Source organism: Pleuronectes platessa, chromosome 1 (genome assembly GCF_947347685.1).
Source record: "Pleuronectes platessa chromosome 1, fPlePla1.1, whole genome shotgun sequence".
NCBI lineage: Eukaryota > Metazoa > Chordata > Actinopteri > Pleuronectiformes > Pleuronectidae > Pleuronectes > Pleuronectes platessa.
In genome coordinates, this window is record NC_070626.1 from 28,116,719 (window position 1) to 28,172,575 (window position 55,857).

The window sequence follows — 55,857 nt, forward strand, 5'->3', positions numbered from 1 at the left end:
ACATCCTTTTTCTGTTAGTTGCCATCGTTCACTGTGTGTGATGAGCCGGGAGGACGTAAATAAACCAGAGTGGACTTCTTCTATATACCTCATGAGGTAGGCTTCTCTATGCTCGACTTCCGTTTCGCCATCTACTGTTCTGGCGGTGAATTGTTTTCACAACAAAAAGGCTCGTAGAACTATAAATCAAAAAGGGTCCGTCCGATCCGTCCGTCCGTCATTCCGAAACGGACTCGGAGAAGCATACTGAGGCCTTACGCCTCGCTTCGGCGTCGCTTCCGCGTCCGGTGTGAACCCCGCGTGAGTCTGTGTGTCTGTCTGTGTGTGTGTGTGTGCGCTCCCAGATAGCGCACGGGTCCGTAGCTCCGCCCCGCGCACTCCCTCAGGGAGACACAGTGAAAGCAGAGCTCGTTCTCGTGGAGCTGTCACTGACTGCTTCTTAACTATGGAAACAGTGAAAACACAGAGTTTCTCTGGTCTCAGCTGCTCAGAGATCAGCGCCGCAGCTTCTTGATCAGAGCAGAAGCTGCAGTTGGTTTGAACCGAGCTGCAGTTTCCTTTTGTGTTTTCGGTTAGTTCATGGTACCTGCATTGTCCTTTACAATCCTGAAACCAGGTTCATGCTCTGGAGTAAACTCTGACACAGGGTTTTAATGATTCAACTGATGTGTACACAGTTTGTATTTAACACTTTATTTAGCAAATGAAACACATATTCACGTAAATAATCCCGTTTTCCAGACAGTGCAAATCAAAGACTAAGCCAAAGCCTCAATAGTTGAAGTTCAATATTGACAGTGCAACACAAACTCAAAGCTCCACACAAACAATTGCAAATACAAATAAATAAAATGCAGAATAGTCTTTTAAAAAATTCATAGCATTATAAAAAGGAAAGAACAAAGGGCATGTGGTGACAGAATACCAACAGAATTCTAACAAATGTAACAGGAACAATCTTTTCATTCACGTTTATCTTCATACAGCAAAACAGGACTCTCGAGACGTTCTGGCCTTAATGTTCTAAAGAAAAATCCTGCCCGATTTTGGCACCTGCGCTTCAAGAAATTCATTTTTAGACCAGAATACTTTCAATATTATTGCTTCCTAAATGAAACTGACTGCATAAGCATCAACTATACATTCTCTGTATCTTTAAAAACAAATGTATGGAGGTGCTCACTTTTGCCCTTATATGTTTTCAAATAAAAGAAATCTTTCCACATGTTGTGTAAATTGTTCCATCCGTGCTCTGGTTCTGGCGTCTGTGGCATCGTGTGGTCACTGTCTGACCTGAGCGAAGACGTCTCGCAGCCACGGTGAGTCCTCGTAGAGACGAGGGTCACCCAGGTACTCCGCGGTCCTCTTGTAGAAGTAGTAGTACAACACAGAAGCTGTGAAGAGGGGGAATATGGGAGAGAAGGTTGAACATACAAGAAATTATAATTGTTTCCTACATTCTACTTTATTTTTAAGGTTCCCTGAGTGAGAGTCTTGAAATATTTATAAAGTAAAGCCTCCGATTTGACTTTATCACAGACGTTGACATTTATGATTTTAAAATAGGTTCGTGTCCCAAGGAAGTATATATTTGGTTTTAATGTGTATTAACATATTGTTTGTGGCATCGATAAGATTTTCGGAATTTGCATGTGTTTAGCCTATTTTTATGTATTTTCCTAATTTGCTGTTTGTTTTTTGCATATTTCACCCTTCGAGTCCAAGTGAGTGGCTCCTGTTTATTATGACTGTTCACAGTGATAGTTTACTTGAGGCAGCTACAATACATGACTGTACACAGACCATCAGACATGGTTAATCCCCTCCACCATTTACGTCTTCAGGATCATGAGAGAACAGTTGAGGTCAGCAGACTTCACTGTGTCTTAGCTACGTGATGATTAAAGAGATTTGGTGAGGCGGGTGATGCAACACTGCATCACCCACTAACTAACTGGCTGGCTGGGTGCTAACACAGTAAACACACAGCCAAAGAGAACAAGGCTGCAGTAAGTTCTCATACAGCATCACCTGCAGAGCACAACAGCTAGACAATAAATCCCTTTATCCACTTAGGAGCTTATATGTGTATGAAAACCACACCCACATAATTTTCTCTGATCACAGTGTGGAGCCTGAGGACAGACGGAAACAATAAACTGTGAGGAAGAGATCAGTTTCCTCCTTCAGAGAATAAAAACATCTGCATGCTCAGGACTTTGATTCATTAAGTTAACAAGGTGACATTAGCCTGTTAAAGGTAAAGGCATCATTTATTCTATTTTATTTAAATTAATTCAGCTGAAAGAAAACAAAACTTCAGCTGGATTTTAATATGTCATTAAAACATCCTGTTAACTGATCAGGTTTCCAATTCAAAATATGATTCAGTGCATTACTGTTAGCTTCACTTGGTGGGTTTAAGAATTTAAACTATTGTGTACATCCTTTTTTTTACCCTTTGACAGAATAAACATGATTTAAAAAAGCTCTTACTCAACATAAATACCTTTGACATTTAACTTATAATCTTACCTGCTCTTTGGAACACAAACAGCACCTGAAGACCGTCTGTCCACACAAATCTGTTGGTATTCTGCCAACGCAGATTCTGAAAAGACGATAGAAAACAGGAAATACTTTATACTTAAAAGAAAGAGAGGATGATAAAAATTATACTTCATAGTCTTCTTCTTAATTTTGGAACCAAACTGTTTGGGAACTGGACAACTTTTCATCTGGTAAGTCACCTGATAACACTGGTAGATACTCTCCAGTGCTGTTACGTACCATAAGCCAGGAGTGGAGTATGATGCTGAAGGTCAGGTAGAGAGCAGAGAGCATTAGCAGCATTCTAAACCGCTCTAGCAATATGGCGACCAGGCCGACCTGGAACACGAAGGTGTTAAACAGCATCAGCAGAATGATGATCACGTTAAACAGGATGGAAATGTCCTGGATTCTGTCAAAGAGAAGCACAAGAAGGTGAGAAGAGAAGGAAATGATCATATCATGTCATTGCAGCTTCCAAAGCACCAAGATGATATTTTTATGTAACTTACATGAAAAGCACCAGCTGCGCGGCCGGCTCAGTCCTCAGCAGTTCACTGAACGAGTTGACAAACAGGTCGAAGGAGAGCAGGCTGAACTGAATCAGCAGCACCAGGGAGTAGTTGCTGGTCTGGAGCGTCTCCGGCCCGAAGGCTGGGCGCCCGGGCGGACTGTGGTTCCACGATGGATCCAAGGCTGCACCGCTCTCGCACACATGCACTACATAGAAACATAAATCCACACGCACACACTACGGGCCTGACTGTGTGGGGTTCCTGATGAGGCGTTCTATTGACTCCACTCTGGTTTCCTGAACGCAGGTGAGGTGATACAGCATCAGGGCTCCTGTTCACCCGCTGAAAACTGAAGTCTGTTAAGTGTTGGGTTGGGATGAGCTGCCGCAGGAAGATGTGAACATGTCACAGCTGTTTTACATAGTTTTTACAAGCAGCTCGATCCAGTCTGTGTGGTGGTGGACCCCTCGTGCACTGGGAGGCCACAACAGGTCAGACATTAGTGTCCATGTTACATCCAGCAGAGATTCTGTGGTAAGAAAACGAGAGAATCATCAGTGTTCTGATAAACTGTGCAGGCTTTGTTTTAGGGTGTTACTGCTTCATGTGCACCTGATGCAGAGACTTGATTTGAAAGAGAAAAAATACAAACTTAGAAAACCTATCCAAGCACCAATGAATCCATTTAACTGTCTAACGCTGTAGACTTAAAACCTCTGCCAATGTCCTTTAAATTTAATCAAGCATATTGCACACACTCATAAATATCAGTTCCCTGAATATCCCTGATATTCAGATCATTATTCTGAATATCAGGGACAAATCAAGTGTTGAATAGAAACAGAAAGATCTTTTCCCTGATCCAGATTCTCACCAGAGTTCTTTATCGGGTCATGACTCAACCGACAGCAAAATCTCATGGAAAGCGGTTATGTTGTTTTTACGGAATCCTGCTAACTAACAAACAAAGAAGCAAACAAAACCCGACGACCTCTGCAGATAAACTTCACACTTTTCAAACTCTTTTTGCACCTTTTTAAAAATATTGAAATGTGAGTATAAACTGACATTTTAAAGAGCATAAATCTTCCCAGCTCAACAATAATAATAGTAACAATAACTTTATGTGTACAGCACTTTTCAATACATGTAAAAAGCTTCGCATCAAACAATATGACACTCAAAAACAATCTGAATATAACAGCTTTTTTTTTTATATTAAAACATTTTTCAGAGTTCTGTGCTGCCGTTGGCTTGAAAAGGAATGAATAGTTTGGGGCCAAAATCGATTTCTCATCCTTTTTTTTGCTTTTGCTTTTACAATTTCTTAAAATTCACTTTGTATTTCATGAAAAGCAGTTTGAATTGCGTTGTTGTTTAAAATGTTCTCCACAGATAAACTTCTCTCGTTCTCTCGGAAGTTGTAACTTTATTCAACCGATGAAATAGTCGATTGTTGTGTGTTACACAAAGCAACAGGGACATTGAATTTTAGAATGTTATGTTTTCCTTAAGTAAAGCACAAAAAATATTAAAATGTACTCCATTTCCCTGATTGTGTTGATGTGTTTCTCAGCCTCTTACAGACCCGGACAAATAAAACCAAACCTCTCGGTGCCAAAACAGGCATTTCACTTGAAAATATTAAACTTTAAACGTCCCTGAACAAGTTCCTACACTGATTACAAATGAAATCCCATCAGGATTTATAAGCACAAAATCCCATATTTACCAGAAAGTAGAAAATCATTTAATCAGACTGTGCGTTGCTCCTTCTCATCCACACTTAAGAACAAACTGTTTGTGTTTCTCCTTTCACCGACGCCGCTGTGAGTGTTGGCTAAGCAGCGAGTGTACATGTCGGCCTCGGCTCCTCAGGCCTCTCCTGAGCCAGGATCACTCTCCAGCCGGCTCCCTCACACCGACACCAGGCGGATCCTCTTATGACCCCTATTTTTACAGCTTGGCACGGCCTCAGCAGGTGCGAGGGAGATTAAGCGAGAGGCACCGGGGCCTCGGCCAGGAGTCTGCTTCACTCCTGAAAGACGTTCCAATGGGAATCTGGGTTAGCAGCTCCACCGTTTGCAAATGTGCATCAACAAAGACAAATAAAACCAGATGAAGGTTTTACAGGTGAAACCTCTTGTTCACGGTTTCCCACAGCTATGGCTTAACATTTGAAAAGAAGAGTTATATCAACGTTTACTTTTTTAAGGTTTTATCAAACTAGGCCTGATATTTAGTTTTTCTTTGACAATAACAGAGGCGTGATTTTAAAGACAAAGCTTTCTGTCGCTGTGAGCGAGCTCCCAGTTTGTCGTCCTCAGTCTCGCTCCAGTTAATCTTCTTAAGAAACTACAGATCAGCTTGTTTGTTTTACACAGAAATCAGCTAAATTCTCCTTTTGCTTTCACAGGATTTCTACAACTATTCTATCAAACTGCAGCCGAAGCACCAAAGTGTGTTTACCTGCATGTGGAGGTTGATTTGAGAAGCTGACGCTGTCCGTCCGTCTCCTTATGATGCAGGAAGCCACAGCACAGATTGACAGCTTGTCTCTACATCCTAGCAACAGCTCTACCCCCCCCCCCCCCCTCCCCTCACACACACCACCACCAACACCTCTCTAATAGACAGGCACAAGGTTTTTGTCGTGCTATGAGCTGTGGTGACTTTACACTGATCTTCATGGCAGCAGGCTTCAGCTATTAATGATTGTAGTTTTAAATATAATGTTATTAATAATTTGTGGATGAAATTAAATGATGTATTCTTTTACAGTGTACGAATGCATTTGTATGCATTTATTAATCCTTTTTTTATATTTTGTCAATCACTTGAAAGCACTTAGAACTGCAATTGATTTGTTTGAAAGGTCCTGTTTTAATAAAGTTTGATTGATTAATAGATTTATGTAAAGTACCCCATTAAATATGAGAGAATGTATTTCTTTGTGCTTTTGGTTCAGTAAAGTCTGTCCCCCACTGTGGACTGACCTGTGTGAGGAAGGTCAACGGATTAAGACTTGATGAGTAAATGATGACGGGCTCTTCACTGAAGCTGTCAGAGCTTCTCCTGTGTCTTCTTCAGGATTACGGTAACCATTCCAGGACAGATACCTGCAGCTGAGAAAAGAAAAACCACTGACATCTAGTGGTGAATGTGCCTCAACACACACAGACACAGACCAGTACGTCACTGGATCTGAAGGACCGACAAGTAGTGACCTATATTAACAAGGAGGTCATGATAGTTACTGCAGCTGTGGACGTCCACTGTCTAATGTAGTGATAATAGGAAACCATTTATAGCCATTTCAAAATCTAAAATGGTTTATAATATGTAGTTGATTACATTATCTGTGTTTAATAAATTATTATATAAAGCTTTTGAGAGTGAGTATAACCCAATTAATCCTCCTCCAGCATGGCACCTTGTTAGCATTTCAAGAATGCAGTTTTAAAGTGGAGTCATTAAAGGACAGCAGGGTTTAACAGACCATCAGTTATTTTATCTATAATTGTTAATAAATCATTCATGAAGGCTTCTTTGTTAATGTCCACATGTTCTTCAAACCATCGGACCAACCAGACCATTAGAAGCATCCCTAATGAATTAATTATGAATTAAATAAACAGCTAAATAATAAATCCAATGCTGGTGGATTTTCCCCGACAGGCTCTAAAAATTGTTCTTCTTAATAAATAGCTGATCTATAAAGCATAATCAAATGATCTGGTATCCAGTAAAGACATTTAATAAACTATTTAAGAACAAGGCATCGTCAGAAAGTGGCACCAGTGTGTTCTGACAGTATTAACCTGGTCAGCTCGTCCTAATGGTTTATTGATCTGACATGAGATCAATACACTGCAGGGTTTATTAAATACACTCCTTCAAGCTTTAATCAATGAGAGAAGAGAAGAGATGTTCTCCCTTTCAAATTAAATCTATTCGTCAGTGTGTTCATTATTATATCACTTTGTTTTCATTAGCTGAGCTTTGTTTGCTTTAGAGTAACGGTGTCCGCCTTTTGAGAATCGTGCACACACACACACACACACACACACACACAAAAACACACACATACAAACAAATGCATAAATACATACACCTATACACACACATATAAACATGCATAAATACATACATACACACACACACACATGCATAAATACATACACACATACAAACATGCATAAATACATACACACACACACATACATACATACACATACGCACACAAACCCTTATACACACATATACACGCACACACACATACACATGCAAACAAATGCATAAATACATACACCTATATACACACATAAAAACATGCATAAATAAATACATACACACAAACATACATACATACACTTACACAAACACTTACACACACACACACACACACACACACACACAAAAACACACACGCACACACACATACAAACAAATGCATAAATACATACACCTATACACACACATATAAACATGCATAAATACATACATACACACACACACACACATGCATAAATACATACACACATACAAACATGCATAAATACATACACACACACACACACACACATACATACATACACATACGCACACAAACCCTTATTCACACATATACACGCACACACACATACACATGCAAACAAATGCATAAATACATACACCTATATACACACATAAAAACATGCATAAATAAATACATACACACAAACATACATACATACACTTACACAAACACTTACACACACACACACACACACACACACACACAAAAACACACACGCACACACACATACAAACAAATGCATAAATACATACACCTATACACACACATATAAACATGCATAAATACATACATACACACACACACACATGCATAAATACATACACACATACAAACATGCATAAATACATACACACACACACACACACATACATACATACACATACGCATACAAACCCTTATACACACATATACACGCACACACACATACACATACAAACAAATGCATAAATACATACACCTATATACACACATAAAAACATGCATAAATAAATACATACACACAAACATACATACATACACTTACACAAACACTTACACACACACACACACACACACACAAACACACGCACACACTCACACACTTAAATTTAAGTTTGTGTTCTTTTGAGCAAATGAAACACGAACCAAACCGCTGTAATACTTTTCTGAGGTGAATGAAGATGAACTTAGTCAGATAACTAGGTAATATATTTATAAACTGGGTTTTAAAGTTCATATTAATCCTTTATTCACACGTGTTGTGTTCCTGCTGACGCCCCAGTGGAGGAAACCATCGCCCCGGGACAGAAGAACAGCCCAGGAACAGTGAAGGTGTCCCGGGGTGGAGTCAGCAGCCGCAGCCTCCTCTCTCTCTCTCAGCTCCGCACCGTGACTCCTCTCGTCCTCCTGCTCCACTCGGCTGTCAGCGAACTCTTCTGTCCGAGGAAAGTGGACCTAAACCCGGCCACGTCCAGGACATCTCCCCCGGCATTGTTCATCTGTGTTCCCCGGCAGAAGCTCCGACGGACGGCAGGTAAGACGGAGCAGGAAGTGGCCGCAGTTAGCACCACAACGCGCCCGCCACCTAGCATCTCTCACACCGGGTTTATTTTAAATAAGCGACCCAGACGAACCATTTACCTGCGTCACACGGACACTAAGTTAAACCACAACGTGTCATCAGGTGGCTACTTCCTTTAAAAACAGGTGGTTCTGGGTTAAATCGGTGGTTTTCCCCCCGGGGGGGCTCGGAGCTTTAGCGTTAGCTTCCCGATGCTCCTCCGCAGCCTGACGCGCACAAACACCGAGGAAAACAACCAAACTGCGAAGAGCCTGTGGATAAAGTGATGGATTATAACATGATGGAGGTCGATGTGTGGGGGGGAAACAACCGTGGTTTACACAGAGGATGGTTGTGGGTTCGAAACCACAAGGACGTGTCTCCACCTCTGTGCAGACACAAGTTGGGATTTGTAATAGAAATGCATTGTTAACTTTTCCCTTTTAGAGACACAACCTGCTCAACAATAAAAATCATGAAGTGTGATTAGTTTTGTGTTTAGTTTAGAGCAACAACCATAAGTCAATCGATCAATTAATCGATTGCATTTCTTTGTCTGACGTCTGTTAATTGGCCAATTGTAGTTTTTGCACTGTTAATTAGACAAAGTGAAAGATATAATCATCAAATATGATTGAGGTATTTCACTATTTTCTTTATACAAACTATGTTTAACACAATAAAACTGTTACAAATGTAATTGAGAGATGTTACAGTCATAAGATAAAGTTTCATTGCTCTAGAGCAACAACTGTCAGTGAATCAATTAATCGATAAAGCATTTAGCTGTGTCTCTGTGTCTAATATTGTGTTAAACGATTTAAATTTTAGATTTTGAACTGTTGATCAGACAACGTTAACAACATGAAGATGTCACCTTCAGGACACTTTACTATTTCCCCCTAAATTAAATAATTTAAAAGTAGCGGAGGGACAGTATAATGATAAGTGTTTAGGTCAGACTGTTTCCTGTGTCACTGTCCTTCCTGTGTCTCAGGTGAATTGTGTCCAGGTGACACAGATGTGATTCACCTGTACTTTAAATCCATGACTCACTTCCTACAGAACTTCTTTTGTCTACGTCAGATAAAAAGGTTTTGTTCACACAGGTTAAATCCAAATCACTTGTTTTTCCAAGTCTGGTCAAGCAAACTTGGATTAAAGGAACTCCTCTGCCAATATGAATCTGTTCAGGGACTAATCTCTGGAATTCCCTCACTGTTCATTAAACTCTTAAAAACATGAGTCAGCGGCAGCTCCACGTTTAGACTCTCCTTCTACGTTGAATTATTGATCAATCCTAGATAAGACATTGCAAAAGAGTTGATATTTCCCAAAAATTATGGTTAAAAACATAGTTGATGATATAAAACTAGTGATTTGTGCAGTGAATGATCATTTCTCCCCCAACAGGCCTGAGAAAGGCTTCATCTACCTTCACTGACCTGTAACGTCTGAAGCCCTCACAACAATCTGTTTGCTCATGTTCACGATAAAGTATATCCAGGACCTGGTCCGAGTATTTCGCTGCTGTAATCTCCTTGAGTAGATAAGACGGGGCATTAACTCACTGAATGTGAATGGTGGTGAGTGTGTCCGACAGTCTGAGATACAGGGACCAGTAAGGTTTAATGTGCCCTTGAGTAAAGACATCACATCCTGAGCTTATAAGATGCATTATGAAGATCAAGTGTTTCTCAAAAGTTAAACCCTCCATGAAGAGGAGACATTCCTTCTGGAGCATCTCTCTCAAATTTTTTTGAAAACAGGAAGTTACCTCCTATTGACTCAGCTGCTCTGAAAAGTGAGAGACGGCTTCGTCAATAAAGTCTCGTTAGAATTTAATTAACAGGAACTCGCCAAGAGGGTCCACCGAAAAAAACAGATGGTCGACAGACGAGGGCCGGGACAGACTCAGTCATTCATGAGGAGCCCTCGTCTGGAGCGACAGTAGCATACGTGAAGGTGGGGGAGCAGACGGCAGAGTCGGGAGGAGGAGGAGGAGGAGTGTTTGATAAGAGGCTGTCTGAGGAGGAGGAGGAGGGCGAGTCCGGGCTTGAATGGCAAGTCAGCCGAGAACATTGTGCAGTTGGAAAGAAAGATATTAGACTCAGGGAACAAAGCTAGAGGCAGCGAGAAGCCAGTGTTGTACGTCTGTGTCTATAAATCCTTAAAACTCGGGAGTCGTGCTCGACACTGTAAAACAGCATCAAGGTTTAACACTGTCAATTACCGTGGCTCTAAATACAGAGATTGTCAGAATAAATCTATTTACATTCCTCTACAAAGCAAACCGGTGACACTGTTAATCATTCAGCCCAAGTATGAGGACTTGTGTTCAACCTGAACTGTCATTCATCCGATCTAAGAAACGCACGCTGCTGGAAATATTGGAATTCTCTGGAGAAAAATGAGAATATTTCGGATGTTTGTGCCGGGCAGCGGGGGGGCGCTGGCAGACTCCCAGCTCCTACTCAGTGCTTAGTCATGGATCTCTCTGCATACACATGAAATAACTCAGCTCACTGATTCTGCCGACACTGCTGATCTGAGTCTCCCCCCCCCCCCCCCCCACGACCGCCATTAGCCCTGTTACATCTTATCTGGTAAAAGGGTCTCACACAAGCAATTTATTTAGGGCCCTGTAGTCTTTGTCTACTAAGCAAATCACCGGCATTTCAGTGCACTTAATTAAACTTAAAGTTATTTTAGATGGTCAGAGAGACACTGGGACTTCATCCAGTTTGAAGCGGCAACAATTAGTTGATTAGTTGATTTGATTAAACTGCAGCCATTTAGTAAATTCAATTGTTTCAATCATTTTTTAGGAGAGCTGCCAATTTTCTAGTTCCAGCTGCTCAGGTTTGAGGTTCGGCTACTTTTCATTATTGTCATATATGACTTTAATTTGAATATATTTGAGTTTGGGGCCGTTTACCAGACGAAGCAAAAAGAAGACATCACTGTCATTAGATTTAATGAGAGAAGGAGCCTTGGATAATAAGAATAATTTGTCTTTTTAATCTTTGGACATCTTCTTGTGATTACTTTATTCATTTATTTTAGAAGATATTAAATTGCAACAACAGTATTTTGTGCAGCTGCTTATGTATAGACGTTGAATTTGGCCTCTTGTTTCAGACAAAATATGAAAAACGTTATCAAATTTCTCAAAGCAAGGAACAAAGAATTGTTTCCTTATTGTTGAAAATAAGTTAGGGATGAAAGTAGGTGTTTGCATGTGTCATGAGTTTTTAAATGCTAGACAAACCAAATTCCAGTTATCAGAAGAGTCTTGTTTGTCACATTTGTCTTCACCAACACATTTCTTTGTGACAGATTTCAGCTCTTTTTTATGTATTGACTGTGTTGTAAGAATTAAAAACATCTCTTACTGTAGTAACCTTGTCCTATCTGACCTAAGATCTGTTTTCCTTTGCAGCATGGGGGCTTATGAAGAGAAAAAGGAAGCATGTGGAACCATCTGCCTGAAATACCTCCTGTTTACCTTCAACTTTCTCTTCTGGGTAAGTTTCTGTCGGGCAGAGTTGAGCCAACACGAAGGACTTGACTTCACAAGTGCGTCAGTTTGTCTGAAGAGCTCCTCAAGCTCCTGCATGTTTAGGGCAGAGTTTTTCCAAAATGCAGGCGTGCCCTATAACCTTTATAATCTGCTTCCTGTATTATCTTTTTGATTTGGTAATACCTGATAACATCTTATCACCAAGTGAATTGCTCGGATCTTTAAACACAGCGAGTCTGAAAAGAAGTCAGACTGGGCAAGAAACACAAATTGTGGTGGGAATGTGAAACTAAAGAGCAAACGAGGATCGTCCCAGAGCTCTTCACGACTCACTGTCAGGGAGTCGATAAGAAACAATCATTACTCCCGACTTTAAATGGGAGAAACTACCTTAGATGAAGCAGGTAGTTTCCCTACATGTCATAGGGAGGGAAGGAACGCCAGATAAGAGGTTTCTGGAGTGAGCCATTTGTTCCAAAGAGGTATGTGAGACTAGCGGAAAGAGAACGAGGTTATGTGAGGGTGAAATTTCCAGGACAATACTCAATGAAATTAAGAAACTAATCTCATCTCTAACAAACTATAAAATATCCTTATTAAAAGGAAAGTAATACACGCACTACCCCTGTCCTTAATTGACATATTTCCATATTATGAAATGGAAAAGTTGGCTGATAAAACTCCGAACCAGTCAACAAAGCATTTTTATCCTGGCAATAGATAAAAGCCTGCTGCGTTTCCACTAAGTAGAATCAAAGCCAAGTTGCATTCTTTCAGACAGAAGCTTCATTCAAAGCTGAATTCCTCAAAACTTCCAATAGCATCTACAAATAACTGGTTTTATGACTCGGATGTGTGACAATACGAGTGAGACACCAGTGAAGCAGCCATACTGTCGGTGTCTGTCTCGTTCTCAGCGTGAGATCTCACTCTCAGCTCGGCCCATATGTGATAATCGTCTGTCTGACAGAATCAGATCGCTCTCAAATGGGCAGATAAGCAGCACTGAGACAAACCCTGGAGATGCAGATCTATGGATGTTTCAGAACTAGATTGTCTTTTGCGTGAGATTGTGAGATCATTTTTTTAATTCTTTAGTTTAGCTGCATGTAAATGTCAAACAGTGTTTCTGGAGTAAACTAAATGACCTCACTGCAGTTCCATAAAGTAATTTGCTGAATAACAGCTGTTAATTTATCTCAGGAGGAACATATGGTCACGATGTCCTGCTGACTATTGATGCACTGTTTGTTTTTATGAATTTAAATGTTTTTAACACCAGATTGAGTTTAAAAAAACTGAATGCCTTTTAAATAAGTAAATAAATTTGATTGCTTTATTTGTTTAATGTTCATAATAGGGTACAGTGTATCATCTGTTCCTCCTTTATGATTATTTTACATTTTTGGGGATTTATAGTTTTTCAGATCACAACAGCTGTGTTTTACATAAGAAATATAATTATTATTTAAAATACACTTGCTATCTGCTGTGTTTGCTAATATTATGAAAGCCAAGAAGATTACCTTGATCCAACAGCGCAGTGCAATAAAATCAAAACAAAATATTTCTTGTGTCAGCAATGTTCATAATAAAATCAAACGCAGAATCATGAACTACACGTGCAAAACATTTGTGCATGAGGACTTTGAAAAGTGTCATCCAGCTGATAGACGACACATATTCAGTATTTTCCTAAATGCACATTTGAATTATGCTTTGTGAATCAGAAAATGCACTGAAATAACATCTCATTCACTTCATGGTCCTTTTACTTTCAAAAGTTGCAGTCGTTACCACCTGCTGCCACCAGGGGTCACCACAGTTTGGATTTCCCTTGTGGAATCTCTCAATCACTTTTGGACAGGGTTCAGTAATTCATGTGTCTCATTCATGTTTAACAGCAGGTTTACCACACAGTTTAGTTACTGCAACGACTGAACCACGTTCTGAGACTTGATGCTGGTCATAATGTTTTATTCAGGAAGCAAGATTGTTGTAAAACGTTGTGAGAGGCTTTTATTTTACAAAGGTTTTCAAAAATATTGTGAAATAGTGTTGCTTTTATTAATGTTATGTTAAAAATTATCAATTATTTGTCTGGACTCGTCTCTACAGAGGGAATTAAAAGCCTCTTGTAGTTTTGATCGAGCTTCAACACAACTTCATGTCAGGATCGACCTGCTCACCGCTCACATGCAGGAGGTGACAGGCAGTTAGGATGAAAACTACTGAGGATTCACAGGCTGCATGGCTCTAGCATCAAGTTAATGTGAAGTCTGCTGTGTTATATAATATAATAATATACATTTTAAAAAGAACAGACGGTTATATAGCTAATTACCCGTCCTGTCAAGTAGTCAGTTCAGAGTTTTAATTGGAATATCCCCATCTCTCTCTCTCTCTCATTCTCCCTCCCTCTCTCTCTCTCTGGGTGTGGTGCAGTCTGAGTCAGTGTCTACCTTCTGTGGTCGTCCTCTTGCCTTAAACATTAAATCTGAATTAGTCAGGCAGTTAGATTGATGCCTTTGGCAGGATGACAGATTTCTGTAGCAGAGCTGCACCATCTGCTGACTCCTCGTAGTAATATCATCTTGATTTGATTTACCTCAGATTCACTTCAACCGATGGCTTAGATAAAGCTGGACTATGAAAGTATTTATTTGATGGATTGAAGCATATATGTTTTTTTTTATGTTTGTTTTTGATTACAGTCAGTCCATCCTGTGGGCTTATAATAAGTCCTCAGATTTGAGAGCATATGGTGGCTGTTCAGAGTCAAACTCCTGCATCTCAATTCATTTCAAAGCGAATTTTCCAAACCGGCAGGGTTGGAAAAAGTAAAAGTGCGGCAACTACCTTTTATCTTATTGATCAATTAATTTGATTATTTTCTTATTTCAATTCTTAAAAATTCAATCACATTCAATCTGATTTATTCATACAGCAGGTTAAAAACAACAGGAGTTCAGAAGTGCTTTTCAAACACAGCAAGTGGATAAATTGAAAATAAAAACAGTGTAAGAGGAAGAGGCAATAAACAACACACAAGGTAAAAGTAAATGAGGCGAGAAACGATAAATTAACGGAACCACAAAATAGAATCGGACTGAATTAAAAGCAAGATTAAAAAGGACGGATTTTAAATTATATTATATCATAATTACCAAAAGAATAAAAATACCTAAGGTGGGATGGGAGGTTATTCCAGAGTTTAGGAGCAGCCACAGAGAAAAGCTTGGTCTGAATCCTTTCAATGAAAGGATTTGATGTGAGGGGAGACCTAAGTGACCGGGGGGCAGGATATGGGATCTGGAGATCATTGATCTAATGAGGGGGACATTTGTTTTGTCTGCCAACAGTCAAAAACACACAAATATTACATTTGTTGTCATTCAGGATAAAGAAAAGCAGCAAATCCTCTCATTTGAGATGCTGAAAACGCTCAGTCATCACCTAGTGGCACCTGAGCAGATCTTCCTGGCTCATTCACAGTTATATTGCAGCATGAACTGATTTCTAGATTCGATTTATCTTGTGTGTGGCGGCGGTAGATTGTTTCTATCAGTTCACATTCAACCATTAGGCTTTCATTTCAGGCTCCTCCTCCTCCATCGCCTTGAAGCTCACGTTCATATTAAATCATTTAAATCCTGTTTCTGCTCTAATCACGTGCTCTCCTCTCCCAGGTGGCAGGGGGCATCGTGATGGCGGTGGGTGTCTGGACCTTGGTGGAGAAGAGCGACTACATCAGCCTCCTCTCCTCCAAGACCTACGCCGCCTCCGCCTACATACTGGTCCTGGCTGGAGCCATCGTCATGGTAACAGGCGTGCTGGGCTGCTGCGCCACCTTCAAGGAGGAGAGGAGGCTGCTGCGAGTGGTAAGACATCACGTCAGGGTGGAGGGATCCCAGTGTGTGTGTGAAACCTAACCGAAACCAGAACCAGACATAGTGGGAATCATTTGTAAGCTCATAGACTCGGGTTAGATGTGTGATCAGCTGTTGTTGGGGTGAAAAGACAGATATATCAGTTTTTAGTAATAGCTATTACGTTTGTCAGCGTTGGCATTAATTAGTCTTGCTTGAATCATTTTTTTAAACATGCAGCTTAACCTCAGTTAATTTAATATTACTGGGGAATGGTCTTTTCTGAAATGTCAGTCAGGAAATTTCTGTTTCTGCATCACAAAGGCTTCTTATTTATAAGATAAGATAGAGATAAGATACATTTATTGATCCCAAACACATGCACAGTCACACTACATGCAGATGAGGGAAATTTGTCCTCTGCTTTTGACCCATCTGGTGAACATAGCAGGGCAGTGGGCAGCCATGCACGGCGCCCGGGGAGCAAGGTGCCTTGCTCAGGGGCCCTTAGACAGTGGGGGTAGGGAGAGTCCTCTTTGGACTTTTCAAACAGATCCAGGGTTTGCACATCCAGGTATTTTTTTTTTTATTGTCACTGCGAGGAGTCGAACTACCGTAGTCCAATTTTTCCGCCACTAGTCCACCGCCTCTCCTGCCTGTTATACAGTTTAACATATCACACTAGGTTGTAAACTCCCAATTGTTATGCCCCTATTTTCCCTCCAGCCTCTTTTTCACATATGGTGATAACAGGAGAGACACAAAATGTCACTGAGTTCATTCAGGATGTTCTTCAGGAGGATGCTCATTCATTTATTTGTTCACTGAGGTCATTCTTGGCTTAGATAAGCCTCCTGTGGACAGGTGTTGTAAACTAGCATTTATGCTAATACACTGTAAACAATGCATCTGGTTCGTCCAATGACATTGTCATGTCCATGTCCAAATAAAATCTACTACTACTACTTAGGAACGGATTTAGTTTAAGCCAAAAAGTAAATGTGGACAATACACGACATTCAGAAATAATGAGTTTGTTAGAAGGACATTTTGGTGCCAGACGCACAGGTGCTGAGAAACAATACAGGCCAAGGCTGCCGTCAGACAAAACACCAACTTCACAGGAGACGGCACGTCTCTCATTTTGATTTGACACATGCTGAACACAGACAGAGCTCATGTTGATCCAGCAGAGACACCTGCATGGCAGCTCAAAATACAAACACACACACAGACAGGAACAGTACACACACAAACACAGCTCTCTGGCCTTCAAGCACACATTTCAACATGTTGAATTTATACAGGAACATCACTGTTGGCACCACTCAAATGTTTCTGCCTCACAAGCTTTGCCAGATCATGCGTCATCTTTGCCATTATCCAGTTTTCAGCGGAATCCAGAAGAATTCGGCTCAGCTAGATATTTTCAGCTTGAGAAAAGGCAGCTGTTAAAACACGGCCAGAACCCACAGTCACACTTTTGTAAAATGTAGATTCCATTAAGATTAGTAAGCAGGTTCTAGAGAACAATGGGTTTAGACATTTCTGTACACGCAAAATTAATGCCACATTTAATTACCTTTTCTCCTCTAAAAAAACAAAATCGTCTTTTATTTGCTGGGAGGCGAAGGTCGGCCAAATACTACATTCACATGTGTGAGCATGATCGTAATCGCCTAAAACTTGGAACGTGTATTGTTAAGTGCCCAATAAACCGCAATGTTGAATTTTGTGCGATTTGAATGACCGATACTTTTAGAATTTTGAATATTTGCGATACATCAATGTAAATGATGTCGATCATTACAACACTGCATTCACAAACTTCCAAACAGGCAGGTTTAGAATGACCACTGCACTATACAATATAAAAAGCTAGCATTGTCTGGTTGGGGTATACTGTACATGTAGGGTATCTGACTGTACCATCAGTATTCCACATTTTTGATGAGAGATAATCTTCACAGACAGTCGTGAATATGTATTTGCTTATATACTGTAATACAACTTGCATGAAAAGTCTGCTTTGTAATTTTAGGGGAATATAGAGTTTAAAAGAAAAGCTGGGATGCTGAGGCTGACGGCAGATTCTCCGGGCAGCAGTCTTTAAAACATAATTGAAAGGTCTATAGCTCGCTGCTCTGTAACATCTCACTTTGTCCAGATTATTTGATTTGTGACTCAGCAGTTGTGTGTAAATGGAGACGTAGGCACCACCTCCTCTCCTCTGTGTTGTGCAGTAGATTTGAAACGCTCCGCGCATCCTGAAGAGCTGAGATGAGGGCGATGAATCACAGTGAAGGAATGAACTTGTCAGCAAGGAGAGATGCTATCGAGATTGTTAAAGAGGGCAAACATAAGGGCGGAGGAAGAGGGGGGGTAGATTAATTGTTTTCCTGTATGTGTTGAGTGCCTGGTAACTGCTGGAACTTCTCGAGGGAGCAGCGGTGATTGGCAACAGTGTCCCGTAACCAGAAGGTCAAGAAATCCCACCACAAAATAAAGCTGATGCGGCCGTGAGGTGGAAATAAACTCTGTGCAGCTGTTTGTTGATTAAAGGGAAGGACGTATCACACTTTGTATCAGAGATGATCTGCACACGGTGTGAGAGGTCGGATAGACAAAGAAAGAGAAGAGGAAACTCTCCCACTGGAAGAGAGAGAGAGAGGGGGGGTGTGGTGTGTGTCTGCTTTGTAGAAAAGCGACAGAACAGCGTAATTGACCGGGGGAAAGGAGGGAGAGAGTTTTTCCCTTCCAAATGACAAAGAGCCAAATGGAAAACAGTCCTAACAGGGGCTGGATCCACCTGTGGAGAAACTGACTTCATGCAGTCGGACCGGATGTGTTGGACGAAGCGAGTCTGAGACGAGTTTGTCTCAGGCCGTGCTTTGCCTTTTCTCTCTCTAGTTCTTACTCTCTCTCTCTCTCTCTCTCTCTCTCTCTCTCTCTCTCTCTCTCTCTCTCTCTCTACATATCTTTTGCTTCCTCTCTTCAGCTGAAATGTTATGTTTTTATATATATTTCCCTCGGCTAGAAATTGATAAATAATTACAGAAATTTAACTTTTTAGGTTTTTTATTTAGAGCAGGGCTGCACCCCCCAAAAGGAATGTCAACAGTTTTTAGTTTGGTCCAATCATAGACCATAAATAAAGATAGACAAAATGTATTCACTTCCTCTCTCTGCTAACTTAATGTTGAACTTGAACAAACATTAGCCTGATAAGAAAAAACTCAAATTTATTTGATGTGCATTCTGACTTTTTAATTTAGCACATGTCCCATCCATTAACAGGGTGCATGATTTAGGTGTTCATTGAGATAGTTTGGCTTTCCCTCTGGGGAGCAGTCATGTTTATTCAGGCTTAATAAAGTATTCATTTTAAATGGATGAATAAAATACAGAAAAGCACCACAACTTGATTGTAAGGAATAAACTCAATGCAACATTTAAGGACAAATACTGTCTAACAAAGTCTGTGCCTGTTTTTTCCCATTTAATGAATTTAGTTTGCTCTTATTTAACTGTATTAGTTTCCTCTGTCTCTTTGCCCTGGATCGTATTCTTCTGAGGCACCAGGCTGGCAGACCTGCAAGCCGAGGCAAAGGTTAGAGCGATCGCTGCTTCGTGGCTCCCTGCTGTCATGCTGGGCCGCCCGCAGCCGGTCTGCTCTTCAGCCCGATGAGTCTTTCATGACTTCTCTTATGACCGTTGCTCATGAACCCCGAGCGTTTATTCAGCAGTACAGTTATTTGAGGACAATCTTTCCCGATTCAACAAGGAGTGAGACAAAAAGCTCTGCTCAGTGTTTGTGTGAAGAAAGATATTTACCAAGTTTACTGCTCATTGATTTCTACATGGTGATGACGAACAACTAATACCAGGTTGAGGATGTTTGTGTCTGTGTGCAGCTGTGAAGAGAAGTAAACTCACCTGTGGGTTTCTTGTTTGAATGCATGGTGAATCTTCAGTTGAGATTATGGCCACGGATCACCTGTCGTCGAAGCTGCAAGACATTGTAGAAGATGGACAACATTTTATTGAACTTTTGTTTATCAAGAGAAGGTACATCGAGCTGGAGAATCTCTTTTTCTAAGAAGAACCAGGCCAGAACACAAAAGCAAAGAGCTGCAGACGGAAAACACAAAAAAGACTAAATTAAAAAGAGGATTAGGACATTTCAAGATTTTCCACTTTGTAGTAGGCCAAGTTAATAACAATAACATCTTCAGGAATCTTTAACTTGTGGTTTTAAAGAATTTAAAGATGATTTCTTTGAGATTCAAGTCCTTCTCCAGCATCTTACATACGGCAGGTGCAGAATACACAAAAGCCCTTCTGCCAATTTCTGCACAGGCATTTGGGATGAAAATAGATTTTCTGCATTATGCAAATACTGTATATAGGTATAATGGGAGCAGACCCAGAGAACTGAAGTCTGCGGTGGCTGAATGTCTGTGTGTGTATCCTCGTCCTCTTTAGGACCTTTTCCATCTTTTAGGGTTTGGGTTGCAATAAGGTTAGGATAAGGGTTAGGGATTTAGATGTGATGGTTAAAATAGAAGAATAATAATGTATATGTGTGTGTGTGTGTGTAATAGGGAGAGTACAAAAAGCTGCAGAGCCTTAGTGCGGTGCTGTCACAGACTTGTACTTACCCAGTGGACCTTGTTTGTGGTGTGATATATCTTTGTTGAAACTTGTGCACTGGCTCCGTTTCAGCGTTGTAAATCTTGTGTGTTGTTTTCTACTTGCTTCCTCTTTCTTCTTATATTTTACACCTTGGTTATTTAGCTATGTGTGCTTTGGAAGAGAAAGTGGTTGTGTCAGGGGGACCCACAGACCAAAGAGCCTGTTACCAACAGAGAGGAAATCATGACTCAAATTTGAAGAGTAGCTTTCCGGCCATGATTGCATAACTGCAGAGGTTTGTGAGTTCACATTGTGGAGGCTGCAGAGGCAAGAATGCAACAAGCCTAAAGGCCAAGTTACACTTTGTCACAGGTTGTAATGTCCAATATTGTTGTGAATGTAGAGGCCATTTTGGAGCTAATTCTATGCAGGACACCAAATAGATTCAAAGGTATCATTGTTGTGGTTTTGGTCGCTTGAAGGAACTTTCACTTAATGGACAGGTGTTGCTAGATCGAGCAGTATAGTGAAAGCACAGGGTCATCAAACATAAAAGCTAGTTTTAGTATCACAAGAAGTACATTTTGGGATCTTTGTGTCCTTCCTCTGCTGTCAAGCTTCTCGTCAAACCTTCAACACGTCGTCACAAAGCATCGGAGTCCACTCAGCATTCAGACCCAGAAGCCACTCAGAGATCTAATCAGACCAAGCGATCAAATCAAAGACCACGTCCACGTTACCGGGCACATTTTCACCCTCTGATAGCAGCCGGCCAGAGGAGTTTGGGTCAAGGTTTTTGTGCGATTAAAATCTCTTCTCTTCTTCAGCTCTGATAAAAACTTAAGGCCAATGTATGCTTCTGCGTTTTGACGGACACGGACAGATAGGACCGCCCTCTCCAACGTGGAACGCCCTCTCCGTGCCTCTCCAAGGCTCCTCGGAGAGCTTTTCGTGCCGCGCTCATTTTTCTAACTATACGTCGAAATGACGGACAGCCCACGGATAGCACTTGGCTGTGATTGGTCCGCTAACGCCAGCATTTCGGAATGGAAACTTCCTGTTCCATTCCCTACATCACAATAAACCAAAATCACAACTACGACTCTATGATTAATGTGACAAGTGTGTCCGACTGACGGTGGCTGGTTAGAGCACTTACAGCATGTGTGTACGGTCACATACGGTTATAACGAACTTTGATAACGGGGGTAGCGGGCTAGCCACCATGCTAACTGCGGTGGGAACAGCGCAAAAACCCGCTGACTTTAATCCCACGGCTGTCATGACACTGTTTCTCAAACACCGTCAGGTTAGAAGCAAACACTTGGTAGTAGTTAGTATCGGCTGTCCGTGCTGACTGTGTGTGGAAGCTGGGGGAAGCTAGCTGCCTCCGTGTAGCTTCAAGCTGTTGCAGCTGTTGAATTAGCAACGCGTTTGGAAACAAGACCGGGGAACCGCTGCGCTAAGACACGATAACAAAAGCATTTTGACCCGCTGGGTGTCACTTTATTCAGCAAAAACTGTCGCGTCATCAACATCCTGTTTCTGTTACCATCGTTCCCTGTGTGTGAGGAGCCGGGAGGACGTAAATAAACCAGCGTGGACTTCTTCTATATACCTCATTAGGTAGGCTTCTCTATGCTCGAATTCAGTGGCGCCATCTACTGATCTGGCGGTGAATTGTTTTCACAACAAAAAGGCTCGTAGAACTATAAATCAAAAAGGGTCCGTCCGATCCGTCCGTCCGTCATTCCGAAACGGACTCGGAGAAGCATACTGAGGCCTTTAGGCTTGAAAAACTGACCTTCCCTCTAACTCCTCTGAGTCTGGTCACGAATCAGACACCGACCATTAGCAAACATCCCTTAGAGGCACAGCGGGTGAGATGTGCCCCTGAGCACTTACTGAAAGTTTTTTTTTTAATTTTCAGGATTTAAGAGTTAAGTTTAAGAGTTTCATGGCATTTTTTTAAGGCTCTACTTGGTGCAGTTGTATTTGACTACATCAGAAACATGTGTGGGGTTTAATTAATATACAAAGTTGTACAACTTTCTTTTTTGACAACTTGTAAGTTCACAATTCTGCATCTTTCAATATTTAAAGTTAAACAACATTTGAATTCTCTTAATTCTCTTCTCTTATGCTCATTGATTTAACATGTTTCACGTCTGCCTCATGCGAACCTTGGACGTTTACATCGTTTAATTCTCCAGTTGCAGCTTTGACACAATCTCATCACCCGTAGCTGCCGTCTTGTTTATATTTAGTTCAAACTACCTTGTCTTTAAAAGCTGTTTCATCTGTTTCCTCACATGAAGAATCCAGTGACTGTATTTTCTCTACTCTGTTGTTCCCCTTGTCCACAGTACTTTGTCCTGCTGCTGTGTATCTTCCTGTTGGAGATCCTGGCCGGCGTCCTGGCGTACATCTACTACCAGCAGGTAACCCCCCCCCCCCAAACCCCGGTCCCATTGAAGAAATAATATATATTTAATGTACTGTACAATGCATCATGATACATTTGAAAAGCCCAATTTACAATCTGACACAAAGGATTTATCGTGTGTGAATCTCAAAGGTAATGTTACTATGTCCACTGCTGATGCACTAAATCAACAGAGCATCCTCCACTAATATTTCATGTTACCTAATCTGAGCGCGTAGCTGAAAGTGTTGTAATAAAACACACACAACACTTCAGTTCCCACGTGGCGATGGCATGTAAATTTAACTGAGACAAAACGAGCATGACAAATGAGATCTCAGGGAGGAAATATGAGACGGCACATTAAAAATACAAATATCAGACCGGCAAGATTACTCGTGCTACATTTAGTCCAAATGGAATGAAAAAAAATGCCTCCAGTTGTTCACATAACAAGGCTGAATGCACAGTGTCACATTCGTTTAAAAACATTTTTTGAGTTGTTTCAACTGGTGTAGTCGGACAGAGCTGCTCTCTCTCACCATAGAAAGAAAGAATAGGAAACTCTAGTGACACAGGTTAATGATTTAAAAGGGATACAACTATGCATGTGATTCTTTTCTAAGTCACTGTAGTTTAATGTCAAAGCAGAACTAAGCCTGTCAACCTCCCTCGGCACAGTTCAGCTGTTTTGCTGCTACATTCACATTTTCACTTCTACAGGCTGCACTGCAAGCTGCTGCAAATCAGGCCTTTATTCCTTGTGCAATATTAACTTGACATCGCTCTCCACCAGTACACGGTCCCTCCCTGAGTATGGTACTAAAGCCTGGTGTGCCTGTAGATGTGGCAACGGGACTTCTGTCAGTCTGGTGGTGCAGTGATATCATTATAACTGCCTCATTCATAAAACTGTGAACACGAGCAGTCGCTGAACTCCACAGCTCCTGTCCTGCTTCCTAAATCTGTCTCTCCTTTACTCGCTTCCGAAGAGTGCTGCTAAAAATCTCTTCACGCCACTCCTCTTCCTCCTCTTCCTCCTCTTATTATTTCTCTTTCTCTACTGGTAAGTTTAGGAAAACTGTGAATTTGCATTTTTCCCAGATGCCAAAAACCTCATGGAACTTAGCTGCTTGTAACTCCCCAACAAACACTTATTCACAATTAACAAGCTGCTGATTCTTCACGGGGGGGGGGGGGGCTGTTCAGTCGATGTCAGACAGATCTTCATGTTACAACCTCCTCAACCTTTTATAAAGGAAAGTGATGGCAGCAGTAGTCAACACCTGCTCATGCAAACATCTCAGTGTTGCCTCCTTCAGGCAAAGTGAGCAATAATTGTTGCACTTTTTCTACAAGCAGCCAATAAGTGCTCCACCAATTTTTTTTTTGTAGCTGCTGACTTGCATATGAGAGGCTTCACATCAAAATCATCATAATATTTAAAGTATTTATAAACATTTGCATATTTGCGTTGTAGAAGCCTCTAGTGGACAAAAAAAAAAAAAGAAACATTAGTTTTGGATTGCAAAATACCAAATGTTAATGCAACTGTGACACAAACCTTCTCTATCTGCACTCATAGCTCTCTATCTCTCAGAGGATGGGGCGATGGCTAGAAGAGGGAACAGCAGAAGTGGCCACTTAATCTAGGGTGTGTGACATTATCCCTCCTTCAAATCGCCTTCCTGATTATAAACTGATCTGGAATCTGTTTCAGCCTCCTCCACTAAAACAACCTAGCTCCTTAAGGATTCTGGATTCTGCCTCTTTGTTTCTTCTCCTTGCACCGGGCATGATTACACCAGTTATGAAAAAGAAAAATCCTGCAGGTGCATCAGTCATAATCTTCAGGTGGTACCTGTGTCCAATCGGCAGATGCTGCTACCTTCCTTTGCCTCTAGATGGCGCACGCTGACCTGTCGTCACACACACTTGTGAACTGCTGCTGCTACTTTCTGGATAATGGACGATCTGCAGATCTGTGTGTCTCTGCAGCTGAAAGATACTGGCCTGATAATTTTTTATAGCGATGTAATCAGCACCATAATGGAGGCTCGAACTCGTATATGCTTTTATTTCTGTTGGGGTAATGCAGAGGTAATGATGACTACTCCGCTGCAGAAACTGTCAACAGGTGAAATAAAAACCTTAACTCTGCCTCCTCCTCCCTTCTCATCTCTCTCCGTCCTCCATTCCCTCTCTTCATAATTCATTCCCTTGATATCTCCTTCCAGCCTCGATTTACAGTGGTTCCCCAGCTGGTTTGTTGCCATGGAAACTGAGGCCCCCCCCAGACCTCCCACTCCTCCAGTGAGCGTTGTCTGCCACTGGTCTGGAGAAAAAACAAAAAAAAACCACAGTCTTGTTCTGTCTTCGCCCCGGTTTGGTCCTCGTCTCCACCTCAGAGCTGGTGTCCAATGACGTCCTGTGTCACATGAATCTCATCAGTAGAAATATCAACAGTTGCCACTCACACATCACTGATGGTCGTGTTCTTTTTGGGGTTGCTACAACGGCTGCTGATGCATTGTTCTGTGTCTCAACAGTTGAACGAGGAGCTGAAGCAGAACCTGAGGGAGACCATGACCCAGAAATATCAACAGAAGTCCCACGAAGGCATCACCAGGGCTGTGGACAAGCTGCAGCAGGAGGTGCGTGTCTGGAGGGTCCTTTAACTGCATATTAGACGACAACTGATATTTGTTCTTTACAGTAAACCTCTTTGACCCAAAAGCAAACTGGACGTTTTTAGGCCTCCACAGCTTTGTATTCTGAATTAACCTGAGCGTCTTATCAAAGTCACGTGGACCCAAATGGGGCTTGTTCACTGGAAACCTATCATCCCATCAGATTAGAGATTTGATGATGGGGTGAGTCAAAACAAATCCCATTGTCGTCCCTCTGACTTCAGCCCAGCTTAAAGGACTTTTCTGTTCTCTGCTGTATTTTCCATCCCTTTGGCTCACACAGGTCGACAGCACACAGAGAAAAATTGATAAACCTGAGGTGTAGTTGGTTTATATTTAATGCTCGGGTTTCCGAGTTTGAAAAGCCCCCGGCTATCAGATGTCGGCATTTATTTTTTATACTTTTTCTTTTTTATACTGTTGTTAACTTTTTGTTCTGGAGCATTTCCAGCCATTTGTTTGGACTTTCTGCACTTTCACTTTTAAAGGAATAGTTAAACTTTTTATCTAAAAAAAGCTTTTTCACTTTCCTGACAATTTCCTGTCGGTGAGAGGATCTTTAGCCTCCTTTCTTTCCTGCAGCCAATTATCTTATCTTATCAAATTGACTGGAAGCAGCTCTTCTAGCTCTAAAGTGCACCAATCTAAACACGCAAACTTGCACTTATACAAGTTAAAATGGGATTTTCTTTGATTTAGTAAAATATAGTTGTTGGTACAAAACTGTTTTCTAATGTTTCGTGGTTTTTCTTTCGACTCTTCCAACTACCTGTGAAGCTAAAATATGTTTGCCCCTCGTCTTCCGTGTCAGTTCAAGTGCTGTGGGAGCAACAGTTCATCCGACTGGGCCGCGAGCATCTGGATCCGCTCCGGAGAATCCAACCACAGGGAGGTGCCTGACAGCTGCTGCAAGACTCAAACTGAGTTTTGTGGCCGCAGGAGCCACCCGTCCAACATCTACAAGGTGGAGGTGAGAGGATGAGGAGTGATGAAGAGTGATGCTGGGTGTAGGCGTGGTTGAGATTCCAGCAGCTCACCTGTATTTCTGTCGTGTCTCCGAGTCTTAGAATAGACTTCTTGTTGGTGTCAGAGGGAATAAAGGAAAAAGATACATATGTGAGGTGTATACAGAGCATTTGTTTGCAGTGAGACTCCAACATGAAGTGAGACTTTGCTTTTCATTTAGGGCGGCTGCATCACTCAACTGGAGAAATTCATCCTGGACCACCTGAAGATCATTGGAGCGGTCGGTGTCGGGATTGCCTGCGTACAGGTGAGCAAAGAGCAATCTCCACCTTTTCCATCACGTAAACAGAGACTGAATGAATGCACAGTGCATCCGGTGAGACTGCAGGTTTTCTGTTAAATTGTGTTTTCCTTCCTTCCTCCTTCACTCCAATCCCCAGATCATCGGGATGGTGTTCACATGCTGCCTATATCGAAGTCTAAAGGCAGAGCCCTACTGAGAAGCGAGAGAAGAGAAGTGTGCGGGTGACGGAGGTAACTGCATCACCGCGTGCCACACTCTCAGAGCCCATAGCTTCTTTTCTTTGCCGTGGACTCAGGGGGAGGAGACGTCTGGCCATCGTACATCAGAAGATCTCATCTCGGTAAACAAAGGGTGGAAGAACACTACAAGGTTTCTTTAGGTAATTAGGCACTTAGATTAATGTCTCTGCTCCACATTGAAGACACAAGCGCTGTGAGGAAAAAGCTTCTGAGAGAAACTGATGAGAATCACAACACAAATTGTGTAACTCAGTGTGTAAAAACATTGTAGTTTTCTTCCACTCTGATTCCCTTGATGTACTTTGATATGTGTGGGTCTAGTGTGACACCAGAGAGAGTGGGGGGGTGTAAAGAGCATCGGAGTTAAACTGGCACTTTGCAGAAATTATTAATCCTGGTCACAGCAGCAAGTTTCAACAACCCCTCATCACGGGTCTTCTTCTACTGAAACCTTTAGTTTTCACAGAAACTCAAGCATTTGATATCTGTGTTTTCGATCGCGGCCTTTTTAAACTTTTTAATTGTTAGATTTTATACTTTGTAAATGATGATTTTCTCCTGAACACCTGATGTGCTTTCTTAGGAACGATTATTTCCCGTTTGATGCCTTATAATTGTTCAGTGTCACGTCAGTGTATCGTCTTGTTTTACACTAACCTATCACGATTGTCTGAGAATGTTCAGGTTCTAAAGTTGGTGCCATTTTCTCTATTGCTTCTGTGTTATTGAAGTGATATTGTTATTGTGTCAATGACACAAACAAGCAGTGCCACTGATATCGCTCATTAGAAAGTTCCTCATGTTTGTGTTTTTACCTTTGTTTCTTACACGAGGGGGTTTATGCCAAAGTTGTGGACTGTAACTTGTTGTGAGGACCTACTGTTGCTCTTCCAGCCTTATTCACTTATCTACTGATGCCTCTCGGTTTTAGATTGTTTTTCCTAAATGAAGATTTAGTTCACTTTCCAATAGACCATGAATATGTATTATTTTGTATTTAACAAGACACGTGTTAGTAGACGAGTTTCTCACTGTTAGTAAAATGATCTTATCCCGTGTGCCTCAAAGACGACATTAAATTAATCTGCTGTATCTCTGTGTCTTTGTGATAATCCAGGGATTTATTTTACTCTGAATAAACATCAGTCAACACTTCCCACTTCACTCTGCTGTGCTTCTTTCCCAGCTGTCGAGCAGACGTCACCAAACGAGAGGCAGCAGCGTTTTCAGGGTTTTTAAATAACTCTAAACGGAAGCGCTGCACAAACGCTGAGCGACGCCTTTACCCCCCCCAGGCCGGGTCATCCCAAAACACTGCCAAAATAAAACCATTATTGTGTTAAAACAAAACCATGTGCCTGTAACCAGTGGCCCTGACACAATTGGCACCAGCTTACAGGTGCATTAGTGTATTAATCCAAACCTCAATTCACTAATGTTACTGTAGTGGTTTGAAGGTGGCATGTGAGCAGCTGCTGCTCGAGTCTCTCACCTGGACCTGTGACCTGTGACCTGAGTTGCTCTGCTGCGGGGTAGGAGGCTACAGCTCATTTGACAACCCCCCCACAACCCCCCGCCCGCCTCTGTATTGTCGAGAGTGACTGTGCATCAGCGTCATTGTGTAACTGCAGCAGTTACCGAGTGCAAACACAGGGAGGCAGCACCTGTCAGGCTTTCACCAGCACTACAGCACTCTGTTGAAAACAGCTGGTCAGAGTGTGTGCAAAACACCCAGAGGCTGTGGAGGATCCCCCCCCCCCCCCCCCCCCCCAAACACATTCACACCTCACTCTCAGCAAGGCCCAAAAGCTTCAGCATGTGTTGTTGAGTACGAAACATACAATTGATCCATCAGAAGATCTGCTTCTCAGTGTGCTCTGTAGCGAGCGAGAGGAAACTCAACCAGCAGCCGGTCGGCTCACAGACTAATTGGTTTCCATTGGGAATGCTAACAATGTGAATTAAGCCATTTCTCAGTGTGTGGAGCTGCCGGTGTAAAACCAGTCCCCCCCCCCCCCCCCTTTGTGTAGCAGTGGTGGAACCATGCGACAGAAATCAGCGTGTTCTGTCATGGCAGCCCTTGAAGCTGCTCTCACCAGCACACCTTGTAAAAGCTGAGTCATCCCTGGTCAGATGAGCGGGTGAGAGAGGTTCTTCTTTTCTCTCATCCAACATTTATCATTTCCATTAGAGTGAAAGTAGTTCAACACGTGGTCATTTAACGGGGCCCTTTTCAAAAGGAGCAGACATCTGTGGAACGCAACTCCTTTAACCTTCTCTCGACGCGGCCGAGTGTGAATCTAAACGCACAACAGAAATCCTGACAGGCCTCCGAACAACCGGTGTGTCCCCAGCAATTTCTCCTTCCTAAAAACAAACCATAATAACACTCCCTGCTCCTCCTCCTCCTCCTCCAGCCGCGCAGGCCTCCCTGTGTTGGGCTCGCTCACTGTGACAGCTCACATCCCGCCTAACACCAGGGGTATGTTAATAATGCCGGTGCGTGACATTTCCAAAATATCTCCTCCAATACTCAGTAAGCAGTTGTCCATTCGGTGCACATGTCAGCCGCTGCACCTTGGCCTGTTGGGCCCATCCAGCTGAGAGGTTTGCTATTTTCAGTCTGTGTGTGTCTGTGTTTGTGTTGGTGTGTGTGTTTGTTTGGAGAAGGGGGGGGGTGTACACTCTTTACCTTAAACCTTTTTTCCTGGGAGATGATGTGATTTCTGAGCCCGCGGGACGAGCAGACGGGAGAGAGCTTTGCCACAGATTGCAGCCGACGACAGGAGGAGGAACACGGAGGCATTCGTTCCCAGGGTCGCCCAAGGGCAAGGGAACCCAAGGGCAGGGGAACCCAAGGTCAGGGGAACCCAAGGGCAGGGGAACCCAAGGGCGCACGAGGCTGCGTCTAATTTTGGGCATAGTTGGTTTTATTTTTAACTCTAACTTTAACTCCTGAGGTTAAGAATTTGTTGTTTTCTGATTTGGTTTCCGTGTTCCATTTATCACGAGCTGAAGTGGCTCCTCCCCTTGGTTGAATATCAGTGATCAGGACCCCCCCCCCAAAGAGGTCTCCTGTGAGTTGATGGATAAGCTTTGGGTATTTTACCTTCGCAAAATTTCAAATGGATTAGTGGGAGTAGGGAAAATTATTCTTAACTGTCTTTCCACAATTAGAAATACAGAGCGTGTGAACAGAAAAACAGAAAACCAGTGCATCCACCATCAAAGCTGTTTAGCCACTCTAGATGTTTATTTTTTATAGTTTTATTTAAGTGTTTTTAATCGAGATGCACCATCAAATGGCAATTTTGGCAAGTTCATCTTTTTTTTTTTTATGTTGGATTGAATAATTCTTATTATATAATGAATGCATTCAAAAATGTATTCCTGTAAACTCATTAAATTATAGTTTTGAAATAGTTTTATTATAAATAATTGTGTAAATATTAAAAACCGTTGCAAGAAATAGTGTATGATGCTTTATTTCAGCTTTAGGCCCACAGTTGTCAGTTAACTATTTCCGTGACATTAAAGTTTATTCAATATTCAACCTTGAAAAAAATCACAAAGATAAAAAGTTAAAAACTACTGAGCAACATCTGTGTGTGAACTTCCCATAAAGAAAATTGGGTTATAAAGCACTGCAGGTGTTTGTGTGAATATGTTACACGGGGCTTTGAGGCAGTGCCTGTGATTTCCAGCCTGTTAATCCTGTGCTGCTGCTGCTGCAGGTGGAAACCGGAGGTCTCAACATAATCTGCTGTCATGTTTAGCCGCGTGCACGCTCCGCATCCCCGGACATCTCTGCTGCAGGCGGAGACGTCTCAGGTCATTTCATTTTCATTCAAGACCTGGGCTGTTTATGTTGTGTTCGGTGAGGAGGTGGAGGAGGTGGAGGGGGCTAACAAATGTAATCTTGAGTCTGTAGATGGCAGCAACACTCTTGGCCAATCAGTCTCAATAAAATGGGGGGGGGGGGGAAGTCTTTTGTCTTGGCTGTCGAGGGCTGCCAACTGAAATTGAAATTAATTGGAAAATCCAATATGATGGTGGGGAAAAAAAATGCACTGTAATCGTGAAATAAATCCAGTCGCTGCAAAGATGATTTATTTCACCGTCTGTCCCTTTGGGCACATACATATCTGCCTGAATGAATGCACGCCCACACTGTTGCTATAAACATGTGGATATCAGTGTGTTAAAATCACAAATCAAGCCTGAATCCATCACCACAGAGTCACAGCTTCAGCTTCATCCACGTGCTGGTCAGGACTCTGGGTCAGGGATGAGCCACATTATTTAGCAGCAGAAGAAGAAGCTTCCTAAATCCTCACATCTAATCTGCTGCACACGTCTGATTGCGTTTGACTGTTTTTACACATTTATCATCAGTGTTTGTTAAGTGCTGAGGTCACTTGTTTTTTTAAGGGTGAGTGTGTGTGGAGGGGAGGGTGTTGATGACATAAGTCATTTGCGTTTCCCCTCCACTTGGAGAGGGACGGGCTCAGCCGAGTGAGAGACTTTGAGCCCCGGCAGCTTTTCCAGCTCCGTTCAGACTAATACTGAACACTGAGCTGTGTGAAATAAAACCTCTCGCTGAGCTGCCTCCCAGATTTTACGAGATGTCACTTGCACATCTGTTGAAGAAAGGAGCCACTGCGAGGACGTGTGTCGGGGGGGGTGGGTGGGGGGGTGGAGCTGCCTTGAGCTGACAGGCGGCTCACATGTGGCTCTCATCCCTCTGCATGCAGGTACAGTATCAAACAGCACCTACATCACTCCCTCCGTCACTCACTTGCTCGCCCAGGCTCACTCCAGCCGTCGCTCGCTCCCTGAAGCGGAGCGGCCTCCAACATCTGGCTCTCCGTCCTTTTCCCCTTTTCTGGGTCACATCCCATGTAGGCAGAGGAGATTCTGAGTCCTGGGGTGGCCAGACGTCCTCCAAGGTGCTTTCACCAGCTGGCTGTAGGTCTGACTCCCCAGGGGTTGTGTTCTGTCTGTGTGAGGGGGGGGGGATTGGGGGGGTTATTACTTTGGGTGTGTGTGCCCCTCAGGGATGGAAGCAAGGTTGCAGCTGTAGATGTGGAATGAGGAGCCAGTGAGGCCCAAGTATTCAGTATTTCATTAAATAGATAAAGATTAGAAGTGTTTGAGGAGTAAAACTTTGTTTTGACTTCTGTTCTGTCCTATTTATCATCTTCATCACTGCACATCTTCATTTGAACCACCATATGGTAGGTTCAACTATGATTATGCATAATGTGTATGTATTATGGCGTAAATGCACTGGAGTCAGGGCCGGGTCTAGGCAGGGGCAAGAGGGGGCCTGGCCCCCTCAAATAAATGTTGTGCCCCCTCAAACTAAATAGGGTTAGGGTTAGGGTTAGGCACAATGCCCCCTCAAGATTTGTGGCTGCCCCCTCATACATGCCTGTCTAGACCCGGCCCTGAGAGTAGTAAGTATATATATATATATATATAATGTAGTTGAATGGAAGTATGAAGTGGTATTTAATGGATATACTGTCCTTTATTAACACAGTTAATAAGGTGTTTTAACATATTATAGCAGGTAACTTTCTACCACCTGTTTCAAGTGAATCAATACAATAAATATACAAAAAAACTGAATCTTCAATTGGTTGTGATTTATTAGAAAGTTTTTAATGCTATGTATTTTAATGAAAACTCCTTAAAAGCTTGTGGATGATCTCCAACATGTTTCGTCACAGACTCTAAAACAAGACTGGAAGTTACAGAGTTTTATGGTCATAGTTCAAAACAAGTCTCCTGGTGCACAGCACATGTGATGAATTATAAAAGCAATGAAAGGACAGAAAGATAAATGTTGATTAAAAAAAGACAAAAGACTTACCAGGTATATGAGAGCACTGAGCTTGTGCTCCGGTTATTTCACACTGGGGGTTGGTGAACTGTGAGGGTAGAAGCCGAGAGCTCTAATAGAACCACCACTGCTGGGACAGGAGCTGTTTTTCATCCTGGAAGTCCAAACTGCACAGTCTGTAACTTCCAGGAGTTAGAACAGGTGGTGGCTCGGCTGGGACGGATCTGTAATGATGTTGTGAGCCGGCCGCAGGCGTCACGAGGTCGAGATCCTTCACCGAGTTCACTATCCGCCTGAGAGCTTTACTGCTCTTTATGTGTATTTACAATTACAGCCTGCTTGAATTTATTACCGTGATAATGACAGGGCACTACTAAGCACATTTCCCTGTTTTGTGTGTGTGTGTGTGTCGGTTTTGTGTGCATATCTTTGCATGCAGTAATGTGCATTAGATTTCTTAATATTCTAAACGCTGCATGTGCACTTTAGATATCTTATTGATGGCGTCTCCACAGTGCCGGGGGTCAATGAACCTGATCAAAGCCACCAGGGACATTAAATGTACATTAAACCATTTTCAAAGTGGATAATAAAATGCTCATTGACATGCTCGGCTAAGGACACGAGGTGAGATGAGGTGTATAGATACGCTGTTTAATAAATCCCACTTACAATGAATAAAAATGTGAAGGTGAAATCGTAATTAAAGAGCAACCACAGGCCAAAAGAAATACGCACGTTCTATTGTGTTGTTAATGGAGAGCTCGTGCACCTGCACCCAGTGGGGGGGGGGGCTGGAGGAGGAGGAGGCTCATGCTGATTGCTGTTTGTGGCGAGGGGGGGGGGAATCCATAATTAAATTTATTGTTCATCACAACAAACACCAGTAAATAACATCTATAATCAGGTTACAGGTGTAGATGAGGGATGCTGTATGTATGTATTGTATGTAATGTATGTATTTATATAGTAATTATAAATTCATGTATTTATGTATTCATGTATATATGTACTTAATGTATGTATGCATGTAGTCAGGTATATATGTAGTAATAAATATATGTACACGTGTATTAATACTCAGTGGGACTGACTGTGTGGGCGGGAACTTCACATCCGTAAATAAACCTGCGTGGAAACCAGAGAAAAAAGACAAACTGTCAAACAACAGAACTTGGTTGAGAAACATCAACGTTTAAAGTTGTCTTCTGTATCAAAGTTATTTATTGGTTTCCATCAACTTAGAAAATTGTTCTCGGTTAAAAGTTGCTTCGGATATACAATTCGGCTTATTTTACTTTTCAATTTGGGGTGTAAGCACTTCTAATAACGTCCCCTTTGGTTGCTGATGTAGTTTTGGAGGTTTCTTATGGAACCATATGGTTTCCTACTGGATGAAACTGTGTATAGACTCTAGGGATGTAAAGGTGATTGTAATCTTGCACACATCTCATATTCATTTCAATGTAATACTTGTAAATATCATTTCACATTATCACACATTTCAATACAATTCTTCTCATTGTCAACTGCCACCATTCACATAACTGCCTCACTCAGTTTCACTCACTGTAAACCGTGAGATTATCGCCATGTTTTGATATTTATCAGATCGTTCTCGATATATTGTATAAGAACAGTCCATTTACTTTTCATTAAAAAAATATACTTTAATATTCATCGATGGATAGTTGGACAAATCCATATGACTTTCCTAGTTCATATACCCTGTGCAGTTAACATATGTAACGTCCATGTGGATGGTACACAATAATTAAGTGGATGTGCTCTTATTTATGATATTTTAGTTTTTTACAGAGCAAATTACTCCAAGTTCTTTTATGTACAACATAAACTAGACTGATTTTATTCACCAATTTCCGTCAGATGCTTCCAACAAAATCAAAACATCAACACAAATCACTTTAAATGTTATGACAAGTTGTCCATTAATCAAGTTCTTACTTACTCCAGTTATAACGATGTTGACAGTTTTAACAACGTTTAACAATGTGTTGAAATGGTGACAGCGGGACTTTGATCCTGGCTTTAATCTGTGCAGTCCTCAGTACATCACCTCAGTGTCTCACCTCCCTTCAGGACCCCCCCCCCCCCCCCCCCCCCCCCCCCGTTTCAGCCAGGAGCCTGACAGTGAATAATATTTCAGATTTTTTCTATTTTTTGTTGTTGTTTTTACTTTTTTCCTGCTGGAGAAGCTCGGAGCTGCTGATGGCCTGTGCCTCCGATCTCTGTTTGTTCCACTGATGGGAAAAGAGATGGAGGTGGAGGGGGTAGGGGTGCAGAGGGTGTGTGGGTGTGTGTGTGTGTGTGTGTGTGTGTGTGTGTGTGTGTGTGTGTGTGTGTGTCTCAGTTGGAGGTGGTGGTTGGTGTTTTGTGAGTTGCTAGGGCGTAACAAGGTCCACTACTATCTGTCACCGTCGACTCTGGGCCTGGCCGTCAGCTGCACTCACCTGCATCTCACCACCGTCCCACCAACACCCCCGAACCCGGAGACATTAACTTTACCAACAAAGAAAAACTAAGGAAATTGATTGACGAGCATTAGTTTTATTTTTTCTCTTTAAAGACAATTAAACCCAAGGATTTAATATTAAATTGAAGCTCTACACGCTATAACAATATGAAATGATCCAATGGACCACATGGACTGGGATTCTATTGATGTTTCATATGCTTTTGTTTGATAACAAAATTATACATGCTGCTAAGAATTGATTTGGACTAGAACTAGACAGATTAATCAGTTGGCCATGAACTTCAGCCGATAATGAGCCTTACACAAACATATCGGTATCAGCATTTATGTTATTTCTTTAATTCAAGTTCTCGATATTTGGATGTAATTTGTATTTTTGTTTCATTTTGTTATTTACAACACATTTTAGCTTTTTTACATTTATATTATAACCATGTGTTGATAACAAATAAGCATTTTTATTTATTAATTTTCTATGAACAGTTGTGTAATGGGAGTCTTTGCTGTCTGATGGTCTATAAAGGCCTTGGGTTGATTCTGCTGGTTGCTTGACCCTCACGTGGCAGCAGCTCGCAGCAATCCAGTCCTTCAAGATTCTCCAGCATCACAACTTAATTACTCTGCGCACACACATACAGTATACTCTATATACACACACACACACACACACACACACACACACACACACACACACACACACACACACAGTATACTATGTCCAAAGAAAGGAAAAGGGAGGAATGTGTTCGTATGAATAGATTTGTGGATCTTCTTCGTGTAAATAGCTAAAAATGAAGATGGGCAGAAGCACACACATTATATTCATGCACACAAACACACCCACACACCCACGTGTTCTCCCCTATAGCCAGGGCTTCCTCTCCACATGATTCATCTCTTTTGACACACTCAGGTCGTCGGCTCAACATGGCGCTGAATGAATGAATTCCCCGTCATGTGAAGTAAACGGCGATTCACCAGATCGGCCCAGGATGTCTTCGTCCAGCTGTCGGTTGCATTGAGGTTATGTAACTGAGGGACTGGAAGAGGACACGTATGTGAGTGCGTGGAGCTTGTGTGTGTGTGTGGGTTTGAGCTCAGTTCCTTTTTATTCACAACCGGGTTCTGACTTTGCTCTTTTGAGGATCATGGAGGTGACAGAGCGCTTCACAGAGAATCGCTTCCAAAGGTCATTATGAGTTATCCTCGCTCTCTCTGGGTTCTCTCTTCGATCGAGGAATAATAAATATCTTTACTGAAACGGCAAATCCTCATGAAACCTACAGATCCCACTGTGGCTCTTAGAGGTTCTAACAAACTCTCCCAGTGCTCAACCATCATGCTGCGTTCACAGACCCTTTGCCCCTGGTTCTTTGTGGTTCTATAATAACCCTTATGTATTGTACCTGAGGTCCGTAGTCTATTAGCAGAGGAGTTTGCACAGTTTCCGTCAAATAAGAATTTCTTTGGTTGATATTTAATCAAATTTAGTGGAAATGTTGCTTCATTTATTTCAGTTAGGGTCATGATCTACTGCTGGGACTCGGCTGTATTCACAGATCCTATAGGGATTTTCACAGAGTCCAAAAAATCTGTTAAACCTAAAAATGTAACTGAGAGGACGCATAGGTCCGACATTAAACTGGAGGATTGTTCTGCTCTGCAGGTCGGCTCGGAGTTCCCCCCCCCACGTGTCCGACTGTTCACATCCCATTAACTCACTGTTAAAGAGCCTCAGTCCAACCACGGCCCCTGAATCCGGTTCATCTCGACTCTAACGGAGGAACAGTGATTCATCATCTGGCGAGAGGCTCTGGAGTCATGTGACTGTGAAGCCAGAGAGTGTGTGGGCAGGGAGGATCCTCGCTCACTACGCACATGTATCTGTGTTTACCCCCCCCCCCCCCTGTCCTTCTACTAGCTGGGAGGGGGGGGGGGGGGGGGGGCTGCAGCTCTGACTGCAGCACCGAAGAGAGAGTGTGAGTGTGTAGCCTATAATGTGCAGAGTGAAAATACAACACAACAATGCTTTGTGTTGGTGAGAGAAACAGAGGGTTATATTTATTTTTTGGATTTAGTGGCAGACAAGAGGTCGGACGCTCTGTGAAAACAAGATCACAGTTTCCCTCAAATTCAATTCTGTTTCATTCCTGGACTGGAAATGATCCGACTGTGAACTGCAAGCTCCTTCCAGAACCCAGCGGCCGTGTGAAGGTGGACACTTGTGTTTCCTCCGCTCTGTGTCGACTGTCTAACGGGCTGAAGAGGAGCTTTCAGACAGTTGCACTTGAAGGAGGCCTGTGTTCTGCAAAACTGACGTGATGTGGTTCCTGCCCTCTGCAACAAATCCTTCCTCTAAGTTAATATCGACCAATGGGATCCTTTCACAGACGAGTGAGTGTCAGCATTTATTATCTTTACAGTTCTCTTACACAAGCAAACGCTGAAGATAATCACACTTATACCTAAAGAAATTCTGATATTTGCTTGTATTTGTGTTTTCTCTTTATTAATTATAGGAATTGCTTTATCATAAGGGATTCGATAACTACATCTTAGAATATATACATATTGGCCTGAATTGTTTTACTCTCTAATATCATCATCTGCCCCCAAATGAACAGATATCTTCATGTGCAGTTTGTTGTTTTAGCTTGGATGAGTCCGGCCTCCTCCCCCATGCTGAGCGGGAGGAAAATGACTTTCTAGGAGTGCACACGCTGAGCCGAATTACTCAGTCGACAGTGAAGTGGACTCACACGAGGATGTGCAGTGTATGTATGTACGCGCCGCCTCAGGGAGGCTCGCTGCAGCATGTTTGTCGTACACAGACATCGACATCCATGAGCGGCTCATTATGATAATTCATCGGAGTGCGCTGCTCAGATCCGGAGGCCGAGGCTTAGCGTGCCTTTCTCAACAGTTTAGTCCAAGTTGTTTCTGACTATCTGTCCAACTTCATTTTAACCAATGGCTCAAGGGCTGTGATATTTTTTTTTGGGGGGGGGGGGGGGGGGGGGTCAAGTGAGTCTGGAAGTCGTGATTTATTCTCCCTCTTGATTTGTTTGTTGAATCAGTTGAAAATCCACTTCATAGATCACGTTCTCATGTGAGTTAGAATCAAAAAGAGAAAGTTCCGTTGATTTGAGTTTAAGAGAAGGATGACAAGACATCAAATTAAAAGGAATGAAATAATTACATGATATTAACTTTCAGGATTTTGTGCAGAACACTTTTACAGTCTGACATTTAGGGGTGACTTAAATGTAATGTTTTATTATGCCCTCCACGCTGGAGACAGCCAGTGGCCGGAGGCGTTATGTTCTTTCGGTTATCTGTCTGTCTGTCCTATTGTTGTGGACATCTCCAGATCGCCTTCAGGGGTTTGTCCTCAAGTCTGCTACAAAGGTTCAGTTGGAGTAAAGATTTAACTGATTCAATCTCGGTGGTCAGAGGACAAAGTTCCAGATATCTGTGACCTCACAAAGCAGGATTTCTGTTTGCCTTGTTGAAATCACGATATCTCATGAATGCCTTGAGGAAATTTCTTCAAATTTGTTCCAAACATTCACTTGGACTCAAGATAACTTCATCTTTCTATGTAAAGTGCCTTGAGATAACGTATATTACGATTTGAATTAAATTGAATTGGCTAGAAAAACCTAACATCTTAAGACATAGTGGGAAGTTGAATCAGATCCTGCACAAATATTCACTTAGACTCAAAGATGAACTGATTAGATTCTGGTGGTTGGAAGGCCAAAGGTCAAGGGTCACAGTGACCTCTTGTTCTTTCGGTAGAATATAATTCTGCCTCAAAACAAACCACATACAGCTGCAGGCTGGTAATTCTAGTTTCTACTGCAAATAAGAGAGAACTGAGATCAGCCCAAAACATTCTCATGTACACATCAACAAAAAGACAAACCAATCAACCAGCAGCTGAATGCACCCAGCCACACGTCCTCAACTCAACAGTCGAGAGGGAGCCTCCTCCCTGATGGAGCGGTCGACTATGAAACAACTGTAAAGTGGAACAAGTGAACAGTCAACTAATGATATCTATTTAATGTTCTGTAAGCCTGGCTGCCTGGATGTGGGTCACAGGGTGATTCATCGCAGATTCATCCTTGCAAAAGCAACAAAAAAGACAATATGGAGATGTGTGTGTGGGAGCTGCATAAACCAGCACATTGCCTCCTGCCATCTCTGTCCGTCTCTCTGTCCGTCTCTCTGTCTCCCTCTGTCTCCCTCTGTCTCTCTTGGTCATTCTCATTCCGCTCGCCGCTCAACGCCCTCACCATTTGTCCACATGACTCTGTGCAGTCGACCTATCGGCTGTGAGGATGAGGGTTCGGCCAGACGCTCATTTAGAAATGGGTTCGGGCTGCATCACTGACTCGATTGAGATGCGTCTGAGGTTGTTAGCTTCGTTCCGGGCCGATGTAGCTATCGCTGACGTGGCTCCGGCTTCGATCGTCTTTTCTTTTTATTTGTTCGGACGTCCGCACTTGTTTTTAACGCAATGTGACAGTGAGGACAATTTGCTACACACTTTGTTGTGGGAAAACACGTTTTATTGTCGTGTCCCTGTTATGCTGTACTCTCAAACATGAATTCAAAGCACAGCCCAACATTTCATAACCGTGAGATTCTGCACAAAAAAAAAGGGGAATCGCATTTTTCTTGCTTAGAATTGATGATTTATTTATTTTTTATTAAACATGTTTATTGCATCCATTGAGCAGAAATATAAAACTGCAAAAACCCTCCTTGTATCTGTTGTTACATGATTCAGTACAAACCTACCCAAACACATTCCCAGTCAACTAGACCAATTTCCTCGCGGGGGGATGTTGTATCAGGTTGAATGCAAAGCAGTCATGTAACCAAGAGCTGACCTCACTGACTGTCTGTGGGCGGGGAGGGGGGGGGGGAGCCTTCACATTACAGCCACTGAGCTGGATGGTAACTGGCAAAGTCCCTTTTCCAGTTGCAATTATAGAATGATATATATTATAGTATGAAGAAGCATCACAGAGGCAAATGAAATCTATTTAATTTTAATAATCATTTATTTTCTGTCCATGTCAGACAATCGGTTACAAGCAGAGGGAATATTTATCTCATGTTTCACCTGTTTAACATTAGTTGTGTTTAGTTTAGTGCAGTCAGTGAAGCACGAGTCAGCTTTGAGACAATCTGCAGGTTTCTGAGAAGCTGTGAGAGAATTCTTCTCTTCTGATTGATGCAACTTCTCCCTGATGGACATCTGCTTCCCCCCCCCCCCCCCCCTGCAGCGACCCGCCCAGCCGCCCCTTCCTGTTCGTGTGGGGCTGGAACATAATGTCATACTCAGTATTACAGCTACATTACAGCCTGATTGACCATTTTTATCCTGCTGTGATCAGATTAATCCGTGTGGGTCTGGAACAATGAGCGATGATATAACAATCTGGGCACTGGCCACTCAGCTTTCCCCCCAAAAAAATCGATGGGTCTTTGGCCAGAACCGACGCCTGAGCAGAGAGTCCAGTGTGATGTGCAGAGACGTGTCTCAGTTAACAGACTACTGAGGGTAAATGATTATATCCATTTTATTAAAAAGGATTTTCCGACCTTAATTACATCTCAGTCCCACAAACCATCCACAATAAACTGCAACACAATTACTGTCATTAAAAAAATACGACCGAGAACTTTAATGTGAAAGAATCTGATTTTGTGTTGTTCTTCTATCGGTGTGATAAACCCTCCATCATTTTCTGCCAGTATTGTTGTTAGTTGCTGGGAAGAAACCATTTCCACCTGTATAAATCCAGGTTGTTATTATTATTGCTATTAAGATGATAGTGTTTAAGCACATGGAAGTGTCTGATCAGCCAATCACCTGTGGAGTTGGTGAGGGACACATTGTTTGTGTGGTAAAAGCAAATGCATTGTCAGTCCCGTATAAGACAACTACATTTGGCAGCCGTGAGCCAATAAACACACAAAGCATCTTCTCAGTTCTCAGCTGTGGACGGTATTTGAAACACTGGTCCATGCAGTGAAGACAGGACCAATCAAAAAGCAAGGAAACTCAAAAAACCTAGCTTCATGGAGTTTCTCTTCTTTCAACTTGTATTTTAAACTTTCTATCTGGACAGACTCTGAAACCCAGACGGCTTTTTAATCCTTCTCCTCCCGGTGCTCTGATTAAAGTGTGAAGTTTGAAGAAGCAGCAGAGAATGTGAGGATCTCCTCATTAACTTTGATCTTTTATTTTAAACTGTCCATCCTGGATCTGACAGTGTCACCACGGTGCATTATCAAGCTGGTGGATTAGATTCAACACACTGTTCACACGTGAAGTTCAAGCTGCAGCTGCAAGTCGACACAAACACAACGGTTAACAATTAAATACAGACACAGTCACAACACCATATACTCACCTCTGGACAGTACTGCCCCCCCCCCCCCCCCCCCACACCTCTCCTTCACCATGACTGCATTTCTTGTCAGATGGAACTACCTCTGTTGAGCAGAGCGGCATCATCCCACACTGAGGTGCGTGAGTCAGAAAGCCTGAAACTGAGATCACTGAGCCACCGACTCGGTCATCGAGCCCGACAGCTGGAGGCGGCTGTGTGACTGAGTCCTGGGGAATCGTTGGTCCTCACTTGGGTCGTCCCTGACAGATAGATGACCAGAAGTGATCAACGGCTTGTCGTGTTGATTCTGGGGCGCCGCCGGAATCTCAGGGAGGACTTCTCAAAAAGCAGGAAGTGTCGGGGACGTGCACTACACTCGGATGTGACACAAGAAGTCAGGTCCAGAGAATGATTTCCTGGGATCAGTTTGAATATGTTTAACGTACAGAAGTGTGTCATAGTGAACCACACACATATGTGCAACTTGTGACCCATATAACTCTTTTAGGGCAATATATCTATTCGTTTATTCATGCTTTTTACTGAGGAATTCATTAATTGATATATACTTCAGGCTTTAACATCAATATTCATTGCAGTAAATGGACCGTGTGAGTATAAGCTGTCTGGCAAGTTTTTCCATTTTTCTTGACTTGCAGATAAAGTGTTTGAGAGACATTTTTCCATTTCTAAAAGTGCAACCACATAAAACGAGAACATCTACATTCAAGATGTTTATTGTTACACTGGTTTTTTACCACTACACAACAACTTTAAAAGGTGCGGTCCATTCAGTAGAGCAGTTAGGGAATAAAGACTCAATACAAAAATATAAAGTAATAAAAATATTATGTGCATTGTGTGCAAAATGAAATGTACAAAAACAGAATAAGAATACTCACTGAACAAAGACTAATAGTGAAAATACTGAAAGGTTGTTTGTAAAATATTGCACAGTCATAGTTATTGTACAGATGTGACTGAATGATATCACACTATCAGCTGCCAGTTTGCAGTTAGTCCCTCTTCTGCCAAAACATAGAAGACAGTAATATGTGTGTGTGTGTGAACCTGAAAGTGTTTGTAAAGTTTTTCCGTCTCTCCTTCATCATCGTCACCATAAGCTTCGGATTAACCCGAGTTCTACACGGTGTGTCAAAGTGAATTTCCAAATCCACCAATGAGAAGTGCTGCATTTCAGAATGGGGTTTGATCAGAGCTCAGGTATTTCATCTTCCTCTGTGTTTGTCGTTCAAAACCAAACACAAGCTTTTTAACCAGTTTGTTAAACACTGTGGCGTGAATGGAAATCATCCATCATTCAGTTTGTCCCCAGCCATGTTTGGGACTTTGGGACCAAACCAGAAGTGTCTGTGACGGTTGTTATTTGAAGAGTGTTGTATTTTTCCATGCGACGCACACACAGACGTCCTAGAGCCACAACAACACAACTGCGACACGTGGAGGCAGCCCCCCCGCAGGTGATCCACAGATCATCCCACTGTTATCACACACTAGTTTGCCCTCTGTGGGTTTTTCTCTTTGTTCTAAAAAGCAAACGAAATCTGTTATTGTTGTAGTTGGAGGGGGGTTAGGAAATAACAGGGACTTAGTCACGCTGCAGAAAGAAGTACCTAAGGGGAATCCACTTCAGACCAACCAGCAGCTCAGCCTCAGTGTATTAGGAGATGAGGAGGATGAGGGAGTTTGATTTCACTGTAAATTCCCTTAGTTCACTTCCCTCAGAAAAATATCTTCCATCGTCTCGGAGAAAAAACATGTTTACTGCAGGAAGTTGTGAAATCTAATTTGACAGATAAATATGTTGTAGCCTGCTTTACTGATCATTTCTTTAATAGTTAATCACAATATGGAAACATTATATACAGTATTTACCAATTTATGAAATTCAACCTCCTTTTTAAGTGTTAACAGGCATTTTTCACAGATTTCACTTGACATGTGACTTGTCTTCGCAGGAGCTTATAACATTACTTATGTATATTGTATAAATATATATAAATTAATATTGTAATGTTTATACCAAAACCTTACAGAAACACAACAAAAACACTGTAGAGTTGAAGTATAAACATTATACATTGATGACAAATTGAATTATACATTTTTACATTTTGTTTCGGATAAATTGAAGGATTACATTTTCTACAGATTTAGAAAACTATATTTCATTTATTCAAATGAGCTATTTCGATTTTACCTTGACTTTGTTCTCATTTTGAGTTGATTTAATATTGAATGTACAGTTTTTATTTAATAAATAAAATAATAAAATCTCCTAAAATGGAGATGCCCAAGAAAAGATACCAGTACTATATTTGAGTAGCTCTAGTTTGCTATCCTCCTGAAATGCTTATACTTCAATATGTACCACTATATCTTTAATCACTATTCTGAGTGTCATTTTTTCCATCTTGAAATCTCAAACACATCGTTACCAAATGTTGGACATTAGAGTAGTTTTGTCTTTAACGATTCTTGTCAGGCGTCCCGGCCCCGGACCACGAGCCAGCCGGTCTCATATTGAGCAGAGGAGGCAGCTCCATTCATCACTCGCTGTTGTGGTTCACTCGACAAATCACACACAGGCTGCTGACAGATGTGGGTCAGCTCTATCGGCCGGAATGATAATCGTCATCTGTGCCTCCATAAGTCCTGTGGAGGCTTGAAGCTGAGGAACCCCCCCCCCCCCCCCACACCCCAAATACACAATGACAGAGGAGCCATTCCTCAGCTCGGATCTCTGAGGACTATACGAGTGATCTACTGGCTGAAATGGAGCCTAATATTCATTGTTATGTTTTCATGAGAATTTGAAATCAATAACCGTTGTGTTTAGAATGAGCACCATCAACAAATACAAGACATACATCATTACATTTTATATTTCTTTGTTTGTTAAAGGCTCATATCGGCAGACATTTTCAGCCAACCAATATATCGGGGCTCTACTCATAACTGGGCAATCCCTCTTGTCTTGAAAAACACCAGCTCCCTCAGTGGTAACTCAATGGTTACTGGTGCAGCCATGATTGTGACCAAGGTGTGTATGAAACAAGAGAGTATTTGAAAATATTTTCTTAGTCATATGTGTCAGTCTGAACTAGATTCTCAGCATCCTTATGGCAGAACTGCTAAGTCAGCTTGGTGAGGGGATATTTCAGTGTTTACATACTGAGTTGCAAGTAAACAAGTTTATACTCTCAATGTTTAATTATGGGGTGAAATTTAAATAAACTAATGACTACACGGTGTTGAAAATGCACCACAGCATATCATACATATTTATTTAAATGCACTTTATGTTATATTATTGAACTATGCTTTAAAGGGAGAGCATGTCACCCTTTATGTTAAAAAAGTGTTTGATTAATTGAATTGCATCCTGCTGTTCCATTTCAATGTATCCCACAGTGTATCATACACAGTGAATTTGATATAAACTAGTGAATTGCCCATTGATAATGTACCTGTTAGTTTTGGCCTGCATCAATCCAGCATGCAACTGTTATGAGAGCATCATCCAAAAATCCAGAGCAGTTAGCATCTTCGGTAAGAGCTTAGAACCTTCTGTCACAGTTGAGTTCCTCCCTTCTTAAAAACCTTGGCATGTTTACACTGTAAACTGTCCCGGAGCTGCACTAGCCCTTGTTTGCTTTTTGTTCTTGTCTAAAACATAGAAGGGCAACAGGTGAAGTCTCCTGGAGGTCTGGGGCGTCCTCACGTCCTCAGCTCAACACCTGCCCAGTCTGAAGTCCATCAGATGAGCGGTGGTTGACGATATAGAAACAAGGACAAAGAGAAACGCTGAGATTCCTCCATTTATTTTTAGAGATGAAACACAGTACAGTTAGTCAGCAGCCGCTCTCCATGCAAGAGGACAACAAAGGGAAAATCTTGACGCTTTAAACCCACGGCACATTAAACCAGAATCAGTGAAAAGCTTATTAGGTGGTCCATGAATAAACCAGCAAAGCTATGAATTCCTGTGCAGAACCAGTCTGGGGAGCTGGACCAGCACAGCATCACTACATCCTGCCAGTCTGTCTCCTCTCATGATCAATAGCAGGAGACAGAAGGCAGCAGGAAGCTCGCCTCTCAAAACTTCTGCAGTGTGCCAACTCATTTTTTGTTGGCACTTCTCAATTAGTCTTTAATCTCACTGGCCTTTGCTAAGTTCTATTCATCATTGATAAAGTAAACTGTCGGAAGCCTGCACAATTAAAACCAGGACACTTCAGGATTCCTCTGCATTAGATTTAATGCTAAAATAAACTCAGTGAGCTTAAAACAAGTGAATTGCTTTTTGGCCAGAATCAAAACGTACATGTTATAATATATATATATAAATATATATATATATTTATATTTTTGGTTTGTCTGAATATGGGTTTATCATGTTTATTTTCGGCATCATCGTTAAAATGAAAAAGGATGATAGAACAAATTCCTTGCAAACATTCTCATATTTTTTGGTGCAGAACCATTTATTCTGTTTTACTTCCAGATAAATGCTTCAGATTATTCAATAAATTTGAGGATTGCCAACAACCAATTAGCAGATTGAATTAGATGCCGTCCTGCTCGACTCTGAATAGATTCATTCACAATCAAATCATTAAATAAAGTAAAAAAAAGACAAGCGTGATGAACCAAAACAAAAGGTGAGACCGACAACATAAAAAGTCTGGTTTAGATTCTGCAGAGGATGAAAGAGTCCGACTGCGGCTTTCTTCTGCATATTCAGTTTTTAACTTTCTCTGTTTGTCATTGAGCAGGTCAGGTATAAAGATATATTTTTTTTTTTTCAATGAAAACAGCAGCGTGCTTAATTTTAGAGACTGTGAGAGCAGAATTCAGGAGTTGGAACAATGAGGTAAAACTGCAGACTCGGGCGATGTCTCTCTGTGTGGGTAATTATTCATATACAAAACATATAGGACAGAAAGTACCAGGGCTTCTCTTGGTCACCTCCCCAGTTCCCAGTTCTACTGATGCTTGTGCAGCGAAGATGAGATGAAGCTTTATTGATCCCTCTGGGAAAACTCTGTCACTGCTGCAGCAGAGAAATTGTTTTCGATAGTAAGGGAGGATCAGAATATAAGAACCCAACTGGAATCTTAATGAGCAAAGCTGTATGACAGAAAAACATGACAAGAAAATGAAGCAATTTACAAAGAGCGTGAACATTTTGAGGTGTTGTTTAAACATGAATGGTAATTTTAAATAGTGCCCTGGCAAAGTGGGAAGCATCGGAGGAGAGAGATGGATTTCTAAGAGTAATGGATTTACTTGCAGCCGCCGCGGATGTCTCGACTGCTCACATAAATATGTATTTGCTGATTTGAAGTATAAAAGGTGCACATGAATGCATCTTCAAATGTTTGTTGACACTGTGGGAGCAGGCCTCGCAGACGAGAGGGCACGAGAGCAGAGAGAAAGAGGAGGTAATAAAAGAAAAGGGGGAGTCGGTGTTCACATGATAACAAGAGCTTAGCAGCACCAAGCAGCCAGTGCGTGATTCAAAGCTTCCAGCCGGCAGGAAGTTGGTGTGTATTTGGTGTTTGGTTTAGTGGAGATGGGAAGGGTGATGTTTTCTGCAGGCGTACAGCAGGCTGCAGCACACACACGACCCTCCGTGCTCTCTCTATATACATATACATATATATATACATAAGAAAATGAAGCAAAAGGGCTGATGGCTGTGTCATCCTCTCCCTGTCTCCCCCCCCCCCCCCCCCCCCCCCCCGCTGCCTGTGACGTGTGGTGTCAGCACCAACAGGAGGGCTTCCTGTCCTTCACAGCTCCTGAGCTGCTGGAGCTCGACACCACAGGGGGGGGCAGCTCTGTATTACATCTGCACGTGTGTGACACAAACAGTGGTTTGGTCCCAAAAGTCTGAGACCACGTCCCCCATTCCAGTGAATAGATGGGGAATCGAACTGGTTCCGTGCTCTTTGCCAGGCACGGTGTCCTTCATTTAATTGGTTTTCTACCGGGTTTTGTTTGCCTAACAATGCAGACTTCGGTTAAGTGTTGACAACAAAGGGCAGATTTTCCTCCCAGAAACCTCAGTGTTTGTCCGCTGTGAGCCATATACTGAATTACTGCAGCAGCTACCTCTGCAGTAATAGTACACACTACATCATTTATGGACATATATTGATATGACATATGCCTGTGTATTTGTTTTAACAAATATATGCATGCACACGCACAGGGAAGAAAATGATGTTATATGGCTCGAGAAAAACAGATTGAATAGAAATGTCTTTGGTTCATTATGAAACAGTGAAGGGGTGAATTACACTGAGTCTGATTCATCCATATGTGTTCCCTGAACCACATTCTTCTGCATGGCTGATTCTCATGGCCATCAGGGGGGATTTTTTCAAGCCTTTTTCTTAGAATCGTGTTTTTCTTTCCTCATCATGGAGCCAGAGAGAAGGAAATAAGTCACAGGCTGTTACAAAGCATAATGTAAAGCTTGTATTAATGCAACAGTGCATGTGACATTTTATAGTCCAGTGATTGGATGTTTGCACCTTCAAATTTGTATTTAAACCATCTCCTCATGTATTTATTTGCACAATTTTGTACACAGAATTTTGTCAGGACTCTTGTTTTTATTTACAGCTCAGCATCTTATTCCTAAATTGATGATTTAGTTGGTTCATGCCCATTCACTCCTTGGAAGGTTCAGACTGTCAGACACTTTTTTGGGTTAATTTTTGTTTTAACTTAAAGATTTTGAAAATACAAACAAAGTCACATACACAAAAATATACAATTAAAAAAAAAAATCTCAATGAACACAACATGTTTTTTTTTTGGTCAACGTAAAGCACAGAATTTGTCGAGTCACTCAGGATGAGCGTGAGCAGCTTGGTTTCAAACAGCTTGGAGAGGTTAGAGGCGTCGGTCTTCCAGACTCTGAGCACTCAGGCACGCTCCCAGAACATATGACCATAACTACCAGTTGCTTTCAAGGGAACAAAGAGCACAAGTGGGGGTCAGCAATTATTTTCATTGAGCGAATCTTCCCAGACGTCAGATTTTTTGACTTTTCAGAGACTTTTGCTCTCGGAACTTTACACAACATAAATAAATCCGGCCATTTTTGCTAGTAAAAAAAAGGAAAAATAGCAGATTTCAGCTTCTATCTGGTCTGTTATGAAGACACCTTGTCATGTTTTATCACTTTCCCTGAATCGCTGATGCATGAAATTGTGTTTCAGTCCTGATAATTCAAATGTGTTGACGGAATTTCAAATGCAAGATGTGAAAAACATTTCTGTAAACCGTCATAAATCACTTAAATCTAATAATCTTACCGTCATAATCCACATATCTGATTTAGATGACTTCTACTGATATTTGGTGCTGGTGGTACGTGCAGATAAAAATAACAAACCACTGTAATTGATTCGGGGGAAAAAACATGTGGACATTTAACATTAGCAAGAGCAACATGATATAAGTATTCTTATATTTTATTTTGCTCTATTATTATTCTTATATGTTTAATGTATTACTTGAATTTTGAATGTATTACGTTGTAACTGTCCTTTGGCCGTGCCACTCATCCTGTACAGCACTCTGGTCAAACAAGTTGCTTTAAATGTGCTATATAAATAAAATTGACATTGACATTGACATGAGAGCTGGACTGGATTGTATAAGAGCAGATGATTCCCAGTATAAAGTTAATGGCAAGTGATCATTTGAAGTGAAAGACCTCTTGTTGTTTAGTGACAGCATCTGTGGAAGCCAGAGGTCGTTCGTCTTTCTCCTCAGACATGTGGCCTGGGACGACATTTTAACATCACATATCATTAGACTTTAATTATTAAAGTGGGCTTCGGGGACTGCATGGTCCATCTGCCTCGGTTTGACATGTCCCACGTCCTTCACATTCCATCAGGACGAGGGACGTCTGAGTGGCTGCCCCGTCACATGATCAAGTTTGTCTGGCACTTTGAGATCTGCGAGTAGATTGATAACTTAATTTGTGTTTGTGACAGAACATCTGTCCCAGGTTGCTGTGTGTTTACTGTGGCTCCGGGTTCACCTGCTGTCTCTCATCATTTATTCACCATTTATCTGAGAGCGCACACACACACACACACACACACACACACACACACACACACACACACACACACTTCCAGTTCAGATGATCTGCTCATCCATGAAAATGTGCCGCAAGATTAGTTCACATTATCCTTAATTACCTAAACAATTAATGTGGATTCATTAATATTGAATATTTGTTTTGTGCAAATGATTAATTAGAAAGTAAATATTAATTACTCTTTGTTGTTTGATTTTTCTAATTAAAAATCCTAGTAAATAAAAGAACCCAAGTTTTTCTCAGAAACTCAAATGTCCTTGATCCCATCATGTACTAGCTGGATTTCCATCCTCTGCATTTTTTAATTTTCAATGGACTCATAAAAAAGCTGAATGATGGTTTATGTATAAACCATCAATTCAACAGTACAGAGCATCAAAATACATTTGTCTGATAACTGTGGCCTTAATTTTTTGTCATACGCTATCCACAAAGAGTAAATATCTATATCATGACAGGTTATGTTGTGTGTTTCTCCGGCTGAAGATCCGTCTCTTCCTGCTCCACTTGGCTGCTGCTCTGCTCTGTGGACGTTGCGTCATCACGAGTCTCGGGTGGAGGTCCCGTCCTCTCCACCTCGAGCTCACTGGGCCTACAACCATCACACTATCTGCTCATGTTGAACAGAATGGACAGAGGAGTATCTACAGGCTTATCACTGACATTGCGTTACCCAGAATTCCTTTTGCCCCGTGTTATGCTCGTCTCTCTCTCTCTCTCTCTCTCTCTCTGGCTCCTGATCCACATTTGGCATGGCTGGCTGGTCATTGTGCCAGAGGAGAATTGGAAGAGATCGTGCTCAGCCCCTCAGTATGTTCTCCCCCTCGAGTCTCTGGATGTAGCTGTGGAGCAGAGAAGCAGCTCAGCAAGGTAATCAGGTAATCTCTTCCTGCTGATGAGACGAGCCGACGTCCACTTGGTTTGCCCCCCCCCCCCCCCCCCCCCCCCCCCCCGTCTGTCCTCGGCCCCCGAACACAGAGGCCGAGACCGAAATGCTTCACCTCTCTCTTGAACTGATACAGTCCTGGGCTCCGTGGCTGGGACTGTGATATTCAAATTGACACAGCGTCGTCCATCCAGAGTGAAAAGGAAATCGTTTGTCCTCCTTGCTAACCCCGCTCGGCGATGGGTTGCTCTTTCCCATCATGCTTCAGTGCATCTGAGCGTTTCCTGTCTGCGGGACGCGGTGAAGAGAAAAGAACACATCCTGCAGAACGGACAGAGTTCATTCTTTTACCGTCAAAGCTATTTATAAAACACGAGGATTCTTTAGTGAAGATTCTTTGAATATTAAAGGGGACATATTATGAAAATTCCACTTTTGTAGTTCTTCTACACGTTAATTTGTCTACTGTCCCAAAAACTCTGTAAAAAAACAACTCCCGCGACTTGTTGTGGTTCCTCTATGTCAGAAACGATACGCTAGAGTGCGACGAATGTGATTACGACCGAAAAAATACGTCATAGTCTCGCTACATGGCCTTGGACCACCCCCCCCCCCACCATCATCTCACTGGCTCCGGGGAGAGACGGCCCGGCTCCGGCTCCCCGGCTAGCGTTAGCTCGGCAGCTAACGCGAGCTAACGCGCTCCACCCTCTCTCCGGGGAGACGGCGCCAACGCTAGCGGGCTAACGCTGCAAGCTAGCGTTAGCTCGCTGCTGCTACCCGTCAGACATGTAAGTGGCTTCATAAACATGCCGATTGTCGAGGCGAGGGGGGGGGTGGGGGGTGGGGGGGTGCACTCAAAACAGGTCAATCTGAAGAGGGCTGTTTTAGACAGGGTTAAAAAGGTGCTGTTTTAAATGATCCTTGTGGTATTTTGACCAAAATATGTTACAGACATTTCATTAAGACCCCAAGGAACCATTTCAACTGTGGTCAAATGGGCACACGACTCCACCACACACACACTGAGGGCCTCTCTGGCGGTTGCAGGCCTAACCTCCTGCACGTTCCCCGCACAAAAATTCATCAGTAGACGGAAGCAGGAGTGAAACGAGCCTCTTTTTCTGCCTCATCAGTAACATTCAAACCGAGCGTGAGTTACGTAACCGCGGCTAAATTTATCAATGCTCGTTTTATGCAAAGCCTGAGCTCCCAGGCGCAGACTGTGTGATGTGGAGAATGTGAGGGAGGGAGGCTTCTGTTTCCCTGCGAGCCATTTTTATTTCTATTCTTGTACCGGGAAAACAAGATTTTTCAAAAGGTCGTGCTAATTTTAGACGTGTTGTCTTGAAGGAAAGGGAGGTGTGTGTGTGTGTGTGTCTTTCCTCACAGATGATCACAGCTCACGTCAGTCACTTTACAGCACTGGGTGCTCAGGGGATTACAGTCAAAGAGTGAATGGCAGCCACATGCTGCATCTGCATATGGTGCTTTCTTTAGTCAATCCCACTGTCTTTCTGTGTGTGTGTGTGTGTGTGTATGAAAGAGGCAGAGTCAAGTCAGTGTGTTTTTCTAGTGTGTAGGAATCTCTATGTTCACTTTATTCACAGTAAAGTCGGAAACTTGTCAGATTCAAACGTGGCGACTCCAGATCTCACACAGCATCGTTGTAGACAAACAACTATGCGGCTTCCCTGCTTTTTGATTCATTGATCCTGCTCCATGAAAACAAACACAAACACATACACACACACACACACACACACACACACACACACACACACACACACACACACACACACGTCTTGTCTCCCACTCCTGTCGACCTCCACTGACAGCAGTCACTCTTTAAACATAACATGAACCCCTGTCTGTTTCTGATTCCAGGTTTTAATCCCATCCTAACATAAACTTAATCCTAATTATTTTACATTTCCAGAGACTTTGAGACTTTATATTTGTCACATATTTATATCACAAAGGGTGAGAGCCGAGGTGAGCCACAAACATTTACATTTACATTTGAAAAGAACTACATCTTATCTTATAAAGATGTGTAGTCCCCCTTACCTGCAATCAAGCCAATAGCCAAATAACACAGAGTCATAGACTTATGATTTTTTACATCAACAACCATGAATAATTTCCTGGTAAATTGTTTAAAATAACAAACTCTCGCTATGTTCAAGATGATGCCAAAGAATTCCTGGATCCCCCCTTTCTCCTCATCCGTGTAAAATCGAATATATTCCTTCTTGGTCCATGTCCATTGTCCACCAAGTTCTGTTGTCTTTGTTTAATTCTGCTAAACACCAATGGACAGGGGCTGGACATGACTAACAGTGGGCTGATAATGTCCCTAATACATTTTCATTGCAATTTAAATACAATCTCTAGCCTCTTCATAAAACCCCGAGATTGAATTGAGATTAAGCGATATGGCAAAAAATCATGTAATGAAAAAAATATGTCTTTACAGAGAACTCATGACCTCGGGAGTAAATCAATCTCTCGGACGTATTGTGAATATATTTTCATTTAGCAAGATTTTTAACAGATCATGATCATATAAAGTGTCTGCATGAGCCCCTTCAAGTTATCACTGGCTAAGCGAGAGTAAGCATGATGAAGGTTCAGACCCTGAAGGAATGAAATCCACTTGCAATCATCCAGACCTGCAGACGTAAAAATGTAATCTGCATAGTTATAGGTATATGTCAAAATGTCCGGCGCTGCCTCTGTTCCAACCACCTGAGGAAAGTGTTTACAGAAGAATCTCTCACCGCCCAACAAAGGTCATAATCACATGTTTCATATCCGAGTGCTTTTTTAAATCCCTCTCACTCTGAAGAAGAACTTTAACACTTCACGGTAACTGTTGCTGACATCTAGTTTTGACCTCTCACCTTTACTTCATTCAAACGCCACACACTATAAAAAAGAAATGTCTTCCCCCCCCCACAATGACTCACCTCCCATTTACCAAGCCTATACACCCCCCCCTCCCTCCCCCCCCCCCCACCCCAATCTATTGTAGTACAGCCGTGTTTACATGAGAATCTCTCCCTGTTCCCCCCCGGCTCGGCTGATCTGTGTGTTCCACGTGACTCGGAGCATCACGGATCATTCAACACTTGCAACACAATCAGCGTTCAAAATGGAGGAGGAGGAGAAAGAGGAAGAGGAAGAAGAGGAAGAGGAAGAGGAAGAGGAAGAAGAAGAGGAATTTGGAAGAGGAAGAGGATGAGGAAGAGGAGGAAGGGGAGGAGGAAGAGGACGAGGAGGAAGATGCCGAGGAGGAGAAGGAAGAGGAAGAGTAAGAGGACGAGGAGGAGGAGGAGGAGGAGGAGGACGACGAGGACGAGGATGAGGAGGAGGAGGAGGAGGAGGAGGAAAGAGGAGGAGGAGGAGGAGGAGGAAGAGGAGGAGGAGGAGAGCTGTGCAGCGAGGAGCCAGGGATATGTTTTTTTGCCACAGACCACACTGCCTGTTACCATGACAACAAACAGAAATTTCCCTTCATGCACTTCAACCCAAGTGCTTTTCAAAACTGAAACCCCCCCCCCTCCCTTCCCCTCCCTTCCCCTCCCTTCCCATTCCCTTCCCCTCCCTCCCCCCCCTCCCTTCCCCTCCGCTCTCCCCAAAACTAACCCCCCGTTCCTCCTCTCCCCCCCCCCCCCCCCCCCCCTCCGGAGTTTGGGGAACACGCTTTCGATTGATCTCCTGCAGACCGATCACATGACTCATTCAGATGTCAGTGATGTCAGTGATGTCAGTGATGTCAGTGATGTCAGTGATGTCAGTGCTTCATTTCTTCTCTCTCTGTGTTGGAGAGGGAGCGAGCTTCAACCGGTGGTGACTGATTCGTGCAAATCAGAGACAGAATGAAGCTGAGCTGCTATTCACGGACTGTATGAAGATTCACATGCATCACGGTCTGAGGAAGCAGTGTGTGTGGGGGGGGGGGGGGGGGGGAGCTCTGTCTGGCCTGGGAGGGATGAGCGAGGTGGAGAAGGAGACGCTGTCACCTGCTCACCGTCCTTTAAAAAAGCGAGAAAACACATTTTCAAGTCTCTAAACAGAAATAGACCTCTCCCCCCCACACACACACACACTTTACCTTGGAGTCAGCAGTGATGATGGTCAGCAGAGATACACGTCCTCGCCGTGGGAGGCCCTGACACAGAGATACCAGACCCTTTAAGTCCCAACCTGGGGCCTGTTTTGGACACATTGACCCTTGACCTTCCTCCATCAGACCTTCGAGTGTCAGAGATGGATGGAGATCTGTCAGAGGCTCTATTCTGGCTGGAGGGGAAGCTTTGAGATTTGACATCTTGACAAGGCTCTGGCACTTTTGAAAATATGGAACCCCCAAAAAGCCTCTGTGCTGTGAAAAAAAACCATCTTGAATATTAGGATTAAACTCTTCCTATGAATCCCAAAATGTCTGACTAGGATCTATTTCCTCTGTGAGAAACGCAGTCCGACTGAATTCACACTTTGGGAAAGTCTCATCAGATGAATAACAGTGATCAACTCAAACAGTGAGTTCCTCTCACTTTGTATGCAGAGAGATTTGAAACTTAACAAGCTGCTTAATCCCCCCCCCCGAACTTCAAAGCAGCTGTTGGGCGTTGCGAAAATAAATCCAACTGAAATCACTGATGGTTTGATGGGAATCGGGTGATGGAGTCTCACGGCCCTGGTTTTTCTCCAGCTTG

The 55,857-nt window shown here is 42.3% G+C and overlaps 2 protein-coding genes across 2 annotated transcripts; one reads left to right on the forward strand and one right to left on the reverse strand.

Annotated features, from left to right (window-relative positions):
* Nucleotides 1-715: 715 nt before the first annotated feature.
* On the reverse strand, nt 716-3,223 carry LOC128451322 (transmembrane protein 138; the record flags this gene model as incomplete). Its single annotated transcript, XM_053435463.1, has 4 exons — nt 716-1,394; nt 2,536-2,611; nt 2,791-2,962; nt 3,063-3,223. Coding segments are annotated over 4 exons (522 nt in total), but the record flags the coding sequence as incomplete, so codon positions are not given.
* Nucleotides 3,224-8,405: 5,182 nt separating this feature from the next.
* Nucleotides 8,406-28,489, forward strand: LOC128440626 (CD151 antigen). Its single transcript, XM_053423400.1, has 8 exons — nt 8,406-8,656; nt 12,126-12,210; nt 15,896-16,087; nt 23,077-23,151; nt 25,685-25,789; nt 26,637-26,795; nt 27,012-27,098; nt 27,232-28,489. The coding sequence occupies exons 2-8, from the start codon at nt 12,127-12,129 to the stop codon at nt 27,289-27,291; spliced, it is 762 nt and encodes a 253-aa protein (XP_053279375.1). The 5' UTR covers nt 8,406-8,656; nt 12,126; the 3' UTR covers nt 27,292-28,489.
* The last annotated feature ends 27,368 nt before the right edge of the window (nt 28,490-55,857 follow it).

Coding starts and splice junctions, on each gene's coding strand:
- LOC128440626 (XM_053423400.1), top strand. CDS start 12,127: ATGGGGGCTTATGAAGAGAAAAAGGAAGCATGTGGAACCATCTGCCTG. Junction 16,088..23,076: donor AGAGGAGGCTGCTGCGAGTG/GTAAGACATCAC, acceptor CCTTGTCCACAG/TACTTTGTCCTGCTGCTGTG. Junction 27,099..27,231: donor TCGGGATTGCCTGCGTACAG/GTGAGCAAAGAG, acceptor TCCAATCCCCAG/ATCATCGGGATGGTGTTCAC.